Source organism: Podarcis filfolensis, assembly GCF_964270895.1.
Source record: "Podarcis filfolensis genome assembly, chromosome: 8".
NCBI classification, from domain to species: Eukaryota; Metazoa; Chordata; class Lepidosauria; order Squamata; family Lacertidae; genus Podarcis; species Podarcis filfolensis.
The window spans coordinates 40,102,292-40,170,628 of record NC_139611.1 but is presented as its reverse complement, the minus strand read 5'-3'; the positions used below and the strand labels follow the sequence as shown (position 1 = coordinate 40,170,628).

General features: G+C 48.0%; 1 protein-coding gene across 1 annotated transcript; it reads left to right on the top strand.

Annotated features, from left to right (window-relative positions):
• Positions 1 to 20,863: 20,863 nt before the first annotated feature.
• Positions 20,864 to 63,124, top strand: CPNE7 (copine 7). The gene is made up of 16 exons (XM_083626296.1): positions 20,864 to 21,215; positions 24,758 to 25,801; positions 43,469 to 43,651; positions 45,647 to 45,721; positions 45,966 to 46,040; positions 46,514 to 46,597; positions 47,339 to 47,428; positions 48,558 to 48,656; positions 49,195 to 49,281; positions 50,759 to 50,818; positions 54,545 to 54,678; positions 56,498 to 56,552; positions 56,733 to 56,784; positions 57,120 to 57,253; positions 58,876 to 59,112; positions 61,463 to 63,124. Exons 2-16 carry the CDS (start codon positions 25,628 to 25,630, stop codon positions 61,604 to 61,606), a joined length of 1,683 nt encoding a protein of 560 aa, XP_083482422.1. The 5' UTR covers positions 20,864 to 21,215; positions 24,758 to 25,627; the 3' UTR covers positions 61,607 to 63,124.
• Positions 63,125 to 68,337: the final 5,213 nt, after the last annotated feature.

Here is a 68,337-nt window from a genome sequence, read left to right as displayed (position 1 = left end):
AGGTAAAGTTACAAATCCCCCCTCATGCTTCAGCAATCCATTCTGTGAAATTTTGTGGACACAGAGCAGGTAGATGTCACATGTTGCTCTGAAGAAGGGCTGACTTGGGAATGAGGTATAGGTGTATGCACACATTAGTTGGCATCCTCCTGTCTCTAGAGACGATGCAATTGTGCCTTCGGGGGTGAAGTCAAACCACTGTGTTGGCACTGAAGTGACCCCTGGGGCACAAGCCTGGATAGTGTATGGAGGTCCTGGGCTGCCCAGATGACAAGATCCAGCAATACACCTGACACCAGCTTGGCAGCAGGAGGTGCCGGAAGGTGTACAAGATGCCATCCAACTGTCTTGGGTACTCCATTCCAGATTTGTGTAGGGTTTGCTCCTTAGCCTTTCCCCCCTGAAGATAAATCCACAAAGCAGCAGAGGTTTAGGACCAGAGTTTTCCTTCTTGATTAGCTACCTTCACAGGTTGACATGCCCCATCTGCCCCTCGCTTCTCTGTACAGCGTGTGCAGAAACCACCTTTTTGACTGTTGATTCCACTATTAGTTTTGTTCACTCAATCCACCGGAGCCTGTCTTTGCATGCAGAGAAAGTCCCTAACTTTCTGAGGGTTTGAGACCCATCAGCTGCCCTCACCTGGTTTAGCTGGCCAGTTGAAACTTCCTGGGGTATTGTCACTCTTGCATGCTGACAGCTGCTATAGGTGAGAGCTGAGTATATGGTGGGGACCGAAGGTGGACAAACTACCCCAGAAGGAGCACGATGTGTCACCTACCAGAGGTATTGCCCCTCCCTTTATGCTTCATGCACTCCATGTGTGCATTGCTCCAATAGTATATTTGGGAGGACACAATTGCATCTCTTGTTTGGCTCAGGGAGATTTCACAGCTTGGAGTGGTGCTTTTTGTTCTGCAGTGGGAGCTTGCACATGAAGTCTCTGCACTGTTTGAAATCCTGCCAAACTTTACGTGTGGTTTCGTCCAGCCTCTTCATACTAGGCTTGCACGTGATGGATGGAAGCTGAGGAAATCTAAAGTCAACCCATTTTTAAGTACAGCTTCAGTCCACATATGATCATGTACTGGTGCTGGGGGTAAACTGCTTGACAGTCCAGGACAGCCATTGCAAATCTGCTTCATGCAACTGAGAAAATGGCCCATGAATGCTTGTGCCAAAATAACTGATTTCATATGTGGCTATCACATTTCTTGTTTTGACCACCATGAGAGAATTCATTAACTAACAAGTCTAATAAATCTGCCTCTCAAAGCCTGTGCCAATGGCATGGAGGCTTTTCTTTTTTGAAGGGGGGGTGCACATCTGGAGTATCTCCATTCCTTGGCTGAGTTAACTAACCCAAATAAGAAATCCTCTCCATGGCATTTTTTTCAAAGAGAGACATGCAGGTACATGTTGGTTCCACTTGGTGGCAGTAAGCCCTCAATTTAGCAGTAAGTTTCACACTCAAGATGTTGAAAGTAAGAGAGTTTTGTTTCCAGGATTTCCTCTTTACAACCTATAACCCACGTGGAAGTACCCTGGAGACTCCTGTCTTGAGGAGCTGACCTTTGTGATCAGATCTGATCTCTTCTTTGGTACCTTTCCCTCACTCCCTGCCTCTTTAGTTTCTCAGCTCAGCTTCGGAAGGGTAATTAATGATCAGGGCCATCCGACTCTAGATGCCACAAGGTGGCAGTGCAGAAACTAGACTTTGTTTAGGTATCACTTTCCTCAGTACTTCACAAGGTGAGTTGTTGCAGTTGCTGAAATTCTTCTTTCTTTGCAATACCTATTGAGAGAGAGAGAAATGGAATCATAGAGTTGAAAGGGACCATGAGGGTCATCTAGTGCACTGTCTGCAATGCAAGAATCTTTTGCCCAACATGGGGTTCAAACCCATGATCCCAGGATTAAGAATCTCATACTCTTATGTCTCTATGGCGACTTTTTTGGCTCGTTGCTTCTAACATGGAAGAGCTGCTACTGTGGATGGTAGTCTGAGAACTGGTGACTTCCTGATTCAGCCTTAAAACTCTTGGGAAAAACAAAGGGTTTGGGGAAAGCCCATAGCACAGTAGCAGGACATCTGCATGACCTGCAGAAGATCCCAAGTTCAATACCCAGCGAGACTGATCCATGGGTCTGACTCCATATCATGCAGCTTCCTGTGTTCCTGAGGCTAGGCCATGGGCCCCTCTAGCATGTAGGGTAAGAGTTTCAATGAGTGAAAAGGCCATTTTTGAAAGGCAGGGCTGCACTAGATCACTCCATCTGAGCTGTTCTACAATAAAAGAGCAAGAGAAGAGCAGAAAAGATGAGACATTGGCATTTGCCAATCTGACCTTGGCATAAATCCCTCCTCGGCCTGTGAATACCTCTGCATCTCTCTTCTCCCCCACCCTCACCCTGCTCTTTACATTTAATATCGTTTATTTGTTTTCGTTTTCGTTATTTTTAAAAATTATAAACCCCCTTGGGTGCCTTCTCAAAAATGCGGTAAAGAAATACAATTAATGCCCCTGCGTGCTGCCGTGGCTGGATCCCTCCTCCATTCTAGAAGGAACTTAATTTCTGTGGAGACCAGGACATCAGAGCTCCTTGGACAATGAAGTTTAGCATGCCTTCTACTCTATCAAGCAAATTTCAAGGGAAACTCTGTGTTCCAGAGACTTCACCAGGAAGCAGCCAGCATTGCAAATTGTTCTCATTAGAGGCAGGAAATGCTGCCCGCTTTGCGTGTTCAGCCAGCGCAGCTTCTCTTTTGCTGGGCTCTGGTCCTAGGCAGACTCTTGGGCACCTGCCAGGGCTGGGAGCACAGATGGGAAGGGGCTACTCTGAGTAATGTTCCTGCTTTGCAGAAGCCGCTGCCTCCGAGTGCAGGCAGTGACTTCCGTCCTAGCGCATGCGGCAATGAGCGCTGCCCTTTCCATGTGCATTGTGACGCATGGCCTCGCACAAGACAAAATGTTGGCTGTGCCTGGCAGGTGGAAGGGTGATGCATTCTCTGCCAGTGGTCCAAGGTGCTTCTCAGATCATGGGATGCCCTTTTCAGCTTTTCTATGGGTTCTATTTCCTGCTCCCCTGCCCGGTCCCCACCATACAGCTCTGCTTTTATCAATCTACTTGTTTCCCATGTTTGGTGTCCAGCAGCGAAAATGAGAAGGCAGCAGTCAGGTTCAGAGGGTCAGGTAAGGACATAAGAGGAACCCTTCCAGATCAGACCTCAGGCTTATCTAGTCCAGCATCCTGACCTCACACTGGTCAGTCAGAAAGCCCACAAGCTCTTCCCACTTGTGCTCCCAAGTAACTGCTAATGAGAAGCATACTGCCTCCTACACTTGAGATCGAACATAGCCATTGTGTCTAGTAGTCACTGATAGCCCTCTCCTCCATGAATCTGTTTTGTTTTTTTAAAAGAGGAGCTGAGATCGGCCCACTCCTATGGAGCTGTCAGGAGCAAACAGGGAAGGAAATTGACAGATGGAGATCCCCACCCTTTGGCCCTGCTGAGGATGCTCTTTCTTCTGGGCTGCCCTGCTATGAGCAGAATCTTCCCCAGAGCTGTCAATCATCTTGCAGGCACAGGGAAGCTGCTAACATGCGCTGTGAACTAGAAAGAGACCCTGGTAGAGGAACAGGAGGCATAGTGATCTCACCCAGCTTGATCAAACCCCGGGTGCTGGCAAGTTGTGAGGGAGACACGCTTGCCTGCTTGGCAGAGGTTTCATGGAGCCTGATGAGCGTACAGGGGGCAGCTGCTTTTGCCAGGGGGTTCCTAATCCTCGGGGCCTGCAGAAGGAAACATTGTTAAGCAGCCACAGTGTGAGTTTCCCAGCCTTTGGTATCAGTTGCTATCTCCAAAATCACTATCTCTCCATGGAGTGATGGTGACTTGGAGCAGGCGAATGTGCCTCTTGCTTGTCTGGATGGAGGACAGAGCAGGATATGTGAGTGTGCATAGAAACCAGATTGCCATAGAAAGGCAAACTTTGCATTTGCTGCTCCATCCACTTTTGCATCTGGTCCTGCCCTCCACTGACATCTGGCATCTGGTGCCCAGAAAGAAATGTGGCTTTGGGGCTGACAAATTCCCTACCCTGCATTAGATGGTGGATAAGACTTGCTTTAGGGACACGGGTGGCGCTGTGGGTTAAACCACAGAGCCTAGGACTTGCTGATCGGAAGGTCGCTGTTCGAATCCCTGCGACGGGGTGAGCTCCCATTGCTTGGTCCCTGCTCCTGCCAACCTAGCAGTTCGAAAGCACATCAAAGTGCAAGTAGATAAATAGGTACCGTTCTGGTGGGAAGGTAAACGGCGTTTCCGTGTGCTGCTCTGGTTCGCCAAAAGCAGCTTAGTCATGCTGGCCACATGACCTGGAAGTTGTACGCTGCCTCCCTCGGCCAATAAAGCGAGAGGAGCTCCGCAACCCCAGAGTCAGCCATGACTGGACTTAATGGTCAGGGGTCCCTTTACCTTCTTTAAGACTTGCTTTAGTTTCCTTATATACGTCAGCAGTAGTTCTTGCCCACAGACTGAGGAGAGGGTGAGAGTAAGCCCTGTCAGCAAGAGCCAGACTTCATTTTCCCTCTGAAATCAACCCGTTTGTACCTCTGCATATAAATTAGCATATGCAAACATCATGCAGATTTATGCCCTGGGCTTGTACCCTGAGCAACACCCCTGGTGGGTAGATGATCCACTTTGTATGCAGAAGGTCCAGGGTTCAATCCCTGGGATCTCTAGGTAGGGCTGAGAATGTGCCCTGCCTAAAACCCTGGAGAAGCCACCGCTTACTAGTTTAGATAATATTTGGCAATGCTTTGACTTGATAAAAAGGCAGCTTGCTGCATTTGGAGAAACCAAGCTGTCTTTTAAGATCTTGGATCATATCGTATAAAAATGGCCATAGAGAAGGACAGCCTTTCATCTGCGGGTGAGCATTGCTTATTGAGAGGTGGAAGCCCTTGATTTCCCCAGTGTCTCCAGGCCAGGCTGGGCTGCCTAGTGCCCCCCCCCTCTGATATTAATTCAGCATGTGATGGAGCCGAGTCTCTTCCCCTCCCCTTCTCCTTTTGGCTCTCAGGCACTTGTTAACACTCATTTAATTAGCAAATACCGACCTTTTGACTGAGTGGCTTAATTAGCCTGACTCTCTGGCAGCTACTTGGCCCAGGCAGCTGAACCTGGGCTGCTGTGCGAGGTGGAAGGAAGGAGGCCTCTTGGCTCCGTGGACCACAAAAAGTCACTGACTGGGCCAGAGGGGACGGGGCTGAGCATTCTGCCTGATTCACACAGCCAGTTTGGATGTGCTCGAGTCAAACGTCTCTTTGCTTTTTCCAGGGATTCTTTGACACATCTCGCCCCGGCTTGGTGAAGACATCACTAGGAGGCTCTTGGGACTGAAGAGTCAAGCAGTGGTTTAAGATACGGCTTATTTATTTAGGAGACTCCTGTGGTTCCAAGTGCTTCCAGAGTTTGGTTTCCTTCAAATGAATCACAGAATGGCAGAATTTCAGAGTTGCAAGGGACCTGAGGGTCATCTAGTCCAACCCCCTGCAATGCAGGAACCTCAACTAAAGCATCCATGACTGATGATCACCTAACCTTTGCTTAAAAACCTCCAAGGAAGGAGGGCCCACCGCCTTCCAAGGGAGTTCATTCCACCGTCAAACAGCTCTTACAGTCAGAAAGTTCTTCCTGATCTTGAGTCGGAATCTCCTTTCTTGTAACTTGAATCCATGGGTTCGAGTCCTACTCTCTGGAGCAGCATGAAGGAGGCTGTGAATGAGCAGAAACTAACATACTCTGCAAATATAAAACTTAAACAAACTGGTCTGTCCACCCTTGCTTCTGGTTCCCCCACCATCACCGCGGGCATATTGGCCTGAAGAGAATGTGAACCTCAGGCTGAAAAATGTTCCCCAGCTCTGCCTTCCCTGACCTGGTGCCCTCCATCTGTTTTGGACCATAACTTCTATTGGGCTGAGCCAACTGTGGCTCATGGGAGTTGTATTCCAAAACACCTGAAGGCCACTCTAGGTGCTGCCTCAGAGGGCTCTGGATAGCAGCCACTGTGGCTTGTACCTTCACAGCCAGCATTGGGCTCTGCTCTCTTTTCTACTGCACTTATATTGCTGTCTCCTCCTCCTCCTCCTCCTGCCATCGCTTGCACCTTGGAAGGAAGGGTGGATGTGTGCAAAAGGAAAGGGCCCCATGAGGGGAGGTGTACCCACTCTGCGTATGCTCTGTGAGCCTCCCTTTTGTAGTGGGAGAGGAAGCTGCGTTGCCAGGTTGCCGCTGCTGAGTTAGAGAGATAGAGCCAGCTGCCAGCTTTTCCAGGAGGGGTCTCCTCACCACTGTTCCAAGGACGCCGTGTGCCTCCAGCGGCATGTGCCTCCACGTGGTTACGTTCAGGGACAGGCTCACGGTGGAAAGAGGAGGGCATGTTAGAGGTGCCTGTTGCACAAAGTGGGTGGGAGGCGAGAGCGGATGTGTAGACATTTCTGGGAAGAACTTATGAATTAAAAAATGACCTTCAGATGTTGGAGTATTCGGCGGCAAACAATAAAAATGAAATTGCAGGCTGAGAAAAACTTACAAGGGGGGGGGGCAGAGAGTGAATGTACAACAAACATGAAGAGGAGGAGAATTAGTGCTGACGAATGAGTCATCAACGATTTGTTGCTGCTGAACAGATAAATACTTCGGGACGCGGCTGAAATCCGTCAATAGTGGGACTTGCCTGTCAATTCAAAGCCCTCTTCCAAACATTAAGGCAGCATCGCAGAATTAATCCCACGGTGCTTTTATTGAATCCGCTGAGTGTTCAGCCAGGCAGGTTTTCAGCTCTCCGATGTTTTCAGCGCCACAGCAATGAGCACATTTTGTATTCTCGATATATTTTTAACCCGTCCATGCCAAACGGCTGCCAGCCATCTGTATAGTCTAGATCAGAGACAAGAACGCAGGAAGCTGCCTCCTACTGCGTCAGGCCATCGGAGCATCTAGCTTAGTATTGTCTGCCCTGGCTGGCAACACTTCTCTGGGATTGCAAACTGGGCTCATTCCTAGCCCTACCTGGAGATGTCAAGGATTCAACCTGTGACCTGCATGCAAGGCAGATGCCCTAACCACTGAGCTATGGCCCTTTTCCAGCCCATATTTTCTCATTGATAACCAGCCTGGGGCCACATGCCGGGGGTGGGTGGGAGGACAGTCAAAATGGAGACAAAAATGGGTGAAGCAATAAACGAGGCTCTTAGGCAGTCAGAGGTTTCCATTCACACCCCTCTCCTCCCAGGCAGGTGGGAGGCAAAAGTACTCAAGGAAAGTGGGGCTTGGACCAGGTGAGGGGTGTGGCCTAGAATGGGGACGTGGCCAGGAGAGGACCCTGAGACCGGGAGGACCGCGACTGAGGTTCCCTTGGCCCAGATTTCCTTGTTTGAAAGGCCAGGTTAAAAACAGTAGATGTTCTGTTCTTCAACTCACTTCTCTGCTTCTCCGGACATGAATAGAAACATTAAGACTGTCTGCGAATCTGTGCACATTTAAGCAAAAAGGATGCCTGGGTGAAAATGTCTGTGCAGTATTTATGATACACAGTTTACTGAATTTATTTACATTACCTCTTTTCAGACCAGCTAGGTTCCCAAAGCATTTTTTAAATAGATAGATAGATAGATAGATAGATGATAGATATAGTGCATTCACCCTCCGATCAGGAAAATCCCATGTGTCAGCACAATCCTAACAATATCTACTCAAGATATGTCCTGTTGTTTTTGGTTGGTAGGTTGGTAGTTAGGTGATACAGATAGATAGATGATAGATAGAATGTAAGTCCTGTTTAATGCTGTATTTGGTGAAGCTTCCTCCAAGGTAAGAGTGTGTGGTGTTTTTAGTGTGTGTGAGAGAGAGAGAGAGGGAGAGGGAGAGGGAGAGGGAGAGAGAAACTGACTGAAGAAGCCTCCTTCTCCAAAGTGCTGACCTGTGTCCCAGGCAATTATCCATGTTGAAAAACAAGAGGCAGCAGGAGGGTAATTTTTCCTGCATTGATTTTCCTTCTGCTAATTACAGCCATTTGTTATAATTAACCTGCCTGCCTGCTCTCTCGGGACATGGAGCTGTATGGCTGCAGTGGCTACCTTGGCCCAGCAAGAGGAAACAACTCTTTCTTTCTGATGGGGGCAAGAGAAGTGTAGCCCCTTGCAGTCCCAATGGAGCAAGGATGGCAGCCCCTCATTGATAATACAGGGAAGAAGAGGCTCAGATCAAAGCATCTGGGGTGGCAGCTCTGGATAAAAACAACCCCTTTCTCCTCCAATCTCCTGCTAGCTGGAAAGCGGCTGCTGCAGCTCAGTGGCAGAGCATCCCTTCTGCATGCAGGCAGTCCCAGGTTCTACCCCCGGCTTCTGCAGGTGCAGCGGGGGAAAGACCCTCTTGGAAACCATGGAGATCTGCTGCAGTTAGCATAGTACGGGGAACTCCAATCAGCTCCAGCTAATATGGCTCATGGCCAGGGATGATGGGAGCTGCAGTTCAGCATCATCTTGAGGTTGACCTGGAGTTTCCAGGTTTGTCTGGCCCCCTTCAGGGGGCAGATGGGGGGCTTGAATCTTCATGTGGGGGAGAGTGCCTTTAAAAAAATGTTTTTTATTAAGCTGGACCTGGGATCAACCCACTTTAGCTAAGGCTTCTATCAACTTCCAGCCAGTAACATATCTGCTAATTTGTTAGACTGTGTTTTTGTGTTTTTTGTTTGAACAACATGCTCTTGACGACTGCGGCCAATGTTTACTGCATCATGCTTAATGACATCACCCTCCATGACATCACTGGGGATCGCCCCAGTGACATCACTAGGGCCCACCCTTAGGTTTCAAGCTTGAGCCCTGAAATCTCAGGGTCTGGGATGCTCCTGACCTGGCAACCCTACCTGGAGGGAGAAAGGTTCCTCACAACTGGTGTAGACCATATTGAGCCAAATGAACCAAGTCTGACTTGGTAGAAGGTGGTTTGCTGTGATCCTATTGAAGCCAGCCCTTTATTTAGAACCAGGAGGAATGGAATCTTAGTTCTGTGGTGGAGCACATGCTTTGGCTGCAGAAGGCCTCAGATCCCATCTCCAGCATCTCTAAGTAGGGCTGGGTGGGTGGGGGGACCCTGTCTGAAACCCTGGAGACCCACTGCCTGTTAGTGTAGACAAACCTGAGCTAGGGGAACCAGTCGTCTGACTCAGTAGTAAGGCAAGCTTCAGTATATTCAGCCCCTCCAGGAAGGGAAGAGTGGCTTGACTGGCACAGCAAGGTCTCCACATAGCGCACCAGCTCTTGCCTTGGAAAAGCAGGCTTTGCTTGAGACGCAGAGTGGGTGCTGACCAGGTCGTGTTGTAATGCAACTTCCTTGGGAGTATGTAAGAAAGCTGCTTTGGATCAGATGAAATGTTGCTTGCTCAAATGCCAGGGCAGCAGCACAAAAGCCCGTGTGCGTGTGAGCCGAGGCAGCCGCCTGAGTAATCAGCAAGCGGCACGTGGAAGAGCAAGATTTTACAGAGATTTTCAAAAGGGAGAAAAACAAAACACCACCGCACACATGTAGGGATTTTCATGCTGATGAGAGTTCTGCAATAACAAAGTTCCATCTTGAATCAGAGCGATTCAAGGATGATGCAACCAAGGGGGGAGCATTTAGGGTAGAGGCAGTAACTCACTGGTAGAGCACATTCTATGCATGCAGGAAAAAAACAAGCCAGGTTTAATTCCCAGGACTTCAAGTTGCAGGACTGGGACAAACCTCTCTCAGTCATGAAGACCCTGGACTGGGCCTTTTAAACCTTCCTGGTGTCCTTCATGCCATCCTACAGATGTAGATGTCTATTTATTGTTGTTGTTTATCATATACATTTATATACCACCTTCCTCTCCAAGGATCTTGAGGCAATGTGCATAGTTTGCATAGTAATCCTCGCAACAACTCTGTGAGGTAGGTTAGGCAAGGGACTGGCCCAAGGTCACTAAGCGAGCTACATGGCTGAGTGGGGATTCAAACTTTGGTCTGCCCCGTCATAGTCCAACACTCTAACCATTATACTACACTTGCAATGTGGCCTTTAGAAAACCCACTTTTGTTTCCTTGTGGAAAAGAGTGAGATGAAGAAGAAGGATTTTGAGTGGGAATGTGGCCAAACAACAAAATCAGGGTGGATTGGGACTGGGGGGGGGACTCGCTGGGTGCAAACACCCACCCACCCACTCACTGTCAGGGGCTGGACTAAGGAGGAATGATGGGAACTGCCTGCCCCCCTCTTCCTGCACCTTCCCGAGAGGAGGACAGTATAGATTTAGAACAGTGGTTTGCAGAAGGTCATAGTTCTGAGGCTGCAGAGGGGAGGAGCTGGGAAATATTGGGAGAGCAGCAGGAAGAAGCACCAGGGGAGAGACAGCTAACAGACTCAGTGTCTCTTGAAAGCATTCCTGACTCACTCCCCTCTCCCAGAACAAGGCGTGCTTTGAGAGTGATAGAACAGAAAACTCAGAGGCAGAAAGCACAGATCAGCTGGCATAGGGGTGACGTAGAATACGAGGGACTGAGGGGATGGTACTTTACTCGGAGCAATGCCATTAACTAAGAGTGACCACATTCCTTCATCTCTCTCTGTGAATATTGAATAACCTACCTGGTAAGAACTCTTCTTGTTTTTCTGCTTCTTGGCATCCCACCGTGAGAGGGATAGGATTGCCTGAAACCTTGATACCCATGCACACAACTGGTCCCACAGACTCTCAAGTGTGCCTCCCCCAAAATCAGGTGATGTAAGAATACTTGCTCTGACAGATCGGAAGCTATCTTTTGCTGGGTCTGACCATTGATCCTACACTGATTGGCAGTGACTCTCCAGGCCTTCAGACCGGGGTATTTCCTAGCCCTTACTAGAGATGCTGAGGATTGAATCTGGGACCTCCTGCATGCAAGGTTGATGTTATACCACTGAGCTATGATGGCCCTTCCTCTAAAGGGGCAGAGGAAAGATGAGCAGCAGACATCTGGGGCCCAGCCGTAGAAGAGCACAGACTGGGGTAGGGTTAATGAGAAGGTTGGCAGCATCTGTCTGTCTCGGGAGACACTGGAAGACATTGGACTTCACCCTTTGGGGGTGAAATCAAAATGCTGGGGAGCTACAGTGCCTGCTGTGGCTGTAGAGACCAATACGGGAAGGACTGGTCATTGTGTGGGTTGCTTTGTAGTTGAGTGCCTACTGAGCTGAAAGAGAACAGAGTGAAAACGGACTGGTTGTGGGGGAATGCCAGGGTGCTTTCATATAGCGGTGGTGACTTTATTTTACATTGGGAGCAATCATGAGATCTAAGCTTTCAGAAGGAGCGCTTTACACTATGTCTTTGGGGAAGCATGGCCTCAATATTGCAAGAAATCTCAGCCACAGATAAGGCACAGACCATCAGACCTGCAGCACCTCCTAAGCTTGCTTCACCAAGGATGAATGGCAGCAATAAGAAAGGACGACTAATGAAAAGCATCCATCTGCTGCCATCTGCCCCCAGCAACGGGAGCATCAGTGGCCGGGTGCAGCCTTCAGCACCCAATGCCAAGGCATTTATCCTGGCAGGGCAAGGATCTCTGGGCTGCTGCATCTCCTTTCTGCATGAGCAAGAACCCAGCATCCAGTGGGCTGTTGCCCACAAAAGCTTAAGCTACAATAAATTTCTTCTAGGCAAATTGTTCTTCAAACAGCCTGTGTGGTTTCTCGTTCTTGCAGACTTGCTGGCTGCTGGCTTGCTTGGTTTCTTAACCCCTGAATTCAGGAGATGGACGTGACCTAGTGGCCACCTAATCCAGCACCCCCTGGAACACAACTGGGCTGCCTCACACTTCAGCCCACTCAGAATCCTCCCAGATCAGCAAAGGCAATCCAGACTCAGGTCAGCCAACATGCTGCATAATGCATAGATCAGATTGACCACAGAAAAGGGCTGTTGTCAGTAGGGAGTGATAGAGTATCTGCTTTGCATGAAGAAGGTTCCCAGCATCTCCAGAGACCCCAGCCGAAGAGACTCTGGGGGAAGCATTACTAGTCAGTAGGCTATACTGGGCTAGGTGGATCAATGGTTTGTAACTGGTTTAAGACACCTTCATATGACTAAATAAGAACCCAAGAAGAACCCTGAAAGACCAGGTCAATGGCCCATCTAGTCCAGCATCATGTTCTCACACCGGCCAACCAGATCTCTATATGAAGCCCACAAGCAGGACATGAGTACAACAGATCCCCAGCAGCTGGCATTCAGAAGCACACTGCATCCAATAGTGGACGTAGAATATAGCCATTGTGGCTAGTAGCCATTCATAGCCTTACCCTCTCTGCATTTGTATAATCCTCTTTTAAAGCTTTTCAAATTGGTGGCTTGGAGTTAGCTGGACATTCAGAAGAATTACATTCCCTGGGCTTTAAGTGCTGCCTGGGTGATGATACCTGCCTCTCCAAATCTTCTACAGATCCAGAGATGTTGTGCTCATGTTCTGCTTATGAACTTCCCTTAGGCATGCGGTTGGCCTCTGTGTGAACAGGGTGCAGTCTCAGTGCATTAGCAGTGGATTTGTACTGGGCTGCGTTCACACATCATTTCTGCCTCTGAGTTGTTCTGCGATGGTTCCCCATTATTGCCATCTGGAGAGGCACTCTTGCACTCTAGCACTGTTCAGCAAAAGCAGGACAACACCCACCCACCCTGGGATATTTGTATGATGAAAAGTTACAAGATTTCAGCAGGGTGTTCCAAGATATGCACCAACTGGAAAGAAAGTGGCATGTCCACCATTAAACTTTTCCAGGTGTAAACAGTGTTAAAAGTGTGCTTGTGGATAACCACTTTGATACCTTCAAGAGCACAAATCATACAATTGCTCCATCGAAAGAAAGGATGCCTGGAGGGGCCTAAGGGCTCTCTGCCAAGAATTCTCTCCCAGAAACAGAATAACTCATAGCCACTGTTTGTTGGTGACTATTTGGAAGGTGCTTCCAGAGGCCCACGGGGATTATGCATTGCCCAGGCTAGGAGTTCTGAATCACCAGCATTGGTTAGGATTAAAACATAGAATTCAGAAATGAGATGCTGCTGAGCAGATGCTGGGAGGAAGCCAGGCATGCTCTCAGATAGAGAAAGTGTACATCACTGCGTCATGATTATGGATGAGAGCCACAGGCATGGTTGACTCAGTAGGGCTGCCTATTCTTCAGAATGAGGACTTTCTCTCTGTCACCTGAACCTTCCTGCCCATGGCTCACACTGGTCAAATTTCTGTAAAGTCGTAAAAATGTGTCATTTAATCTCTTGAGTTCTGAGTATGTTGATTTATAGAATGGGTGAACTGGGATGGATTGCCCCTTCTATTCCAAAGGGGTTAGGGCAGCCTTTGCCAACCTGGGGCCCTAAGGACCTGGATGCAGTAAGCCATAAACTTTAAGAAATGCTGTACAGCATATACTTATTTTCTCTTGTCTTGGTGAAATCTGGGCTGGGATATTGTATTCCTTGCCACTTTGCAAGGAAGAGTTTCTAGGCATCTCCAGATAGTCATTATTTCACAGAAGGTCTTCAAGCACATAGGGGAACTTTAGAGTCACACAACTGAAGGTGTTTAAAGGACTCTATTGCCGTAGCTCGACATATTGACTAAAAACAACAATTCACATTTCAATTTTTTACTGATTTGATCTGTTTTTTTAATTATAACAATTTTAAGTGCTTTTTAAAATGGTTTTGTTGATTTTTAGCCACATTCTAGCTTTAATTTTATTTGCACTCTGCTTGGAGAGCTCTTTGACTAAGCAGCTTTTGAAATGTCTAAGTAAATAAATATGCTAGTAATTGTGGAAAAGAGCAAAGTTCAAGCTTCTGTTTGCATCTGACACCCCCCCAAACTGCTGCCAATATTCATTGCTTCTTTTTGACCTTATTCCTTTCCTACCCTACACCTTCCTTCATAATCCTTTTGCTTGTTTTACCATAAATTGGATTCCAGCTGCTGTGTAACCAAAAGAATGTCAGAGAGATGAACTGCTGTAATCCTGCATGAATCTACCAATAATGATTAATATTTTTAGCACTTATGTAGTGCTTTAGGTTGTTCAAAGTACTTTGCATAGGTTAGAATAGTAATCCTGCAAGGTGAACCTGTATAATTATCCCTCCATCCACCTGTATTTCAAATTACTGTATCAGAAGCCAGGAGTCCACATAAACAGCTTAAATATTACAGACAGATTCCAAAGGAATTGGGAGCTCAAGAAAACTAAGGCAAAGAACGACCATGGAAAGGTGAGGTAGAATTCCTAGTTAATGCCAATGGGGTTTATCATTTGATTGTTTGAGGGGCTGGCTGGGGTCCAGCAATATGGCAATAACTGGATGAGACTCCTGGGATGAACATATGACCCAGACCTAACCCAGGGTCTCTAGGCTGTTGTCCCTGCCTTTCAAAGTGTGTCAGCTATGGTATACCTAGGGAGGAGAATATATATTTCAGATTCTCTCAGTTGCTCATTTTCCCAATCTCCACTATTTCACATCAGTTTGCATTCTCCTCCTCCTCCTCCTCCTTCTTCTTTGTTTTTTAAAAAAGCTCATGAAAATTCATCAACATTTTAGTGTAAATTTCTCCATGTACACACACACACACACACACACACACACACACACACACACTCTCTTATCTAACACATGCATTTGCAAAGCAATCTCCACCTAATAAAATGCATTTTTGGATGCTGTTTTCGCTAATATATACATTTATATGCATCTGTTTCTCCGCTTGAGATCTGCATTGTAACATTCTGAGAAGTGTGTATTTTGAAGGATGGCTGTGTTTTGGCTTGTGTGTTCCTTCAGGAAGTCTGAATTAGTCAGAATCACTTTTACATGCAAAGTGAACCTGATTTATTTCCCCCTTTACTTCTTGTGCCTCTTCATCAGGCACCATCCTGGCTGATGGTGGCAGAGCCCAGCAGAGGGCAGTGACAGCTTAGTACAAAATGCAGCAGGGAGACCCTTGGGGAGAGAGATAGAGAACAGCCCAGTGCTTACCATGTCCTCTCACACCCACCTGGCTCCATCACTTATTGGTGCCTAGCAGGAAATCATATGACATCCTAATTTAGTTTCATCCCCTGGGATCAAATAAGCAATATTATGGCATTAGCTGGGATTTATCCCGCCACAACCATCACCTCAACCAAGATGGATGAGTTGCTCTGAGCACGTCCAGAGCATCCCTCCCTCACCTTCTGAACAACACTTAGGATTGGAGAAGTTCATGGAGGATAAGCCTATCAATGGCTATGTTCCACCTCCGCAGTCAGAGGGCAATAAATGCTTCTGGATGCAATCAGCTGGAAACCTCGGGAGGGAGGAGTGATCTTGTGCCTGGGTCCCACAGGGGCATCCGATTGGCCATTGTGAGAACGGGATGCTGGCCTGATCCAGCAGACTCTCATACCCTCCAACATTTTTCTGATGAAAACAGGGATTAATAATAATAATAATAATAATAATAATAATAATAATACTCCACCCATCTGACTGGGTTGCCCCAGCTATGCCGGGAGGCTTCCAACACATATAAAAACATTTAAAAACATTAACCATTAAAAAAACTTCCCTATCCTGGGCTGCCGTTAGAGGCCTTCTAAAGGTTATATAGTTACTTATCAGCTTGGCTTGGGGGTCGCGTACAGTGGTACCTCAGGTTAAGTACTTAATTCGTTCCGGAGGTCTGTACTTAACCTGAAACTGTTCTTAACCTGAAGCACCACTTTAGCTAATGGGGCCTCCTGCTGCTGCTGCACCACTGGAGCACAATTTCTGTTCTCATCCTGAAGCAAAGTTCTTAACCTGAAGCACTGTTTCTGGGTTAGCGGAGTCTGTAACCTGAAGTGTATGTAACCTGAAGCGTATGTAACCCGAGGTTCCACTGTAACTCCATTCCCACTAACATTTCTCTGATGAAAGTCTTAAGGAAAAGTGGGACATTCCGAGAACAAATCAGAAACATGGAGGGCTTCTGTAAATCCAGGACTTTCCCTGCAAAATAGGGACACTTGGAGGGTCTGGACTCCTCTTATATTGTCAACCGCAGCCAGTCCCCACATTTCTAGAGTTAGAAAGCCTGGTTCCTTGCCAAGCAGATCTGCCCACCCACACAATTTCACAAGATTAGCACCACTCCAGCAGCACCGGCAGTGCGGCTTCCTAATTGTGGATGTCTTTGGGGGGCCTTCCTGCCCGCCTCCAGCCAACCCCTCCTGCTCTGATTTCTGTCTGTTGTCTGACTTGCTTGGCGGCCTCACGAGAACCTTTGGAGCTCCTGCATCCAACTTGTTGTTCCTGCTGAGGATCAAAGGGCCCAGAGATAAGGTTAATCTTCAGTTCATGCACTGGAACAGGGTCTTGTTGGTTGGACCGGCTCTTGTTTCCTAGACTCTCTGTGAGATTCTAAGTGGAACAAGACCTGCAATCAGTTGCCACTTGGCCCATTACTGAGGTGCAGAGGCAAGGAATCAGGCCCTCCAGGTCTCTCTCTCTCTCTGTGGCCCTCAGAATGTTCCCCAAACCACACACCCTCCCCAGCCACACCCCTTCTGACCAAGCCACACCCCTCACAGCCCCTCTTCACACCCTCCTCCTCCTCCAGTGTTTTTGCTTGGCCTTGAACTCTGACAATGCATCCTGGGCTGGATGGAGTATAGAGGAGCTGTGCAAGTATGGGTAAAAGCTAGCCTCCCACATTCAAGTTACACACATTGCTCCACCTACTGCTGGCATATGGTCCTCCAAGGGTTGCCCAGAAGCAAATGATCTTCTACCCTGTTAAGGAGGGTAGAACATTGACTTTCCATGTTGATGGCCTGGAATTTGTTCCCCAGCATCTGCTGGCAGAGCAAAGAAAGCCCCCTTCCTTGAAACCCTGGGGAGCCTCTGCCACTCAGTGTAGACAATGCTGGTCTAAATGGAGCAGCAGTCTGACTCAGTATATAGCAGCCCCTTATGAGAGCAGAGCATACTGTTTTGCTCTCTTTTAGACGTGAGCCCTTGAGACTCTCTATAATGGAATTTCCTGCCCCTTCACAATTCCTTCCTGCACTCCAAGGAACATAGGATACTGAGTCAGCCCGTTAGTCCACCCAGCTTAGTATACTCTGCACTGACTGGCAGCATTTAAAGTAGAGAATCTTAAGGTAGAGAATCGTTAAAGTAGAGAATCTTTCCCAGCCCTACCTAGAGATGCCAGGAATTGAACTGGGACCTTGTGCGTGCAAAGTAGATGTCCTTGCATCAGAGCATGTCAGCTCCAAGCTTTCTGCATGGAGGCTCACATGGACCCCAGCATGTGGATCCCACAAAGTTGCCTCATGCTGTGTACCTTGCTGAACCAAGAGGCAGGTGTCCTAGTTCTGCCAGCAGTGAGGGGATTAGCTCCTGCTGTGGCCTCCATCAACAGGCTCATCCAGAGCATTTGCACTGCAAAATCTTTGAAATATTGGCTAATTCCATCACTCCCCCCCCATCTTTCTTGCACCCTCCTTTCCTTCCCAGAAACAGAGTGGACAAGTGTATATGCACATAAGGATTGTGTGCACTCCCATGAACATGCAAAAGGGTTGGTGTGCGGACAGGTTTCTTGCAAGGAGACAGACTGAAAATGTGAATAGCCCCATTGCAGAGCTGTTGTTAAGACACTGCTCTTGAGTTCAATGTTAGGGCAGGTCAGCTTATGCCCCAGGGGCAGCAGTTGGATTCACATGCAACTGTTGCTTGCAGGTTGCCAGCCCTGCAGTGCTGGCTGCCATGTTGCAAAGTGATAACTCTGCACATGCACTCACCGGGCTCCCTTTGTCTGGAAGAAGCGCTGGCTTTGCAGCCCCGTGCAAATGAAACAAAGGAACATGGGATGCTCCCCAGTACCAAGTCATACCATTGGTCCATCTAGCTCATTGGTGTATATACTGACTGGAAGTGACTTTCATGGAAGGGTCATCCCCAGCCCCACCCAGAGATGCGAGAGATTGAAACCGGGAGCTTGTGTGTGCAAAGCAGATGCTCTACCACGGAGCTACAGTTCTCCCGCTAACTTGTTGCTGTAGAACTGGCAGGCTTGGCGCACCATTCTGCCTACCTGTGTGGCCTGAAGCTCTAACCAGCTGGAGGGAGGCGGGTATCACTTCCTATGGCAGAGATACTGGTGCCAGCAAATTTTCAGCAAAATTCTTCAATGCAAAAACAAACAACATCTGGTGCTATTTTCTTCAAAGCAGCTAATTGCTACAAGATTTTATGGCTTTAAAGAGGGTCGAGTCTCTCAATGGCTGCTATGCATGGTGACTAGAACCTCCCTGTTCAAAGGCAGTCTACCTCTGCCCTGCTGCTCTGCTTGTGTGCTTCCCAGAGGCATCTGGCTGCTCAGTTTGGGGTAAAGGATGCTGGGCCGGATATGCCTTTGGTCCCACCCAGCAGAGATACTTTTACGTTTCGAACACATAGTGCTGGAAAACAGCCTTGCTTCCTCAGTCTGCAGCTTGGAAGAGGGCTCTGGGCAGGGACGGCCACCCCAGAAAAATTCCCAGGAAGTCTGTTGACAAAGAAAACAACTATATAGGAGCCCCCAGGCAGCAGAGATCAAAGCTGGTGCATTGCCCAGAATGATCACAGGGTGGCAAATTATTTTTTCACAGAGACAGGTGTGAAGCTTTTGAGGCAGGCTCCCGCCAAATTAGCAGCTGAAAATCGAAGGCGGGGAAAATTAGGAGGCCCCAAGTCTGCAAGCAGAGGTGTGATTCTGTCCCTGGCATGAAAGAAGGAGGGAAACTGAGGCAGAGACATCACTGAGACTCCAACATTGAGCAAAATGGAAAGGCGGGAAGTTGGCCAAGGACTGCAAGAGATAGTTCACCCAGCAACTGAGCTGTAGAAAGAGGGCCAGTTAGAGAGGCCGATATGATCTGAAGTTCTCCATAACCATGAGATGGATGGACAAATTCAGAAGGGACCCATTGACCCCAAATGTAGGAGCAGAGTGCTTTCAGTTCTAGGGATGCAAACTCAAAAGTGTCTTATTATTATTTTTTTGTCTTTTATTAATATTCCCTCTTTCCTCTAAGGAGCTAAAAAAGAAGAAGGTGACAGACAGGGGTCTCCTCCCCATTTATCTTCACAAGCGGCTTGTAAGGTAGATGAGGCAGTATTTTCCCCCTCTGAGTTATAACCCCAACAGCCCTGGGAGATAAATTAGGCTGCTGGCTAGCCTGAGGTCAGCCTGTACACTTTTGTGGCCAAGTGAGGATTTGAACCCCAGCTTCTCAGATCCTAGCCTGACACTCTAACCGTTGCACCACACTGGCTCTGACAGATTAGCCAGCATGCCATGCATTGAGCTCTTTGTGCTTGCAGCCAGGCTGATCCACCTGGAAATGAAAGGGTGGATTTGGTGGTGGAGGAAGGTTATTGTTTCAATAGATTTTTGTTTTGTTTTGCGGTGAATGGGGTGTTAGGGAAGGGGTAGTACCTCTGGTGGGGGATAAACCATGCTCCTTCCGGGATAGTTTGTCCACCTTTGGTCCCCACTCTGCACTCAGCTCTCACCTGTGGCTCCTAGAAGCTGTCAGCATGCAACAGCAGCCACACCCTGCGAAATGGCTTTGGCTGGCCAGCTAAACCAGGTGAGGGTAGCCGATGGATCTCAAACATAGGAGCCCACCCCAAAGCTGATGGCCATTGCCATTCAAATGGTGTTCACATGATTGATTGTGTGAGGCGGGGCTTATCTCCCCCCTCCCATATTTTATTCAAGTTGGCACCCCTGGTCTCAAATCCTTGGTGAGTTAGGGATGTTCCCTGTATGTGAAAACAAGCTCCAGTGGATTGAGTGGAGGACACCATTACTGGGTCCAATGGTCAAGAAGAGGGAAGATGTAGAGGGAAGTGAGGGGCAGGTGGGGCTCGTCAATCTGGGAAGGGAGCCCTTCTAAGAGAAGGAAAACTCTGATATTTAACCTCCGCTGTCTGGAGTGGAGTCCTTAAGACAGTTGGATGGCACCTTATACTGGCAACTCCTGCAGCCAAGCTGGTGCCAAATGTATTACTCTGCTTTCTTTTGGACATCAGTGAGGCAGAGAGGGGGTTCTTGTCATCTGGGCAAACCAGGACCTCCACACACATTGCGCATCGCAGGAGGTCACTTTGGTGCTGCAAACAAGACAGGTGGATACCAGCAAGATGATTTTGGAGAGAGGAGGAAGATAATGATTCTAAATGGGGTTTTTGGTTGTGAGTTCTAGGGCCAGCACGTGCCATGAGGCTGCATCAATTCATCTGGAGGGAAAGATTGCATGCTGTTGCGTGCTGTGGGACGCAATGGCCCCACAGTTAAGCACAAGGGCACAGGTGTGCTGCTGGCTCACTGAGTACAAGCAGCGCAAACAGAATTTCCCACCACCACCAGGCCAGATTTTGCAAAACGCTGAGCATTACTGAGATTGGGGGAGAGCGTGCATTTATTTTGCAGTAACCTGTTTGCAGGTCAGGATGGACGTGTGATAAAAATGGGAAAGAGGGGAGGCTCTGGTTTCAGGCAAAGGACTTAACCCTCCTCCGAGACAGAGACCCCTATCCTGAGCGTTCAGAGGTGGCTGGTGCCCATTGGAGCTGGCAAGGCGGAAGGCAAGGAGCCCAAAAAGCAGGAGGCTCCAGAACCAATGACAGGCAACTCACCCTAATTTTGCCCCCATCCTCCTCCTCCTCCTCCTCCTCCTCCTCCTCCTCCCTGCTAAGTTCTACAAGCGCAACTCTTGATATTGAAGAGGGGGAGGAAACTGGCAGGCGGTGCCACCCCCTGGATTGGATAAGTAAGAAGGCAGGCAGGTGGGAGCTGGCTAAGGGCAGGTTGGTGGGACAGCGCCCCAATCTTTCCACTGTGAGGACTGAGCAGCACCCCCCCTTCCACCCGCGACTGAGAAGAGAGCCGGCGCTGAAGCAGTTAATCCCTGCGCTGTTGCTGTCGTCGAGTCTGGCTCTCGGAGCTCCGCAGGAGAGAGCGGGCGCAGGCAGGCAGAGCGCGGATCTTGGCGCTGGCAGAAGAGGCGCAGCAGCGAGCGAGCGCTGCTGGCAGGCGGACAGAGGGACGCGCGCTGTGGCTAAAGCCGGTGAGTGGGGGAGCCAAGGCGCCAGGCGGCGGGTGGGCTGCCCCGGGGTGGGCAGGGGGCCAGCGCCAGGGAGGTCAGCGCCTTTGCCGGCAACTTTGGCAGGACGAGCTCCGGACGCTGCCAGCCAGCCTCCCCACCGCCGAGCTCCAGATCCGCGCAGGGTAAGGGAGGCTCTCTAGCTACTCCGAAAGGAGACACGTGAACGCTAAACGTGTGGATGCGTGAACCGAAATTCCAGAGACTTGGCGTTGAACATGAGCACAGGGGCATTACACCCATACCTGCCTTTTTCTCTTTTTTTTGTACGTGGGAAGAGCCCACAAACTTTGTGCAGGTGTGTTTGTGGCAGCATGGGCGTAATCTCAGTGCCTTAGCAGTTGTGTTAGCCTGACAGAAGTGTGCATGCAGGAAATTGTTTGTGTGTGTGTGTGCATTTGGGGTGCATGCAGCAGTGTGTGTGTGTAAATGCACACCTGGAGGATACTCCCTGCACTACTTTTTTAGACAGCAATGTTTATGTGTCAGCAAAACTGTATTTGCACCATAATGCGTGAATGACAGAGTTTTGGTAAGAAGATACCTACACTGGCTTCCTGATAGGCTTAGAAGGAGCAATAGGAAGCACACCAGTGTTTGCACATCAAGGTGTTCATTCTTGGATGTGTGTGAATAAAACCTCTGAGGAAAATAACATGCAACATCCAGGAAATGGGTGCATATGCAAGGAAATACACACTTCTGCGTGAACATTTATTTACCATTTGGGTGGCAAGGAGGGTAATTCATAGCCTGATTGTTGCTGTATTATACATGTTAAGTAACTTTGATTTTATGCTTATATCTCACAAAACATGCATTTCTCTTTCTGGACAATAACAAAAATAGCTAACAAGCTTATTAACTGCCCATGCATGTGGGAATGTTTACGGAAGTGTGCATCTATAATCGACGGCGTTTACACTGAGGAGTGTGCTTGTGAAGCATGCACACACATGAGTGTGCCCACACATGTGCATGCATATGGGACTGCATGCTTCTGAGCATCTCCATGCACTGGCAAATGTGGGTTGTATGTTTTGCGGGGCGGGGGGGGGAGACAAACATGCATCAAAAAGTCTCCTTGCCAATCCCAGGCACTGACAAGCCGAGCCACCAGCTGTGTGCAATTAAGTAAGTGCTTGGCCACAGGAACGCCCCCAACTTCCTCCCCTTTGGGGGGACCCCCTGCTGTGCTTTCCACTTGCCATGGGGTGTGTGTGTGTGTGTGTGTGTGTGTGTGCAGGGTCAAGAATTTGGAACTTCCCAGAGCCCAGGAATTAGTTGCCAGAGAAAGTGCTGAGCTCTGCTCTGACAGAATGGGCAGAAAGAAAAGCCACAAGGATGCCCATTTTACTCCCATGACACCCAATACTATTTTCTATAGGAAGTCGCTGGTGTGCCAAATACCACAATGACAGTCCACTGCACTGCTGGTTCTGGTTTGGGGCCTCGGCAGCAAGCTTGAAACAGGGCTTCCCGGGTTAGAGAGAATCTCCAGGAGCCGTTCAACCCCAAATACCAGATGGACTCTGAAGAAAACAGGCTTCTCTTCTGTCTTCTCCAGTTTATGGGGAAAGCCTCTAAAGATGTCGCCCTGTTCATCCTGCTGCTCCACCAACCTCCAGTGAAGGGGAGAGAGAGAGAGAGGGAGCTCTCAATTGACATGACCTAGAGTTCCAAAATGTCTGTGAGCAACTGGATGGCGATGGCTCAGGCAGAGACACCTGACACAGCTAACTGCCAGCATGCATAGTGAAGGGTTGGAATCTAGGTGCACCATTGCAGTGATAGGTGCTCACGACTTTCTGTTCTTAATTAAAGTGTGCATACGTGACGAACAGTTTGTGCAAATATGTCTCATGGAGACGCGAGACCTTGGCTACCTGTTGCTGGGGAACAACAGAGAGTCCTGCTACATCAGACCAAAGGATTTGGTTACAGCCAAGGTCTATCAGGTCACATGAGCAAAATACAAGCTGGTGCCCATCCAACCCCATTGGATGGAAGGGATGGTAGGGAAAGCACCTGCAGAGATCAAGTTGGTGGTGGTTGGTGTAACTCCCCTTATAACACACAGAGAGAAACAGATCAAATTTCCAATCACAATTCTTAACAGATATCCAATGTTTTGTTTAGCATCTATATTGAATTCCATCCAAATCAATCTACCACACCTTGCAACTTCCTTTGGCCATTATATCCAGCATATGAACTCTGCTGAATTGGGCCAAAGACTCATTTAGTCCAACATCCTGTTCTCACATCATCCAACCAAATACCTCTGGGAACCCAGCAATTCTCAAGTGCAAGGAGCAATCTGAATCCAATAATCTGTTTAGAAAAATAGTGCATAATATCAATCCAAATGGTTTAGGATCTTGGTGCAGTAAAGGAAAACTATTTCTTGAAAATACTCTTGTTATTATTTACTTATTTCTTCCCCATTTTTCATTTAGGGGAAGTGAACCTGACACATTTAACTAAGGACCATATCCTAATTTGCCATTCAATAATTACCAGTGCTGAGCTACCTAAATTCTTGATGCCAGTAATAAGAAATATTTTAATTTGATATCCCAATCTGATCCTATTCCTTCCAGATAACCTAATAAAAAAGTTATAGCAAAGAGTCTTGTGGTACATTAAAGACTAACAAATCTACTATAATATAAACTTTTGTGCTCTACAATCTACCATCAGATGATTGTATGTTGAAGTGGACTGTAGCCCATGAAAGCTTATGCCACAATAAATTCGTGAGTCTTTAAGGTGTGATAAAACACCTGGTTGCTTTTGCTGCAAAAAACTAACATGACTATCTTTCTGGAGAGGAATTATAGGATCTACTGAGATTCCCAAACCTGTTACTTCTTTGATTTTTTTCTCCTTTGTTTTTGTGTTCATAACTCCCGTATAAATGGACAATTCCACTAGGTAGATGGTGTAGCAGCTTTTTTGACAATTACCATAGCGGCACTCCAAAGACAAATGAGAAGATACATGTTTCAGGCCTCTGTGGAGTCATAGACCATTTGGCAAATATTTCATAATAATTGTCAGTGAAGCTAATGTTTGGTATGACTGGTCTGACATGGATCAGAGCTCCACTGCATCCTCACATTTTGAAAAGGTTGCAAGAGAGACTCTGCTCTTGCTGCTCAGTTGTGATGATTCAGAACGCTCACGTAAATTGACTTCACCATCTCCGACACAATCTCAGCCCTTAGTCATGATGCTTATGCGGAGCATCCAAATTCAAGGGCAGTCTACCTTTGGATACAAGTTGTTGGAGAACAACAGCTAGGGACCACCATGCCTTCATGCCCTGTGTGCTTCCTCAAAGCATTGTGCTGCCAGCCTCAACCCGCATGAAAACATGATTCTGGCGTAGATGGTCTAATCCAGCACAGCTCTTCTTACATTATTAGATATCTCCTGATTTCTGAATGTTTGGGATGTGGCTTGTCAATTTACCTACCCTGTGTTTTTTATATATCCTTTAGGCAGCTGCTTGAGTGACCTTGTCAGCACATTTCCCATGGCAAGGTAACCCGTTCTGCCAGTCTGTGAGCATCACACAAAGACCCCGGTGCTGCTGTGGATTGCGGTTTCCACTCGTGTCTAGAGATCCAGCCTTGAGTCAGATACAAGAAGACGTCAGGGTATCCTCTGGTAGATCTGCCTTGTGAAATACATGCCCTGTCTCCTGTTGTGTCAACCCAAGATCGAGAAATCCAGGGGACTGCCAGGTTATTTCTGCTCTTGGTGACTTGGAAAAAGAGCCTTGTTTCTCTCTCTCCCCCGACACACCTGTCCTCCTCCCCAACCTGCCCTGTTATTCTCTGAAGTCCCGAATACCAGCAAAGGCCAGAAGACAGGGCCACCTCCTCCCCCAATCTCTCCAGGGAGGGCGCCTGGGCACATACGCACCCAGGCTAGATCTGTGCCAGCAACAAGGCAAGCTGAGTGGGATCTGGCATCCGGGTGAGAGGAAGAAGAAGGAGGCAGCAAAACACAACTTGTTAATTTGTAGGGAGAAGACAAACTCCTTTAATTAGCTCTGCTTGGCAGCAGCCAAGCAAACAAGAGGCAGTGCCTCCTTCAGGCTATGTTCCTCAAGCTTCTGGGATTGCATTGACCACATAGACTGCAGACAAAACTCAGCAGTCCCTTGCTAAGTGGCGACGCCTCAGGGCTGAAGGTGAGCCAGGCTCCTTGGCTGTGCCGTAAGCCGTCCTGCGGCCAACCCATCATCACCGGACCCCAGATCTGGCTGTGGATGTTCCTGGGCACCCAAGCCCTTGAGCCATTCTTCTCTGCTGCCTCTGCTACCTGCAGCTGTTGCTGAGCGAGGGCCCTCCTCCCTGAGCAGGATGAACGAGTTACTGGACCCAACCTCCCAGGCCAACCTGGGCGTTGTCTCTGCCACCTGCGTCTCCAAGGTGGAGCTGCGGGTCAGCTGCAAGCACCTGCTTGACCGCGACACGCTCAACAAGTCGGATCCCTGCGTGGTGCTCCTCATGCAGTCCCAAGGGCAGTGGATGGAGGTAGGCAATAGGCTCACGGGGAACGGAAGATCAGAATGGGGAGGAAGGCAAGGCGGGCTGGTGAGAGATGGGAGGATGGTGTTGCTAAGCAACCAGGTTGGTTTCACCTGATGCCTTGCAACCATCTTCAGCAGGCGCAGAGCAGAGTGAACCAACTGCTGGTGCTGGAAGCACAAGGTGCCACTGCTGCAGGGGCCCTCCCCTTTCTCTCACCTCTTCTTCTAGGCATTATTTGAGGTATATCGGGCCCTATGCTATAGCTCATCATCTTTTAGCTCATCCTGGTCATGAAACTGACTCAGGGCACCCTCCTCCAATTTCCACCCATATAAAAGTGCAAGGGTGTATTTCTGAGAAGCATTTTTGATGGTGGTTCTGCTTTTTTGGACCTGTAAAAGTCTGAGTATAAGCCTTTTCTAGATGGACTGGCTTTTGTGGACCAGGGTTGAGCTAGTGGAAGGGCAGGGCTTTCAAAATAATGATTTCAACTGTTGAACTGGATCTCACTGAGCTTCTAGGGAGGAGAGGCCTGAATGGGTTTTTGAACGAACGAGTGAATGAATGGATGCAAACCTTTGCAATCCCCATTGCCTGGATGGCTTCACTTGGACAAGGCTCATGAGGAGAACATGGAAACTGGAAACTGGCCTGTCCCGTTGAACTATAGAGCAGAAAGATGGGTTCACTGTTTGCTTCCAAAATGGCAGCTCCCAGGGTGTGGTGCTTGCCATGCAGTCGTGTTTCAGCCACCACATAGGCTTGTAATGGTTGAATTCCTGTCCATAGATGGGATGGGAACAATTGTAGGCTACTTCATAGGTGTGTGGTTTTGTGTGTGGGAGGATCAGAGGGCCACAAAGGGCTGGCTTTGGGGAAGAGGGGAGGTGGGACATAGCCCCTCTTCCAATAGCCTTGCGTTAATTTCCCAGGTGTCTTGGTTTTACAATGCTCAGCACAATTGATTTGGCGGAGATTCATCAGACAAATTTTACCATGTTTGAACTCAGATTGCCTGATTTGCGCTCAGGAAATTCTATCCCCCCCCCACACACTATAAAGTTCAACTGATTAGTAACTTAGGGCTGTCACTTGATTAAATAAATTTTACTCAGTTAATCCTATGAGATTTAGTTAATTAATCTAGCAATTAAAACTGCATATATTTTCATGTGGGTAAAACCATATTCCTGAAGCAAAATGCAGTCGTTTTTAGAGGAAGGATGTGTCTGTTATCTTTGCAGTGTTTTCCCCCTTTTCCATGAGAGAGTAAGAGCAGGGCCCCTTTTAAGAGGGTACCTGTCATCTGCAGTTTTTACAATTTTGTGTGTGTGTGTCCGTGTAATTTTAAAGCAGGAGCCTGGTTAACTGGGGGACACTTTTTAATAATTTAAATAATAATAATAATAATAATAATAAGTTAACTGATTGGTTAAAGATTGTAATAATAATAATAATAATAATAATAATAATAATAATAATAATAATAAATTTATTTATATCCCGCTCTCCCCAGCCAAAGCCGGGCTCAGAGCAGCTAACAACAGTAAAAATAGCACAGTTTACGTAAAATCACAATCAATTAATTGAAATACATTCTAAAATCAATTCATTCTACAATCAATTCAGAATCAATTAATGGCAACCATTGGGCTAGAGTTCGTTGAGGATTACAGAAGGAGGGGGTCAGACTGTGCCTTAGCCAAAGGCCTGGTGGAACAGCTCTGTCTTGCAGGCCCTGCAGAAAGATGTCAAGTCCCGCAGGGCCCTAGTCTCTTGTGACAGAGCATTCCACCAGATCGGGGCCACAGCTGAAAAAGCCCTGGCTCTGGTTGAGGCCAGCCTAACCTCCTTGTGGCCCGGGATCTCCAAGATGTTTTTATTTGAAGACCGTAAGGTCCTCCGTGGGACATACCAGGAGAGGCGGTCCCGTAGGTACGAGGGTCCTAGGCCATATAGGGCTTTAAAGGTTAAAACCAGCACCTTAAACCTGATCCTGTACTCTGCCGGGAGCCAGTGCAGCTGGTATAGCACCGGGTGAATGTGATCCCGTGGCGAGGGATGTAGCTGTATAAGGGAATTTTGTCTTCCTTCATAAATGCAGCTTGGCTCACTCTGGAGCTCTGAGCTTGGCTGGCTCCAGCCTGTTTTGCGTTGGCTCTTAGCTTGCTATGGCGGACTGGACTGCATACACCTAATGTGAAAAACCTCAGGCCCAGGTCTCTCTCTCTGGCCCTGGGCACACCCCATTTCAGGCCACACCCCCTTTCTCCAGGCCACACCCATCACTGACCCTATTTTGGCCATTGAGATTTTTTTCTCTCTGGTTGTTGAGTGTTCCCATAAATGCTGATAACAACTCTTGTTTACCAGGATGGAGGACCGAGAAGGATGTGTGAAGGTGTAGAAACGAGCCTCCTGTACAAAAGTAAAATCTGCATTTATTGCTCTGCCTACTTTTGCCTGTGGCCCCACCCACCACTGGCATGTGGCCCTTGCTAGGTCACCCAGAAGGGAATGTGGCCCTTGGGTTGAAAAGGGTTCCTCACCCATTGCATAGACCTATGCCACAGGTTGTGCGCTAAGGGAGTCAATTTGAGGATGGTTCTGCCTTGCTGTGGTGGTGCGTGAATGTCGAACAGCTCCAGTATGTCTTTTTACCCCTTCCTATTCTCTGGCAAGGGATGCAGGTGGCGCTGTGGGTTAAACCACAGAGCCTAGGACTTGCCGATCAGAAGGTCGGCGGTTCGAATCCCCGTGATGGGGTGAGCTCCCGTTGCTCGGTCCCTGCTCCTGCCAACCTAGCAGTTCGAAAGCAAGTCAAAGTGCAAGTAGATAAATAGGTACCACTCTGGTGGGAAGGTAAATGGCATTTCCGTGCGCTGCTCTGGTTTTCCAGAAGCGGCTTAGTCATGCTGGCCACATGACCTGGAAGCTGTACGCCGGCTCCCTCGGCCAATAAAGCGAGATGAGCGCCGCAACCCCAGAGTCGGTCACGACTGGACCTAATGGTCAGGGGTCCCTTTACCTTTTTTATTCTCTGGCAACTCCCAGCCTAGAAGGGAATCCATTGGGAGATGCAGCGATGCAATGGAAGGGTCTTTCTGGAGATTTTGCTCTCAAGCATATCTTTGGTGAGCATTAATGCATCTCTGTCAATCTACTGAGTGCTTTGTAAGAGTTAAATACAAATGTATCCCTACTGAAAGCACTTAACTGATGCTGAAGGCAGGAGCACTTCTGGAGTAGCGTGTGCCAGGCATTCTTGCCCTTAGCTTCAACTGATGCTGGTTCCTGCTGGCTGTGAACTGTCAAACTGGGAAGAGGATACCAGGTCCCCTGCCAGCCTCAGTGGCTAATTTCTAAGATCAAGGCACTGGGGAGGCCCAAGTTTGCCCTGGACAGCATCCCTGGCCTTTGCTTCCCAATAGGAGACGACGGGCTGTGGCCACTCAGTAAGCAAAATGCATTTGCATCACAAACTCACCTTCTCATCTGCTTAATTATTTACAGGTTAAATGTGTCTGGTAATAAACCAGAGATAAAAAAGCAAACAGTTAAAAAGAGAGAGGAGATACCAATAAATGCTATTAAAATCTGGAACGTTTTCTATGCAAAGCTTGAAGAATGCACATTCATAGTGCTTTGATAAATGGGAATAGAAGAATCTGCATTTCTAATTAGTGGTTAGTGATGATAGTGACCTTAATTATTTCTGCAGCTTTTCACAGTAATTTAAAATAATAATGATAAATAATATTATAAATGAATACCTCTGTCCCCACAGAGGGGTGCATGGCCTCTATGCTATGGATTTTTAAAGTGATTTAGAAACCATGCCTTTTTCTGCTTCCTTTTCATAAAGGCTTTCTTTGCAGCGCTGTTACAAAATTATAGCTCTGCTTAGCTGTTTTTGTTAGTCTTTGTAACTGTTTTAAGCTGGCCTTTTATAATAATTGTCAGTGCTGTTGCCGTTGATTATTATTTTTTAAAAGATAGTATTTATTTATTTATTTATTCTTTCTGATAATGTGAGCCACCTTGGGACAGCAATGCCCCAAAATGCAGCATGTAAGTAATTTAATTAATAAACAGTGTTATGGTTGGCATCTGTCTGGCTTGGGAGACAATAAAGAGGTGTGCCTTTGGTGGTGAAGTCAAACTGCTGGAGAGTTACAGCACCTGCTGTGGCTGTAGAGACTGATACGGGAAAGACATGTGTTATTGCAGCTGGGACCGATGAAGGCGTCTGCTTGTGCTGCTGCAGATGCACCAAGGTGTTTCTTCTGCCTGTGTTCATCTCAGTAGTCATTCCTTTTCTGGTCACTGCTATGGCTGCACAACGTAGTGGGTAAGGTTCATTACAACTCCTAGAAGAGATGCAGCCCCTCCTTGCCCAGAGGACTGCAACTGCATGAGACCTGGTGTGGGGAGCCTTGGGAAAGCTAGATGTTGCTGAACTATAAATCCCATCAGCCCCAGCAAACATGGCCAATGGCCAGGGACAATGGGAGCCGTTGATCAGCAAAATCTGCAGGGCAAAAAGTTTCCCAGACCTGCATTAGATGGACAAGCTGCCTAGAATTTTGAATCTCTGCTCCCTGATCCCAGAAACGTGGAAAGTTGGTGGAGATTATTCAGTGAGGTGAAGGCAATGCCCTCTTGATGTGCTCTGAGGCATCCTTCTCCGTTATCAAGTCACATACCTCAGGAGTAAACCCTGACATTGAACAAGGAGATGTTCTGGGGCTAAATCATGATTACTTGTGGCTTCGATTCCAGGTCAGCTCTGAGGCATTTTCCTGCCTGAGCTAAGGGCAAAGTGGTCTGTACCCCCCACCATTCCCAAGCTGCATGCCAAGTAGATAAACCAATTGAATTGGCAGTTAAATATTATTCCAATACTACACCTGAGGGCAGCAGGCAGACTTAAGACACCTGCAGACGATCTGCTTCCTCAGCATTTGTGCCAGCACAAAGCTTATGTGGAGGTTAGACTGTGTTCAGTCTTTACTGAAATGGCTTGCGGAGAGGTTATACAACAATAAGCATTCACCCTGGTTTGCCCTGCATGGTGTTTACACGTCTTCCTGCGGATCATTCATTCACCATCCCACACTTCTCAGTGCATTTCCCTGCCCTTTTCTTAACCACAAAAAAGCCAGTGTCTTTTCAAAAGGTGGATTTGTTTCACCGGGGCAACAGAGCACTTTAATCTGCTTTAAATGCACAAGCCTACAGTTCTGGCATGTGCTTGAATTCCTCCTGTAAAATGCCGACAGCCTGGAAGCGGACTTAGGGTGCAGAGGGCAGGCTGCATGGCACCCACAGCTTTATCCTCCGACACCTTCCCTGAGCTGCCTGCCCTGCTCCATCAGCCGCCTGATGGATAATCCTGATTAATCTGCGTAAAGGGATACATTTGCAGGTGACTTTTTGCAGGATAAAAGGGTTTGATCCTGTGATTATTCTCTCTTGGAATGTCCTGGAGAATGAGGTTGGTTTGGTTTGCCCTGCTGCCGACCCCCAGGAGGGGGGCTTCTGAGGAGTCACAGCAGTCAACTGCTGGGTCACGACATCTGCAAACCACTCTCTGCTCACTTCTTCACCTGGGCCTGTTGCCAACCACTTCCTGTCTGCAATCTTCCTTTCCTTCCTTTGTGCACTTGCAAAGGAGAGGGAGAACGCCTGGCTTTCTTGTTGCTCCCGGCTCTCAGGCTGATTCCCTCTCTCCTCACTTCCCAGCACATGGCTCTTTTGTAACAGTTTCAGGGTTAATTGCCTGTAGCTTCAGATGCTCGTTAGATGTTGGCACTGAAGGTTTTCATCCTCTGCATGAATCGCTGAGCAGGCAGTGGCAATAGAGGGCAGGCAGGTGGGCTAGAAGAGATGGACAGCCAGTCCCTTGAAACGTCCAAGGCCCTTTTCTCCATCAGGGACTTCTGGGGTTGGAGAAGACGCTTTGGCTACCCATTCCAGACGATGTGGGCTGATGTGCTCGGGCTGATGGACCTTCTGGCTCAGCTTGCAGAGGGAATGACAAGAGCCACCAGGCACCCCAGGGCATGAGAGCAGGTTGCTGGCAGAGGGCATAAGACAAGCCTGGCTCCTGGGTAAAGCCAAAGGGGGCCCATCTAGTCCAGCATCCTGTTCTCACTGCAGGGCCAGATCTACAGTGAAACGAATGAAGTTTAAGCTTCAGGGCCCTTAATCCTGGAGGGGCCCCAGACGCTGAAAAATGTGGTGTCTAGTTAAGTCACACAACTCAAAACAACATCTTGAGGACACAAAGCTGGGAGAGGCTAAAGGGTCATTTCCAGAAGGGTAGCAGCTGTGGTAAGTCAGTTGCAATGAAGTGTCTTGTGGCACCTTGAAGAGGATTGTGTTTTTATGACTGCATAGACATTAATGGACTGCATCATCAGATGCAGGAAGTGTAGCCCTTCAGTGCCGCCCTATTCATTTGGGTCTGAATGGAGACCATGCCTTCCTTTCCCACTAGAGATGTTAATTCACTCAGCATTGCCAAGTGGATTGTTTTATCGCCTGTCTCTGCTGTTGTAAAGCATCACTCTGCTCATCTCACATTCTTTCTGGCTCTAATTGAATTGTCACTATGTGCACCTTTTGAATTTCATTTTCATCTGGCACCGTGACTTAGAGCCTTTGCCCCCTTTACAAACTAAGTGCTCTCTCTCTCTCTCTCTCTCTCTCTCTCTCTCTCTCTCTCTCTCTCCCCCTCCCTCCTCTCTGCAACTGAGGATTATGCTTCATGCTTCTAATGAAGTGGACCCTGTAAAATCCATGATAAAATTTGCTGTTCATCTTCAAGGTGCCTTAAAACCTTTTGGGAGTTCCCCCCTCCCGAAGGGCATGCTTACTATATTTGCAGTGGTTAGTAAGGATCCAGGTGAGGTCTGGGACTTGAGCGCTACTGGAATTCTTTAAACTTTCATGTCCTTCTTGCCTCTCCAAAAGGGGTTTCTTGTTTGCTACTAATTTGTGTAGTACCCTGCTCACATCCTGCAACTTCCATGGCATCATGAACATGGAAAGGGGGAAATGTTTGGGGGATTCAACCCTATTAAAATCTATTCAGTTGCTCACAGCTGCTACGTCAGTCCCAAAGGATCCATTTGCATCCGGTGTATGGTAAAGAGTTCTGTGATACCCCAAAGCTTGCACAAGAGAAATCTTTCCAATCCTGTGCATGCTTTTGTGCATGTGCACATGTGTCCATGCATGCCAGTACTGTATAGAGCTTCCTTCCTTAGGGTGTCTCATTATCATAAAAGGTTGGGGTGTCAGGTCCAGTAATAACTAGGCTAGCTCTGGGTGCTCTACTGTGCCTTGATTTGCAGCGGGAGGTTACCCTGCAAGGTTGGCCCAGCCCTGCAAGCCCAATTGACTCAAGATGGGATGGTGGGGAAGAGCCAAAGATGCTGGTGTCAATCAGTTCTGCAGGAATGTGATTCCCCCCCCCATTGGGAAGTGGGCAGTGGGCTACTCAAGAGAGGAAGGGAGCTTGCTGGATGACAAAGGAGGCCTCCTGCCAACCTTGGGAGCAAGCAGGCCAAGCCCTCATGTGTTGCACAGCGATAGCATTCTTCCCACTAATTCCCTCTTCCCTTGCAATTTGCATGATGAATGAGGGCTGTTAAAGCTTTCTGGATTGCTCAACTGCAGGGATGCACACACACAGTCCTCAGCTGTCCCTTTTCCTGTGGGATCAGACTTTACTGCAGTGATAAGCACAGTTGCTCACAGTGCACTCTTCAGTCCTCCTAGCTAGGTCCCAAACAGATGTCATGCTATCAACAAAGAGAATTTGATCAAGGTTGCCAACTGACCAGGAAAAGAATTGCCCCAGCTGCTCCTGTGCCACTAACGTTGGCTGGATCAGGTGAAGCTTTTATGGCATGGAGGTCAGCGCTGTCTCCTGTTACAATCTGCACAAGAGCACATGAAGCTACCTTTTACCAAGGAAGACGACTGGTCCATCTAACCCAGTATTGTCTACACTGATGTGCAGTGGCTTTCCAGGGTTTCAGGTAGAAATCTCTCCCAGCCCTACCTAGAGATACTGGGAATTGAACCTGGGACCTCCTGCATGCAAGGCGTATGTTCTGCCATTGAGCTACAGTTCCTGCTCTCCAGATTAAGCTGTTATTAAAGGCACAGGTGCCTTGGTAAAAAAAGTTGGCAACTGCTAAGCTGTGGGTCCCCAGTGCAAGGTCAGGAGAGACATCAGTGGCTGATAGAAAGGAGCAGCAGGAGAAGTGTTTTGGTCAAGGGCAGAAGAATAGAAGGTTGCCAACAAACTGGGTTTGTTCGACAGTTCTTAAAAATTAGCAAAAATCAGCTGTTCTGTCACCACTCAATCCCTGCTTGTAGCAGCCGTCAACCAACATACTTGCCAACTTTTGAGAATTCAAAAGAAGGCAAATTAGCATGCAATCCTAGACATGCCTACTCAGATGTGTAAGCACCACTGAGTTCAATGAGACTTACTCCCAGGAAATTGTGTATATAGGATTACAGCCTACACACATTTTCCTGGGAGAAATCTGTCAATTTTCTCGTTTCTCCTTTTTTTCAGTCCTAAATTCAGTTATCTACACTTACACATCAGTTTGCAATTCATTAATTTTTCTAAGTCACCCTGAAAATTCTGCAGCCATTGTTTTTGACTCTCAGGTATCCCTTGAAGACCTTTTTATGCAGACAGGCTCTTGTAGCAGTTTAACTATTACTTTTTATTCAGTCTCTTTGATAATTATCTGGTGTTTTTTTTTTAATGTTGATCGCTGTTGTTAGCTTTATATCCCACCTTCCATTCAAAGAGCTCAAGGCGGAACAGTTGCTTCTCCTGCTCTCCATGTTATCCTCACAACAACCCTGTGAGGTAGGTTAGACTGAGAGACTGACTGGTCCAAGCTCACCCAAGAAGCCTAATGGCGGGGATTTGAACCCTGGTCTCCCACGACCTAGTCCAATGTTCTAACCACTCGCCACACTAGCTCTCTTTATGCTTTAGTGTTGTACAGTGCCCAGATATTTTATGATATGATATAGCAGTATAGAAATACGCCATAAATGCTGGAATGGTAACTCCAGGATTGCATGGTCTGAGAGCGCCTTGAAAATGCCACTATTTCGCAGGAAGGGGGGCGGTTGTGATGTGCATACTGGAACTTAATGTTTGTGCCATTGAAGCGGATGAAAAGGCTCTGTTGCCCTGGTGCCACAAATCTGCTTTTAAAAAGAACTGACATCTGTGGTTTGGAAGAGCAACTGGGAAATGCATTGAAACACGGGGGATGTACAAAGAGCTAACGGCAAGACATAGAAGCACCAAACTAGGATGGATGCAGCCCAAGCTAGGATGAAGGCAGGACGAAGGCTCATTGTCATAGAACTTCCCTGCAAACAAATAAGAATGAAAGCTCAGTAAAAACCAGCTATGTTCTAAGCTCCACTCAGGCTTTGTGCAAGCAAATCAGGACGAATGCTCAATAAAGGAGGAGGTCATCAGGAAGAACCCTAAGGACTGCAGACCCACAGCAGCACTGCAAGACATCCTGAGGTCAGGGCACCAGACAGCTGCCGTGAAGAATAAAATAATCCAGCCCTCCTTGAATAATATAGATCTTAAGATTTGCATTAATACAGATCACACTCCTCACGAAGCCTAATTGTGGGGTTGGGGTGTGTGTGTCTCTAAACAGCTCAATTTTACAGCAGCACGGCCTACGTTATTATCTCTTTTTTAGTGTGTGTCATTATCCGTCATTTGTAAGTTCTGGGTCATGCGTCACCTTCTTACCAGACTGACAAAGTTGCTGCATGAAAGCTCTGCTATGTTTTATTTTTAATGTCTGAGCTACCTAGCAGCTAAGGTTTAGCAGAATCACATTAATTTGTTCTGGTCTTGCATGGATCTCTGCTTCAGCCTCTCTTCGTTCTACAAGGCTTACTTTAGATAAGCTTAGTTTCAGAATAGTTTCCAGAGGGATGCCTAGCCCAAAACTGTGCCAAAAGTGGCAGGGGGGACATAATTCAGTGGTAGAGCATTTGCTTTGCATGCAGATGATCCCCGGTTCAATTCCTGGCATCTCCAGGTAGGGCTGCAAAGGAAACCTGAAATCCTGGAGAGCTGCTTCCAGTTAGTGCAGGCTAGGGGTGAGGAACCTTTTTTAACCCAAGGGCTCCACTCAGTCCTGGGCAATCTTCCAAGGGCCACATGCCAGCAGAAGGTGGAGCCAGAGGCAAGCAAGATTAATGACCAGAGTTCAAGAGCACATTCCATCCAGGCAAAAAGCAAAAAAGGGCTGGTGGAGGTATAATTAGGGAGGGTGTATGACATGAGCCAAGTCCCAAGGGCCAGAGAGAGAGGTTGGAGAGCTGCATTTGGCACCCTGACTCACAGGTAGGCAATACTGAGCTAGCTGGACTGCTGACCTGACTCAGAGTAAGGCAGCTTCCTATGTTCCTCTGTCCCAGCATGGCAGAAGGCAATAAGCAGCCTGGGTAGCCCCGGCCTCAGCAGAGAAGCGGTGCATTGCAGAACGAGAGAAGCCAAAGTGAGCCAAGCCACCAAGAACTGCAGGGGAGCCAAACCTAGAAAAGCCTCCTAAAAGCTAGATTTTTATTTTTATTTTTTATTTCAGTTAACCCTTCTCAATCCCAAATATATGACAGGCCATGAGCTAAATGTGGCCCACCCACCTGGTCATTCCAGAAGAAATTTAATTGGCAGCAAGCAACACCTCTCATGCTTCTTTCATTTGGTCTAGCAAGCTGAGCTCTGGAAAGCAGGCTCTAATTGCCTACCACATTGTGAAAAATCCACAGTGAAGCGGAAACGGAGCCGAACAAAGGCTGAATTAAGGGAGCCGCTTTCAGAGGGAGGGAAACCAGCCTGAAAGTTGTTTAGGAGGAGGAGGAGAGTTGTCCAGTCCTAACTTTCGTCATCCCCTTCTCTGGCAGAGGCCCAGTAAGCCAGACTCGGCCTCAATTCTGGGGAAGAGCTACTTTGAAATGTGACGATGAAGAGACAATTATAGCAGAGCCAGAGAGCATGTGATGCTTTTCATCTGAGATCGCAGCTTTGTGTTCTTTCGTATCAATAGATCCAAGGCAGCATATTCTGAAGCCTAATCTAGTAGATAATGAGCCAGCTATGCACACCCACTTCTTTGGGCAGTTGGATCCATATTGTTCAAAATGCACCGTCCATACCCTAATAAACGTGTCTGTCTTTGAGGTGCTACAGGAATCTTGGCTGGTTTCGCTGCAACAGGGCAGCACAGCTGCTGCCTCTCTGCAAAAGGTCTTGTGTCTTGTTCCCAAGGGCATCAGGCTGGCCTCTGCCAGAGAACAAAGCTCTGGGCTAAGTGGATCTTTGGCCCAGCACAGCATGGAAAACGTCCTGAAGATCACCCTGCGAAAGGGACAGGTCTGAGCGGTGCTGAGCATAGTGAAAGTCTCCCTTCCTGGAACAAGCCCGCTTGGCTGTTGCTGAGGCTAATTTATTGTCTGAAGCAGGCAGTGCAAACCCACTGTTTGCACTTAGATGGCATGGCAAAAATCAATATTGAAATGGGCTCTTGTATTTTCGAGGGAGCCCAGCCGTCTTGGCCCATATTAGTGGCCATGGAAAATCACTTTGGCCAGCATCCCGACGGCGCGCTTTGCCCTGACGTTGATAAAGTTACCATTTTGTGCTTTGTCGTTATTTAAAAATCATTACAGAAGTACAGCAATGTAGCAGCGATTTCTGCCTTCCTCTGGGAGCGTCCGATAGCTGCTCAGGCTTCCGTGGACAAAGGGTTATTGGCAGCTGACACCGAGGCCAACTCCACAGCTTGGCACCTGTTGCTTGCTGTGCAGCCAGGGCAGCCCTGAGGGCGGGAGAGGAAACAACCATTTACCTTTCCTGGTTGTTGGTTAGCGAAAGGTGGCCTTTACAGTGTAGAGCAGGGACTCTCAGTTACTCAAGCCCCAGGGGTCTGAGTAACTCACCCAGGGAGTCCGTGGCACATATCCCTCAACTTTCTTGAGACATCCTGTTTTGTGGGGCTGGGCTCTTGCATGAGAGCATGGCACCCAAAAGTGTGCAAGATCATGGCCAGATACACATCTCGCATGAGATTGCAATGCCCAAAAATGTGCAGTTTGGGGCAACATGCTCTTGTGTGGATCATGTGACTTGCACAGTAGTGTAGCCTGGAAGATACACATCCCAGTTTTCTGCTGGGGCATGTTGGAGGGTAGGGTGGCACCATTCACATATCAAAAACTACCACAGAGACATCAACATTTTCAAAAGTAAGGCATCCATGGTTTAGCTTTTGAAAGACAAGGGGTCTGCAGTACTTCACTCATTGGAAACCACTGGGATAGATCACCTATCTTTGTGCAACTGAAAATGGACGGCTCACCACAGCATCTTTGCAAACATCTCTTTGTTTCCAGGCTATATGCCAGGGCAATACCTGCCCCACTGCAGATAAACACATGCTCCAGAATCCACTAAAGGCAGAACCCAATGGGGATAATTTTCCAAAGTCTCATTTCCAGCAACTAGCACAGCCTCCTTCAAGCTGGGGCCCTCCTGATGTTTTGGCCAGTTGGGGCTGGTGGGTATTGTAGTCCAAAATATCTGGGAGGACCCAAGGTTGAGGGAGGCTCAACCCGTTCAAGGAAACTCAACCTCAGCCTCATTTTTTTGTTTCTCTCAAAGCCCCCTGCTGTTCAGTGCAACTGGACAAGCAGCTTTGAAGCGGCTGTCGCTTAGTGGGAAGAACTGTGCCAATCCATTAAACAGAAAATCCCAGCCAGCAGCTCCAGCTGGAGCATACATGATGGACAGGACTTGGAAGCTGCCCTGTCCACTCTGACATGTCCAGTTTGGCCACTGACTCTTGGCATTAAACCCTCAGAGGACGTCTTGAGGGATGGCGAGCGCTGCTCCAGGATGATCTTAGCCGTACGTTTGGAGGAGATTAGAGCTGACAGTTATTGCATCAAATTAATAAATCCCTGCTCATTAGGGGGGAGGTTTTTGGCGAAGTTTCCTGAGATGAAGGAGCTTTGGGGGAATCGATTGCCACGGAGCGTGCATCCCTCCGGCTGGCTCATTGAAACTCAAATGAAATCAGGATTTGGGGAAGCAAATGGAAGGGCCCTCCCTGCTGCTGTGTAATCAATATGGAAAGCATAGAGGCATTGTGCCAGGCTAATCTTGTTCCCTTCCCTGCCAGGATGAGAAAGAAAGTTCCCACTTTCAGGTGGGAAAGCAAGCAAGAGCACTTTCTTCCCTCCCCCAAAGGAAAAGGCTGCTGGTCTGAAAGGCTTTAATTCAGCTTGAGGAATTGGGAACAAAAAGAAAAAAGAAAAAAAAGAAATCGCTTTTGGACAAACAGCAGCAGGAGCGTCTCCTGCACAAGCTCATTGAGAGGAGTGGGAGCTGTTCCATAGGGTCCCAGCACACTTGTACTCCTCCCGTTCACCTGCCTCCTTCTCCAAGGCATGGCCCAGTGGCGTAGCGTGGGTTGTCAGCACCCGGGGCAAGGCAAGTAATTTGCGCCCCCTAACCCGTGGATATGCGCCCCCTAACCCGTGGATTTGCCCTAACCCCAGATGTTGCGCCCCGTGCGGCCGGCCCCCCCTGCACCCCCCACGCTACGCCACTGGCATGGCCAACTCTGTCATCGGTTCCTGCCGCAACCAACTGACACCATCTCCACTGCCACACTGTGCCAGAACTGGAGAGCAGAGGCACTGAAAGTGGTGCCTGCAGAAGGAAAGCTGCAGATGGCTCGTGCAAGCCAGCCAAGCCACATTCCTGAGGAATGTCAATGCCAATCTGAACTGCTATGAAGCAGTGTCACCCTGGCATCCTCACTGGCACCCCAAGGGATGCTGTCATGTAGTTGCTGGCGCCAGCCCTGATGGAATAATGGATTCTGATGCCATCATTGTGCTTGTGTGTGTTGGGGCAGGGGCAAGGAAGGGATAGCAAGTGAAAGAAAGCTCAGGCTGCCTGGGATAGATTCATAGGAAGACACCTGATACTGAGTCAGGCCTTTGGTTTATCTAGCTCAGTATTATCTGCTACACTGACTAGCAGCAGCTCTCTACAATTTCATGAAGGAGTCTCTCCCACCCCTATGTGGAGATGCTGGTGACTGAACCTGTGACAGCCCCTGATCCACCACTGCCTAGGGGGAGTTGTTGTTTACAGAGCACTACTCGCATACTAGGAACAGAGGACCTGTGATCTACTTTAGACAAGAGAGAAAGGGGACAGCCCCTGACCAAGTAAGCAGAAGGGCTAGGGAAGGGCCCCCTTTTTATTTTGCATTCCTGATTATTTGTGCTTATAATGGTATTGGGGTGGTCTCACGAGGTTCTGCTTTCCATACTGTTTGCACCTGCAAAAGTTTTTGGACTGCTTCATTTCCAGTCAGTGCATGTCCCATAACTTTCTGCTGAAATCTGGCAACTTTCCATACCCCAAATGTTCTGGCTTATTTTTTTTGCCTCGCTTTTTGCAGCACTTTCACTCCAGATGGCCATGATGTGGTGACATTGGGGAATTATTACAGGATAACTCATCATTCAGACAGATGTGTGGATGGGTCCAGTTTGTACCCAATGCCAGTGAACTATGGTTGCATCAGTGTTGCAGTATACGCTGCAAAAAAATCCAAGCACCAGTCTGGAGTGGCCCTCTTGACGCTGGTGGAGAGGCAGGGCAGGTACCTTCAGCTTGAGGCTGCCAGCCACCCTGACAATTCTCCCCCCCAAAAAAATAACCTGGCACCCTCACAAAGCCTCCCCACAAAAACTGGGATCAGTGCCTGAGGAATGGCTCATTAGCATCTCATCTGCATTCACCACAGTAACGATTCCATTCCCCGAATGTTTAGGCAAAATTCTATTCCATTTCCATAAGAGCGTCAGTTTCTATCCCTTAAGAAGGTAGGTAGGAGGAGGAGAGGAAGGGAGGGAGCTGTGATGCTATCCGGGTGCCGCAAATAACCAGCCTCAAATAACCAGCCCTCTGGAGCTGGAGATAAAGGGCAGGAGAAGGCACTCACTCTTCCCATCGCAAGCGCAGATCCTTTCCTTCATCAGAATAATTCCACTGCTAATCCAGGAGAGAGAGAGAGACTGATATTGCTAATGTAGAGAATACAGGGAACAGGGCCTGCAGATTTGCGGCATTTTCTCCGACATTTCATATTAATTATAAAAAAAAAAAATGGCTCCAGAATTCGTTTTCTTCTTACTGGAAAAAAGACCTTTTAATTTAGGCTATAAAAGTCCACTGTCCATGTGTGTCTGTGTTTACAAAACTATTACCTCTGAAGAACTCTTGGTTTGGCGTTTTGGTTTTTTTAATTACTCATTTCTATTTTTTATATATTCAACATACTCATATGAGCCATCATGTGAGCGTTATTTTGTTTAAACCAAATGGATGCATATAATTTAAAATGATAAAATAAAAAATACAAGGAAACTCAGTGTTAATATCTGCAGAAAGCAGCAAAGCAATAATATCCAGCAGAAATAACCAATTGGGGAAAAACAAAACATGCTGGAAGTCCTGGACAAGCATAAAAACTCTCTGCCTACCACTGGAAAAACCTCAAATTTGTATGTGATGCAAGGCGGTACACCCCCCCCGGAAGACTTTCCATACATGGGGTGCCACAACCACAACTGCCCCCCAATCCCCTGCCTAACTTCAGAAGACAGGGGACATAGAGGTACGTCTCTGGAGAAAAACGTGAAGCTCATCACTTAGCTGGTGAAGCCCTGAGTTTACTTTCAGTCACAGGAAGCTGCATTCTATTGAGTCAGGCTGATGGTCCATCTAGCTCAGTATTTCCTTGTCTTTAAGATGCCGCAGGATCTTAAGGGACGCGGGTGGCGCTGTGGGTTAAACCACAGAGTCTAGCACTTGCCGATCAGAAGGTCGGCGGTTCGAATCCCTGTGATGGGGTGAGCTCCCGTTGCTTGGTCCCTGCTCCTGCCAACCTAGCAGTTCAAAAGCACCCCAAAAAGTGCAAGTAGATAAATAGGTACCGCTCCGGCGGGAAGGTAAACAGCATGTCCGTGCACTGTTCTGGTTTGCCAGAAGCGGCTTAGTCATGCTGGCCACATGACCCGGAAGCTGTACGCCGGCTCCCTCGGCCAATAAAGCGAGATGAGCGCCACAACCCCAGAGTCGGTCACGACTGGACCTAATGGTCAGGGGTCCCTTTACCTTTACCTTTACCTTTAAGGTGCCACAAGACTCTTAGCTGTTCTGAGTGGCAGCAGATTTCCAGAGTTTCAGACAGAGTTTTCCTAGCCTCACCTCAGTCCTCATGATTTTGAAAAAGAGCTGATTTCAATAGAAACATTGGAAGCTGCCTTCCAATCATAACAAGAGGCAATCCACAGAAAGAACTGATTGGCGTTTGCTCCAGTTCAGCAGTAAAGTGCAGGTTTTCCCAGGCAAGCTGCCAGGACAAATAATAATAATAAACACCATTTGGACACAGAGTTCTAAAGTCTGCACCTGTGCCTAGAAATGCGGCACAGAAGGAAGTCAGAATGAGTCCTGAGTCAGACCATTGGTCCATCTAACTCAGTATCGTCTTCATTGGCTAGCAGTGGCTCTCCAGAGTTTCAGACAGGGCAGTTTTTCTCTGCCCAAACTACAGATGCCAGGGGTTTAAACTGGGTGTATGTGCTGTACCACTGTGTGACAGGCCTTTTCTGAACTCAAAAATAATGCATACATACCCCTGTCCCTTTTGCATTCTGTTTTAACTAGAAGAACAAATGCTTTGGTGAGCTGGACTCAATGATATTTCATCCACAAGACATTGGAGAAGGAGGAAGTGATCAGAGTTGGGTCTGTCTTCACTACAAACTCTGTGTTCTGGCTCAGGGACACCAAATGGTGACTCCAGCATGCAGTGTTTCAACCTCCCGCTACAGGCAGTTAATGGCACCAGTCTGCCTGTTTTGCCTGCTCAAGAAACTGGCATTACTCTGGGTATAGTGACCCTGTGCTTGTCTCCTCTCCCCTTCTTTATAATGACTACACTATGTTTAGGCTACAGTTCTGTGCACACTTAACTTGTCATTCAGCTCTGCAAAGCACACCAGTGGGACTCACTTCTGAGTAAGCAACATGCCTAGGATTGCACTGTGAATTTGCAAAACAGCCTACAATCTTTGTTCTGTATTAACTCTCACAGCAACGCTGTGAGGTTTGCTGCTCTTGTTCTCAGAGGCCACAAGTAGGTCAGGTGGTTGAACTTGGATCTGATGTCCAGGGCTGGCTGGCCCAGGGCATTTTGCTGTCTCAGGCAAAATGGCACCTCCCCACTCCATGAAAAAATCTAACTGGCCTGGCAACTGAATCTTATTTTGACACTGGTGATAGGATAGGGTCCTCTACTTGCACTGAGCACAGCAGACAGACTGCACGGTACATCCATCTGTGTTCAATCCCTGCCCCTCAAGAGTTAGTTGCCTCACTCTGCCTAAGAATATGGCCAGCCCTGTGAGTGGCTCATTTCGAAGCTTTCTTTCCACTAACCCTGAACTTGATATTCCACTCATCTTGAATGTCTGCTTTTCCTCCCATGCATTCCACAGGTGGACCGATCAGAGGTCATCAGAAGCAACCTGAACCCCATCTTTGCCAAGGTCTTCATGGTTGACTATTACTTTGAGGAGGTGCAGAAACTGCGGTTTGAGGTGTATGACATTCATGGCCACAGCAGCATTGGGACCCACGATGACGACTTCTTGGGCGGCATGGAATGCACAGTGGGCCAGGTATGGAGTGGCAGGTGCCGCCACATGAGGTTGGCACAAAGAGTGGTAGCAGAACAGAACCGCTCTCCTTTGCTCCAAGTGAGAGAAAGGGAAAGAGCTGCATGGCCAATCTGGGAGCCAACAAAAAGGCCCAGTCCTAGTTCAGTATTGCATTGCATTGCATCTATATCCCACCTTTTCTCTAAGAAGCTCAAGATGGTATATGTGGTTCTCCCTGTCCTTGTTTAATCCTCATAACAACCCTGTGAGGTAGGTTAAGCTGAGAGGGAGTGACCAGCCCAAGGATATATTTTATACTTCAGCACAGCAGTTTGTAACCAAATGAATGCGTACCAAAAAATAGATAAGGATTGCTTGGATGAACTTGGATTGAGCTGTGCATTGAATGTGAACTAATTCATTTTGCAAAGGGACAAATGTGAACTGGATTCAGTTCCCTTTTAGATATGCTGAAGCTGAGCTCAAACGAGTCCCTTTTAGAAATGGACTTTCCGAATTCTGCAAAGACCTGCCATCCACTTTCCTGCTGTGGCTCGTCCACAGCGATTGCCCCTTAAAAGCAAGAAGCAGCATGCGGACTGGAGCTCTCCACTCTCTCTCTCCATGGGATAATTGCCAGCCATTGCCAGCCTCCTGTGGCTTTGCTGTGTGGCTCATGTGCAAAAGCAGTGATGAGCAAGTATCTTGAGGCTCTGAGCAGCTTCCATGGGTCTGCCTGCTGAGTCTCCCCCACGCCCAGCATGCTGCAGGATTCCCCCTCATTGTGCTTTTTTGTCAGGCAGAACCATTGTGTGACTCATCCGTTTTGGTCCCTGAGCCAGTGCTGAGATCATTTCCCATTAAAAAAAACCATAAGAAGAGCCTGTTGCATCGGACCTATGGCCCATCTAGTCCAGCATCCTGTTCTCACAGTGGCCAACCAGGTGTTTGTGGGAAGACCACAAGCAGAAAGTAAGCACAATAGCACTCTCCCCATTTGTGATTCCCAACAGCTGTTATTCAGAAGCATTACTGCCTCTGACAGGGGAGGTATGGCATAACCACCAGGTTAGTAGCCACTGATAACCCTCTCCTCCATGGATTTGTCCAATCCTCTTTTAAAACCATCCAAGTTGGTGACCAGCACAGCCTCCTGTGGGAGCGAGGTCCATAACTATGCACTCCATGTCTATGTCTATACTCTGGTAACCTCTAGGTTAGGTTCCTGAAATGTGTTATATGTGGGACTGCCTCAAGCTCCTTCCTGCACCCCAATATGCCAATAGACTCCAACACTCCTTCCAAGTGAAGCAGTGCATCACATGGAGAGTGTAATAACGCATGAGGAATGGTATACTGGGGCCCCTGAGAGCAGAGATAAAAGAGGTGACGCTTGCTAGTGAGCCAAGGCAAGCGTCACTGGGAAGGTGTCTTGTGGGATATACTTGCGGGATTGTCTGACCCCCATAGTGCCCACTTTTTCACTTCAATCTGTTATCGATGCTGTATAATAGTCATTCCTCACTTGTGCAAAAATTGAAATTCGTAGACTCACAGAGTTGGAAGGCCTCCCGAGTGTCATCTAGTCCAACCCTATTTAACTAAGTCCTGCTCAGAAAATCCACCTATTGAAATTAATGAACCGGTGAGTCATGTCCATTAACTTCAATGGGTCTACTCCTGAGTAGGAGTGGTGTTGAATTTCAGTGTGGCAGCACCTGCACTCCCTGTCTATTGACATCTGGCAGGCACCTTCTCTATACTACTTTCAACACCAGCTTAAAACATTATTCTTGAGGCAAGCCTATCAACACAGATGTTGACGTGTTTTGATTTCTTTTTAACTTACTGTTCATTTCCATTATCTTTTAAAGGTTTTTGATTGATTGCTTTTAACAGATTTTTTTTGTGTTCATTTTAACATTTGTTGTGAAGCACCTTGAGTTTTATTACAACCAAGCAACACAGAAAACATGGTCAAACAAACAAATCTTTTCTTTCTGCCTTCCTTTGCAGATTGTGGCCCAGAAGCGGGTGACCAAGCCTCTGTTCCTGAAGTACGGGAAGTATGCGGGCAAGTCCACCATTACGGTGAGCAGCTCGGTCACAGAAGCAGACATTTTATGACAGCCTTCTGGACTCCATGACCTGAGGCCCTGTGGGGATTATGGGTTTGTTTTGGTTTTGTTCTTGTTTTTATAACGTATTTTATGTTTTTATTTTGAATTTTTATGCGGTGAACTGCCCGAGATCTTCAGGTGAAGGGTGATATAAAAAGTTAATAAATAAAATGGCTTCTGACTGGCCTCCCTCTTGAACCTCCGCCCCACAACAGGTGACGTCTGAAGAGATTTCTGGGGACAATGGTTTTGTGGAACTGTTCTTTCGAGCGAAGAAGCTGGATGACAAGGTAACAGGGGCCACAAAGGACCCATCTCTCTCTCTCTCTCTCTCTCTCTTTCTCTCTTTCTCTCTCTCTCTCACACACACACACAGAGCAAGCAGTATAGTGGTTGAGCCTTCCCATTTTTAGCCACATTCTGTTGGGAGGGCTGGCACTGGGCTCTTTATTGAAGCACCCATGGGTGGAGGGGAGCCAACAACATAATACATCTAATTAATTATTAGTAAGCACATAAGAAAAACCCTGCTGGATCAGGCCAACTGGATGCCTGTGGGAAACCTGCAAGCATGGATGCCTGTGATTTCCAGCAGCTGATATTCAGAAGCATTACTGCCTCTGACTGTGGAGGCAGAGCATAGCCATCACGTCTTGTAGCCTTCGACAGCCCTCTCCTCCATGAAATAACAGCAGCAACAACAACAACAATTATAAATGACCTGGCATCAAGATCATGGGACTCAAACCCTCTCTCCCCACAGGATCTCTTCAGCAAATCAGATCCCTTTTTGGAGATCTACCGGATCAATGATGATGGGAGTGAGCAGCTGGTTCACCGCACAGAGGTAAGAGTGTACAGCAGAGGCCAAAAGGTGTAATTCCCCAATACGTTCACTCCTGGCCAGCTGACTGAGAACCCAGAGTGGAATAGAGAATGAGGGTTCAGATCCAGGTGTGTTGCTCCTTTATTCATCTTTGAGCTGGTCCTTCTAAAATCCTGGGGAAATGTTGGGGGCAAGCAGTGAGATAACCTCTTTTACACCTTCCTGAGGAACTGAGAGGCAACTGGAATGTCCTGAATCATGTGCTTATTTACTGGAATTCCACAAGGGCCTTAGAGAGAAATACGGGGGGGGGGGGGATGTCCACAGAAGCAGACTATAAAAGCCCTACTAGCCTTAAGAAAACCACAATAATATTACCATAAGGAGAGAGGAAACCAGAACTGTGCATTCTAAAGGGGGGAAAGCCACAACAGGGAAATAAACCTGAAACGTAAATGTAGAAAGAGACTACAGTAGTTTACCCTTCATAGAGCTACAGTTCCCAGCAGCCTTAACAAACTACTGTTCCTAGAGTTCTTTGGGAGGAAGCCATGCATTTCAAATGTATGGTATGGATGTGACCTCTGACGCAATCCAAGCCAGGAGGTCTTCAGGCAGTTTGGGGAAATGCTCAGGCTCTAGCTGAGGTGAGCCTCCGGGTGAAGGGAGTCAAGAATGGAGGCACCCCCCTGAGAAGAGAAGTCCATTCTGTCAGACTTTGCTGTCAGGAATCACCAGCCCTCTCCTGCTTGTGCTTTGCAGTTTGTCAAGAACAACCTGAGTCCCGTGTGGGAGCCATTTAAAGTCTCACTGAACTCCCTGTGCAGCTGTGAAGAGAAGCGGAAGCTGAGGGTAAGTCCAAAATGGGAAAGGGGGGGAGTCTGTGACTGGACAGCACACAGCACAGAGGCTGACCATGCCAGTAGTGCAGAGGTGAATTCAGAAGAGCAGGGTCTTACTGCCCCCTTACTGCCATGCCCCCTTCTAAGATTATACAAGCAATAATTTTTAAATTATTCAATAACAATCATTAGGAATGCATTGCAATGATCAGTGCAGATTTCCATGTGCTGCCTTCCAGCCAGATCTATTATTTAAGTACACGGAATATGCGCAACTTGCGGATCTAACATATAGAATAAGAGAGCAAGAAGAACATACATTAAAAGAAGGTTGGAAAACGCTTCTTGAGTATATAGAAAATATCAGTGTACAGTTGAAAGCACTGGCAGCATTAAGATAAATTCAACAGAGTAAATAATTTTAGATGGATGTAATAGCTGAAAAGCAATTGGAATAGTTATTGTAAAATATGCAGGGATGTAAAATATGCAAAGTGAACTGTGGAAAGAGAAGAAGGGAAATCACTAAATATGTTAAAGTATATAAAGTGTTTATTTAAAATCTAAAATAGAAATGATATATATGTGTGTGTATATATATATGAATGAGAGATCTACTATTTTCTGTCCACATAAATGGGCAAATGATCTAGAGTGCTCTAATATCTAGTTGTGGTTTCCATGAAGTTTCATTGTACATAGCAGAACATGCACATATTCTCTTGAAAGGGAAGCACTTGTGTTTCAGTCTTCCAAAAGGCTTAGCTTTGGAGCATCCAGAACCATCACCACTCCCGCCTCCTCTGTGTTTTTCCTGTGTGCCTTCTCCAGAGTGACCCTAGGAGTCAATCCTTAGTGGCTGACTCACCTCCTTTCACTCCGATTGGCTCCAATCAGCACAAAGGGTGAGAAGGCTTCTTCTCAGTGGCTAAATTGCTCCCCTTTCATGCTGATGGGGGATTGCTCTAGGATGCTGGAGACTGGACCCTGCTGCAGAAAGAGTAATGGATCTTCGACCCTTGCCCCCAACCCTGGACCATTACACCACTGGGCCTTGCACCAGAAGGGGGCTTGCTCACCCTTTCCACACACTAAGCAGCTCTCTCCTTTTCTCTTTCTTTTTCTCTCTCTGCATTCAGTGCGTCGTATTTGACTATGACTCCCGGGGCAAACACGACTTCATCGGAGAATTTTACACCACCTTTGAGGAGATGCAGAAAGCGATGGGGGGCAACAAGGTTGGTGTGTGGAGAGGAGTGTGAGAGAGGCCCATGGGGCAGCCCACCATCTGCTTGTAATGGACAAGGGTTCCCCCTCTCATTTTGGGGGCCCCTTGGGGAAGACATGCTCCACGGGGCCCCCTCTGCCAGTGAGCCAACCTCCTCCCTGCAGAAGGGCTCTTTTCCGTGGGGCCCTGCTGGGGTGGGGATCCTTGGCAGATACCTAACCATGCCACCCCTTGGCACCAGCCCTTCCCACCCACTTTCCCTTTCTTTGTTCTAGATGGCTTAGCGTGAGCATGCCCTGGGAAGGATGCCCCAAGGCTTGGCATACACACAGTCAGGTTCCCCTTTCATTCAGACCTTGCCTGGTCCCAGCTGAACACAACATGTGACCAGCACAAGGTGTTGTGATCTCGCTTGCTCAGACCCCCACTTGATTCAGCTTGCAAGGGAGACACCTGGTATGGGAAGGGAACGCTTGCATTTCCCAGCAGTGCTTACCTCTCATAAGGGTGGCACACCTGCTCACCTTAGCTTCTGCTCCCCAAATCAGATCCAGTGGGATTGTATGAATCCGAAGTACAAGCTGAAGAAGCGAAACTACAAGAACTCGGGTGTAGTCATTCTCTTAGACTTGAAGGTGAGTTGTGCGGTGGGGGAAATGTACACAGGATGGGACAGTTTTCCTCTGAGAGAAGTGTGGGAATGTTCTGGGGCGCAGGAGAGGATATATTGACTAATTATATCCTTATCCAACTTGTGCTAACAAGTTCCCAAAATATCAACAGAGTTTATAGACATTCCCCTTTAAGTTCGCAACGGTAACGTGTGCACAGGTTCGCTAGAACCTCTATAATAATTACTCTGGTAATTTCCCCTTTTGTTCCCACTTAAAATACAAGACACGACACAGTCTTTATAAAAGTATAAAAGAGTTTACTCACGTTCTGTTCACAATATGATCCCAGAAAGCAGACAGCTTAAAAAAAGGTAAAATACACTCAGAATCTATCTTATAGGAAGATAGTACTGTCCTCTCTTGGCTGAGAGCCAAGAGGGCATCCTTAGATGTTTCCTCATCGAAGGAAGATGGCAGAGAGAGGGATATGGCTGCCTGCCCTGTGCTTTTATCATTTACCTGCACAGGTGAGGCCACACCCACCTCTGGTCACATGCGGAGGAAGTCCGTCCCCAGGAAGTTTACCTGCTTGCTAGACAGACATCCCTCCCCATGTTCTAACATGTACACCCTAGGAATGTTGTCATTGACTGCTCCTGTGTTTACATCCCACAAGAAGAGGCTGCACAGTGCCTGGGGGAGGGGGAAATCTACATGATAGATAGAAGGGTAGCAAGACATCTTTGCAACCCAGCAGAAACACTGAGCCTTTTGCTGCTGGCTACCCCTTCACTCCCCCAGTCTGGCTGTGTCAGTTTGGTATCAGAGAGTAGGGATGAGGAAGAAACTTGAAACTTGACTCAGTTTGCATTAAAAGGGGAACTGATCCCATTTACACTTTCCCAAACAGTAAGCAAACTAATTCACGGCCATCTTCAAAATTCGCAGTTCTGAGAATTTTGTAATGTACTTCTCCAAACAAGTAAGGTGTTGAGAAATACTGTACATCTAAAAGAGTAAAGCATGCATATAAATGTATATGATAGTGAAAGTAACATACAAATATGCATTACATATGGGGAAATTGCTTTGGAAAAATGTGTACGTTTGGCAAAACTGCATACAGGGTTGTATATATTGGGAGAAATTAACACTGAAATGCTGATGAAAACATTAAAAAACAACAACTAACCGATGTGAAATTGCAGAGAACTGAATTTAAGATTGGAAAAATATGAGAAATGGAGAGAAAGCAAGATGGAGCATATTTACCCATCTCTGACTGGGAATTTCTCCAAATCTTTCCCCTCTGGAATCTGGTGGGTTGCTGAACTGTAAGCAGAGCCAGGTCCTCATTGAATTTCCCCTCCCCCCCTCCCCCCCCACATTTGACCTGGATGTGCAGCCTTAATGGCTGCCTCCTCATGCCTGGAAGACTGCAGGAGGAAGGTGGATATGCCCACCCATGGCATTGGCTAACACGCTCTTTGTCTGAAAGATTCACAGGGTCTACTCCTTCCTGGATTACATCATGGGTGGTTGCCAGATCCACTTCACGGTGAGTAGCAACGCTTGCCTTCCCCCGCTGCACAGTGAACGCATTCTAGCCTCAACTGAACATCATAGGATGGCCTGGGTTTTTAAGGCAAGTCTTCTGATGAGTGTGTGTCTTTCACTGGAGGCCAGTCCAGTAGGGCAAATGGGGCACTGCCCAAACAACCTCAGTCTATGCTCAGCCATCCCCACCTGCCTGCCTTCGTACTTCCAACCAGTCCTATCAGCTTCCTCCTCCTCAATTACAAGGGTTGTCCTTGTAGAATTCAGCAGGGAGGAGGATGGGGACAAAACTAGAGCTAGTTGGCTTTGCCTGCCAATGGCTCTGGCGCCACCTACTGTTGGGCTCCCTCCCTTCTACCCTACCAGTCCCAATGGGCACCAGCATCAATGCTCAGCCTGGAGGAGAAAGATGGAAACAAAAGCAGAATGTGTTTGCTCTGCCTGTCGTTGGCTCTGAATCTGCCTGTTGTTGGCTCTGGCTCCACCTACTGTTGGCCTCCCTGCCTTCCACCCTACCAGTCTAAATGGGCACCAGTGAGCCCTTTATATTTCCATATGTGAAGCAGCAACATCCTGCCTTTTCACGTGCAGCAAATCCATGGGATCCTGTCACTGTCCTGGATCGCCATGGTTGTTCGAGGTTCAAAAGCATGTTCCACACATTGCAGTAGAACAGAAATACAGAAAACCCTCCAAACACTGCATATGCTCAAAGGCAGTGTCGATCTCAGCAAAGATGCTAGGCTTGTCAACTCTCCTCCATATGGGGATGTCACTTCCCTTGTTGCTGTCGCTAACACTGTTGTAGGATACAGTCTTGGGGTATGCTATCTGCACACGTGTGCGCACAAACAGCCCTTGCCTTGGCAGGCCAGCTTGTCACGTGCAAATCAACCACAGGCTTGGCCAGGCAGTTTTGCAAATGGAGGCTTCTTCAGTGATCCTCCCCCAGGCCTTGGTGAGCTGCCAGGTGGGCATGTGTGGGGAGCAGCTCCTTTTCCTCCTCGGGCTTTCACAGTCCCTGCTGCCAGGCCTTTGCTGCAGCTTCGCACAGATTTTTCTCCCTTGAAAACAACCAGCGCCCAGATTGCGTTTTGAAAGAGCAACTCTCCTTCTTGGAGTGAGTCAGATCCTAGAACATTCAAGGAACAGATTGCTGGCTCTCAGCCTCTCCGCTTGCTGGGATACGAGCTGGGAATGATCCCAGGAATTAGAGGCTCACCATGTCTGGAGGTGCCAAGGCCTGTTGCTTGTTGGTGCCGCGGTGTAGAGGTAAACAGCAGAGCAAGAACGGAATGGTAGCAGCAGGTGGCACAAAGCTGTGCTGTGCTTGGTGCTGCCCCGGTGGGCAAAGCGGGAAAGCGCACCAAGATGGCACTCCTCCCTTTGAGTCCAAGTCTAGTGGCAAATGCCAGTTTTCAGGAGGTACCAGGCTGGGATGGATCCATTCAGCTACTTAGCAAGGGGATGAGAAGGAATCATAGAACTGTAGAGTTGGAAGGGATCCCAAAGGACATCTAGTCCAACCCCCTGCAATGCAGGAATCACAACTAAAGAATCCCTGGCAGATGGCCAAACCTCCCATGATGGAGAGTCCACCACTTTTGAGGCAGTCCGTTCTACTGCCTAATAGCTGTTGCCATCCGTAAGTTCTTCCTAAAGTTTAGTTGGAATCTCCTTTCTTGTAATTTGAATCCATTGGTTCAAGTGCTACCCTCTGGAGCAGCAGAAAACAAGCTTGCTTCATCTTCCAAGGAAGAGAAGAGGCTCATTGCTCTGGGCCCCTTTTGCATCTATAGTCAGCAAATTGCTTGGCTAAACAGCAACCTTCTCCAACCTGGTGCCCTCAAGATGTTTCAGACAAGAACTACCATCAGGTCCAGCCAGCACAGCTGTGTTGTCTGGGGCTGCTGGGAGTTACAGGGTGCTTCACTGCTGTGTGGGAGGAATATAAGTGCCTACGAGGAAGCTTAAGTTTGGGCAGTGGATTAAAGCACCCTAACACAACAAATCCACTTTAGAAAAAGAAACCCTCTTTTCTCAATTAGGAAAGTCACAGGAAAATGCATTGAAAAGTGTGGAATGAACGAATGATCAATGGGAGATGCCTAACTGCTATGCGGGCAAATCAGGATGAATGTAAGATGAATGCTTTATGCCTCATTGGAAGGGAGCTCATTGGTTAGTGTTGGACCTGGGAGCATGGGCGTAGCCAAGATTTATGTGGGAGGGGGGCAGGAGTCGGACTGAGCTATCTGCAATGCAATCGGTAGTTAAGTATTTTTATTTATTTACTTGATGGGAGGCAGCTGTCTCGTCCCCGTCCCCCCGCCCGCTGGCTACGCCCATGCCTGGGAGAGACCAAGGTTCAAATCCTCACTCAGCCATGAAGTTCATTGGGTGACCTTTCAGCCTAACCTACCTTGCGGGGTTGTTGTGGGGATTAAATGAGGAAAGGGAAGAACCATATCCACCACCCTGAGCTCCTTGGAGAAAAAGATGGGATATAAATGTGATAGAAAAATACATTAGAAGTTCCCCGTAAAGAAATCTCAAGGAATCCTCAGTAAGGACTGGATCTATTCTAAGCTCCGTGTCAGCTTTGCGCGAACAAGTCAAGATGAAAGCTCAATAAATGGGAGTCATCTGCGGAGCTGATAGTCAGAAACATCGGCAGGCCGGGTGTGCATGCTGCGTTGGGGAGGCTTTGCCAGATATTTCAGGGCTGCTCCAAACTCTTCTTGTAAAACTGCTAAGCACTGCAGCTGGAGATGGAGCGAGGATCTTAGCAGAGCTTCCTGATTCTGCCTTGTTGAGTGGGAGGCGGCCATCGTCAAGGCTACCACCTTCAAGCCTACCACTTTGGGATCTATCTGCCGCCTGCTAACTCGCTTCTGGTTTTGACGGGTCTATTCTCATAAACCTGCAAACCGCACGTCCGCATCACTGCATGAACGGTTTATTTCAACCCAGTAAACACACTTGGAGCGCGTGTTCTTTTCTCGGCTGAGAGAGGTGTGAAAGCGGAGAGCAAGTGGGAGAATGAGGCGGCTGCTTTGTTAAGGCAAATACAAATTGTTGTGACTTTCCTATCAGGCATCTGTGAGAAGGGCGATCTGTGCGGGTTGCCCTGAGGCAGTTCCTGGCTAGACAAAAGTCTTGTCACAAGCGTGTCAGTTGTTGCAGGCATTTTGTTTCCATGGGAACTAATTGTTAGAACATTTTCTGGGTGTGCGCGCAAAAGACAGAACTCCCCACCCGCAGCAAAGGGATGTTTTAATCTAGGTGTCTGTGTTGTAAAAGAAGAACAGACTGTAGTTTGAGTGAAACTGAGAGACAGAAGCAGGGAGATGCTCTTGTAAGCATCTTAGTGTGTTGCCTGTCTGCAATGAGATCTGATGTGGGGACCGTGGACTTTGGCATGCTTAAACCAAAACTAGAGGATCTGTAACATTTCAGGGTAGTTTGGAATCCCACCATCCCCAATCACCCTGGCAGACCATCACAAATGAAAACATGAGTTGCTGTTTGTTCCGATTCAGCGTTAAATAGCGTGTTTTCCTGGGGAAAGTGGGGGGGACGACAACACTCGGACATGGAACTTTAAAGGAAGGAAACGTGTGGCAAAAGGTAAGTGCGGATGTGAGGTTATCCAAGAGGATAATTTGGCTAACCAGTGGAGGATCCTCCTGTGTTATATTTCCTCTCTGCTCTTCTGCCTTCCCAGGTGGCCATTGACTTCACAGCTTCCAACGGAGACCCCCGAAACAGCTGCTCCCTCCACTACATCAACCCCTACCAGCCCAATGAATACCTGAAGGCGTTGGTAGCCGTGGGGGAGATTTGCCAAGACTATGACAGGTGACCGGATGTGTCTTGGCTCCTACTCTTGCTTCCTGAGCAGACCTGAGCTCCCTTACCTCTTACTCACCAGCGCTGCCTAAGAACATCTGGGCTGGGGCAGGACAGAGAGAGTAGGGCATGAACAGTCACAATAACCATGTGTTGGGGGGGGGGGAGACTGGGGGCTTGGAGCTCACAAGTCTGCCTCCTCTTTCAGCCAAGCTTGTAGAAGGAGGAGGATTTTGGACTCCAGCTCCCATCAGCCCCAGAAAGCATGGCCAGGGTTCAGGGATGATGGGAGTTGTAGTCTGGCAGCACCTGGAGAGCCACCAGTTCTCTACTCCTGCTGTAGCATATTCATCAACGTACTTGGTATACCAGAGTCATCCCCTGGAATGAACACAATTGTGTCTTGAAGAACATGGTCAGGACCAAATGAGATGTGGTCTTAGATGCATCTTCAGTTAATTATTTTATTGCTTTGTATCCTGCCTTGCATCCATCATGGAACCTAAGGTAGTGTACAGATAGTTCCCAGGTGTTCACCCATCCAGACACTGACCAGACACAGACCTTCTTAGCTTCAGGAACATGGGGGTGGCCTCCAGTGCCTTTGGACTATACCCTTTGCATTTAAGGTGCACACTTTTTAAAAATAATGCAGAGAGCTGATGGGTGGGTGGGGCTGATCATTTTTCAGATCTGAACAGGTGAGAAGAGGAGTTTAGTCCTTTCCTTATCTGCTGACATGTGTGGCACTGTTGTCTAAATCATTGAGCCTCTTGGGCTTGCTGATCGGAAGGTCGGCTGCTTGAATCCATGCAATGGTGCTCTGTCCCAGCTTCTGCCAACTTAGCAGTTTGAAAGTACACTAGTGCAAGTAGATAAATAGGAACTTGTGCGGCAGGAAAGTAAATGGCGTTTCCATGAGCTCTGACTTCCGTCATGGTGTTCCATTGTGACAGAAGCGGTTTAGTCATGCTGGCCACATGACCCAGAAAGCTGTCTGTGGACAAATGCCGGCTCCCTCGGCCTGAAAAGCGAGATGAACACCGCACCCCATAGTCACCTTTCACTGGACTTAACCATCCAGGGGGTCCTTTACCTTTTTTTACCTTTACATCTGCTGTACTTCTAACAAAAGATCCAGGTTCCATCCCAATGCAACTAGCTGCTCTGGGGAAAGCCATTTTCATCAAGCTAAACTCTCCTTCCAAACCTGCTGCACTTCTGATAATTATCGCCCCCCCCCTGAAGCTATTATGTGCATTTACAAAAATGCACATTAAATGAAGATGCATTTAATGGTTGCATCCAGTTTCACCCTCAGTGCTAGAACAGTTGTACAAACAACCATTGTCTCTGCTTGGGCTGATAATGTTTCATCCCCAGCAACAAGGGAGAATGGCGCACAAACATCATCTCTGCGCCACAATAATGAAGGATGATGGGGAAAACCTCTCACATGGTGAGGCTGGATGTCCTGGGCTGTCCCTGAGCTTCTTCCAGAAGTGGGTGGGTGGAGAAACAGGAAAGAGGTCACTGGTCACATCTGAACCATACATTTAAAGCCACCACACATGGCTTCCTCCAATGAATCATGGGTGCTGTAGTCCACTACTCACAGAGCTATAGTTCCCAGCACCCTTAACAAAGTACAGTTCCCAGGATAGCTTAGGGAAAGCCATCTGCTTAAAATATATGGTGTGGGTGTTACAATGTGAATGTGACCTTGGTTTCCTGGGGCGCCTCTTCATGCGTTTATGGTGCCAAACCAAGAATGCAGGGAAACCATTCCAGTGCACACCCTAAGACCTCGCATCCTGCTTCTCCACAGTGATAAGAAATTCTCCGCCTTAGGCTTTGGAGCCAGAATCCCACCCAACTACGAAGTAAGTGAAGGACCATCTGGGAAATGATGGGGCTGGGAGGGGGAAGAGGCCCCTGGACAGGGTTGGAAATAAGGGAGGATGGGGAGGGATCAGTGCCAGAGGAGGGTGCAAGAAGGAGGGGCTGGTGTTGTGGGTCCCTTTCATATACATGCTGATGTTTGTCTTTCCTGTCCTGGGCAGATCTCCCATGATTTTGCCATTAACTTCAACCCAAACGATGATGAGTGTGAAGGTAAGAAGCTGACCAGGGTTGCTTTGGAGTCTTCATTCCATCACCCCCCAAGCCAATGCCTGAGTCCATCACCCCCCCAACCCCTAAGTCTATCAGGACTGTACTTGTACCTGGATTGGCACTTCCAGGTCTGTTTTCAGGAAAGGGCTATAGCTCAGCAGGAAGAGCCTTGGCTTTGCATGCAAAAAATCTCAGGTTCAATCCCTGGAAGCATCTCCAGCTGGGACTGGAAAATGTTCCTGCTTGAAAGCCTGGAGATTGCCTTATCACAGTGCTCCATTGAAGGCAATGGCTTCTGGCCACCCCTAACCTCAGCCTTTCCCTCTTCGTGCTAGGAATCCAAGGTGTGGTGGAGTCCTATCAGAACTGCTTGCCCAAGATACAGCTCTACGGGCCAACCAATGTGGCGCCAATCATTTCCAAGGTAGCCAGAGTCGCAGCGGACGAGGAGAAGACAAAGGAAGCCTCCGTAAGTGGGCCACCAAGCCTGGGGCTGCAGCTCAGTTGTGGAGTGCCTGCTTTGCATGCAGAAGGCTCCAGGTTCAATCCATGGCATCTCCAGGCAGGCCTGGGAGAGTCTCCTGCCCAAGACCTTGAAGAGCTGCTGCTAGTTAAAGTGTCAGCAGTACTAAGCTAGGTGGACCAGTGGCTTCCTAGGTTCCCTGCATTTTCTCACCATAGCTCGGTAGCAGAGCATCTGCTACGTATCCAGAAAGTACCATGTTCAATCCTGGCATCTCCAGGCAGGGCTAGGAAAGTATCCTTCCTGAAACCCTGGAGAGTTGCTGTCAGTCAGCACAGACAACACTGAGCTCCCTGGTCCTTCCTCTGCCTTGGTATAAGGCACCGTCCTATGTTCTGGGACGGTTAGGATGGCAAGGCTGCTGTCACCCCAGAATTTCAAGGATTTGTGTGTGAGCTGGAATTTGGATGCTTCATAGCCCTGCCCTCTCACCCCGCCCTGCTTGATGGAAATCTACCGAGTGCTGGGGCTGGGGGATTCACATTCTGGAGGGTTTGCTTGGGCCATTTGCATGCATGCACGAAAGCCCTGGACAGGCTAAAGGGACTTTAACTAAATTCTCCTTCATTATTTACACACGCCAAGTACTCTGGGACCCAGGGACATGCCAGTTTGGATTCTTCAGGGATCATGTCAGCTCTTTGCTTGCTAAATGTCTGAAAGCTTTGCTGCTGAGCCCATCAATTAGTGACAGTAGTTAATGTGGCGTTACGGGCCTGAGCTTCAGGTGGGTGGGTGGAGGCTGGAAATTGCATTTCCCTAACTTGGTTTGAGCTGTGCATGAAGGATGCCAACCTGAGGGGGCTTTCTTTGGGGTGGGGATAAGCAGAGACTGTTGTGGGCTCAGTGTATGTGATGACAGGGAATAGCAAGCAGGGGGATGTGAACCCCTGCAGTTGTTGTTGGACTCCAGCTCCCAGCAGCTCCCAGAGCCAATGTCTAAGGATGAGAGGAATTGTAGGCCAGCAATTTCCGTAGGACATAGGGACCCTCTGTGCTGGTGACCTCAAGGCTTTTATTGGTACCCTGAAAGCTGCATCTCCTCTTTGGTCTTTGTGCTGCACTCTCTGTTGTGGGCAGCCTGCTGGATGCTTATGGGAAGAGGCCAGAAACCACCTTAGTTATGAGTCCTGGGGGACCTTCTCCCTGCCTTGCAGGCCTTTTCCACCCGGCCTGGGAGGTTGGGGCCAAGACTGACTCCAGCTACAAAAGTTGAGGCTGCGGAACAGACTCTTGAGCTGGGGTAATATTTAGGGTTTTTTTGTTATGGACATTGTTCAACATGTACTTTTTATTCATTGTTCATGACTACTATTGTTATTTTTGTGATTATATATTTTTATTTTATTTATTTATTTATTTTAGAATTTGCAAGCCACCTTGAGCATGGTTTTAACTTTGGAAAAGTGGCATTCAAATAAAATGCATCTTGTATGAGGAACTGTGGTCCAAATTCCCGCAATGAACCTTGGAGATCCTTTTGGGGCTGGACCTTCTAGCCGCCCTCCTAAACCCCTCCCTTTTCCCAGACCCCTCATCTTTTCATCTCTCTCTTTCTCTCTCTGCAGCAATATTTCATCCTGCTGATCCTGACGGACGGGGTCGTGAGTGACATGGGAGACACGCGGGAGGCCATCGTCCGGGCCTCCTACCTGCCCATGTCCATCATCATCGTAGGTGTGGGCAATGCCGATTTCACTGACATGCAGGTCTTGGATGGGGATGATGGCATCCTGCGCTCCCCCAAAGGCGAGCCCGTCCTGCGTGACATCGTGCAGTTTGTCCCCTTCCGAGAGTTCAAGAATGTAAGTTGCCTTGCAATGCAGATACATTTGCATCTTCCCCCTAGTTTCTCCTGCTCTGTTAGGACAGACTTGTTTTCTCTCTGGTGTTGCATGCATCTCTTACAGATTATAAGCCCAGGGCTGGAAGAGACCCTCTTCTTAACACATCTGATACTAACTCCTCTTAGTACCAGCCTGGCTGGAATGTGTCCTTGAACCCTGATCATGCCTCTCGGTTGCCTGGGTGGAGGACAGAGCAGGTGTTTGTGAGCGTCTGTAGAAACTAGTCTACTGATTTTAATTTCAGGAAGCTTACCCAGGCATATGATTTAGTTCTGCCTACTTGTCTTTAACATTTTGCTGAGTTTATGTGTGCATTATCAATAATTGTTTTATGCACACCACTTAGAGTGTTTTTTAAAAAGAGAAATATCTCACTTTTTAAAGAAATTATAAACAACACCGGTTCTAAATCCATTTACAATACACACATTATACTTATAGTATCATAACACAAGTTGCAGTATAAAATCTCCATTTCGGGGGGGAAATCTACTGTATCCAGTAAATATACTTAATTATAAGATACAACGAATGGAGACACCCCCTTTTTAGATAAATTAATGAATAACATTTGGCAAACTATTTAATTCCACTTCCATTATATTTCACAGACTTAAATGTCTCCCTACAATGGGCATGGGTTTACTGAGTTCACAATTTTTTATTAAGTGGTTTATCCATTCCACCCCCCCCGATCAAAAATAAATAAATATGATTGGGTTGTAAAAAAGAAGAAAGAAATTAGCCTTCTCTACAAAGGTAAAAAAAATAACATTTATTGCTCTGCCTGCTTTTGCCCTCAAACTGCAAAGGGGTCCCCCACCCCCTGATTTTGCAACTGAAGAGCACAATGGTGCAGGAAGAGTGATCTTGGCCACTAGCATAGACTGTGACTTGCAGTGTCTCCCCTGAAACCCTCCCAGCCCTGAAACATGAGGGGGTGGAGAGGGCTGAGTGGTGCAGGGGCAGGGCAGGACAGGCCTGCTGGGGGTTTTCTCTTTCACTTTGCCTGTTTTCTCACTCCACAGCATGTCGGTAAGGAAAATCCATAGTTGGGTATTTCTGGCAGCCGGAGGCACAAGACGCTTGGCCATTGCAAAGGCCTAATTGGGCTTGATTGTCAGTAATTTGGGCCTCGGGAGACAAGCTGTCTGTTGCTGAGCCCAAGTGAGCTGTGAGGCGAGATTAACCCTCTGGGCCCTGGCGCCAAGAGCGCCGAGAAGTGACAGGCACTATTAGTCGAGAGAGAGGCAGACGCGGACCTTCTCTGCGGGAAGGAGGAGGGAGACAACTTGCCCTTCCTCAGAATGCCCTCATCCTGGCAACATTCCCAGTTCTGCTCAGGAGGAGGAAGGGAAGCAGCAAAGCAGGGGCTTTTCTTCTGTGGAACAGGGGACCTTGCAAGGCTATGAGGTCTCTGCATTAGGGATTTTTGGGGAGGGCTGTGACTCAGTGACAAAGCACCTGCTTTGCATGCATAAACTTCCAAGTTAAAGCCCCATCATCTCCAAAAAGAGTTGGGAGGGACCCATGTCTGAAGCCCTGGAGAACCACTGCCAGTCAGTGCAGACTAACTGGGCCCAGGATAGGTCCCTGTTTACTTCGTTCAGTCATTCACTACAAGCTGCATCTACCTGCCCCCACCTGAAGCGGCACCAGGGCAGCTACAAATGAACAATGGGGAGCTTAATGTGACCTCCCAATTGTTCCTTTGCTAGCTGGGCTCCCAGCTGATCAGCACTGGCAGGGAGCTATGTTGGGATGGCCTGTGCTAGGGAGCTCCCCACTGGGAAATCCTTAGTGCAGCCAAGAGGACTGGAGGAAGCAGTTTCGAGCAGAGGAAGCAGTATGGATTCAAAAAGGACTTCAGAGGAGCTCTCTGTAAAGCACACCTTTGAAGGCAAGCTCCAGACCCAGTCAGCTGATTGGCACGGGAAGTGCATCTTAAAAGGAAGCTGCTGTATCTGCCAAGCCGCTGGTGGCGGCCACCTCTTTTGAACTGTGGCAGGTGTCAATCACCTGTTGTCATTGTGGCACCAGGTGATTGACAGGTAGGCAGTCCTGCTCACCTGTTAAAGTTCACCCAGAGGGGCAGAATGGGTGAAAATCAGGAATCTTGCCTGCTGGTTGAATACAGTTTTCCACTCTGGTTGTGTAGACAACACTGAGCTATGGCCTGGCTGTTTCCTAGGTTCCTAATCCTAAAGTGACATGTCCTTCCAAATGGCCATTGAAATGCATTTTGATGTCAGCATCAATTCTAGATACGGAAAGAGACCACTAACCTTTTCCTTCCTCTTCCTTCCAGGCCTCCCCGACTGCCCTGGCCAAATGTGTGTTGGCAGAGGTGCCAAAGCAGGTTGTGGAATATTACAGCTACAAGGCCTTACCTCCCCGATGCCCCAAAGGCAGCACCCCTGACCCGACTCTGAACTCACCCTCACCCCAGTGACAAGGGCCCCCACCCCTTTGGGTCTCAGCCACATTGTCTGTCTTCCCTCCACCTGCCAGTTCCTTCCCCCAGTGAAGTAGAAAAGAGAGAAAGAGAGAGAAAAGGGAGCCCAAACCAGTGTCAGGGAGGATAGAAGGTTCCCGGGTCCTGCAACAAACTTCAGCCACCAAAAAAGGAGAGGAGAAGGCCAGCCTGTCACCACCACCACCACATCCCTCGCATGCCCTTCTCCCAGTGGCACAATAAGAGATCAGAACTGGCCCCTTGGAAGCGAGTGAGTTCTAGGAGGACCCATCTCTCCCAAGGGGAAGAAAAGGGCCTCCACTACCCCAGGCAGAACACACAGTGTGACAAATTCCCTTGTGAATGCGGTTTGGCCCAGGAGATACCTAAAGCACAACCAGAGAAAACCCACTTCTGTCTCACCTACGGAAAAGGGGAGAGAGGGCATTGGGTGGGCAACTGGCATTCCCCGTGTTGGCCATTTGGAGATGGGAGACTGAGGGCAGGGAAGGATGCAGAAAGCTTAGTGGGTGGGGGCGGAATGAGTAGCTTTGTCCCTGTATCTCTCTCTCTCTCTCTCTCTCACACACACACACACACACACACACACCATTGCTCAAAGAAGGTAGTTCTGACCTTGTTTACTTCTGTTTCCCATCCACCCCTCGCCCCCAGCCTCCCTCTTCTTGGATGAAACAGTGGCAAGGGAGTCTGCAGCTCCCATTTGCTTCCATGGAGAGGCCTGGTGGAAGTGGATGAGCTGGTGAAGCAGAGAGGATAGTGGAAGGGGAGAGAAGGAACAGAGAAGAGGAAATGCCTCCCCTCTTGTGCTGCTGGAGTTGGTGCTCCCTTTCCCCCTTGGCTGCTGGTGTGTGTTGCTGTAATAATGCCAGCTGCCCCCCCCCCCGCCGGTTTAAGAAAGATGAGAGGAGCCAAGGCAGAGTCCCTGCAAGAACTGTTTCAACACCTTGTCAGTTGCCATGTCAACTGCAGAAAACCAACCCCAAACCATCCTTGATTCTCTTGAGTGACCAGCTGGAGTCCCTCAACTTTCCCTTGATGCCCAGCACCATGGGGGGGGCGTTGGTTGACATTGGGGGTATGGCTCTCCCTCTGCATGGCATGCAGGGTGTGGCCTCAGTGGACAGCTTGAGCCAGCCTTCCACAACCTCCAGATGTTTTGGATTGCACCTCCCAACATTGTTGACCATTAGCCATGCTGGCTGGGACTAATTGGAATTGTAGTCCAAAATGTCTCGAGAAATACATGGCTAAGGAAGACTGGCTTAAGAGGGTCCCCAGATACATTGCTATCGCACTTATGTCCATTTCACCATCCCATCCTGTGCATGAAGTTCATTGGGTTCCTGTGGAGGCACCATGCCCAGCTCTGCCTACTCCTCCACATGGTACGTGGTTGTCTTTCACTATGATGTTGTTGTTTGCCTAAGGTTTGCATGACAAATCTACTTGATGTACCAAAAGAGGCAGCCAAATAAAAGGATATGTTCTGTTCCCCCTTGTTCTCTGCACTTTTTCTGATGTGGAAAGTTAAAATGTGCCCCAAAGTAAGGCTACTGAACAGTAGTGGTGTTGGGGCCAATTCACAGGAGCTGAGAGGAGCAGCAGCTCAATAAGAGCTGCTGGATCAGGCTATTGCCCCATCAAGTCCAGCATCCTGTTCTCAAAGTGGCCATGCATGTGCCTGTGGGTATCTGCAAGCAGAACCCAAGTGCAGGAGCATCCCCTTCCACCCATATGGTTTCCAACAACTGCCTCCAGCCAGGGAGGCAGAGCATAGCCTTCATGGCTACTAGATGGAGTTGTTCCTGGAGGCAGTGATCTTTGGGAGGGTGCCCACATAGTAGCCAGGGGTCATCCCAGAGGCGTCTTCCCAGCATGCCTTGCAATGATGCAAATAATTGGTGGGGCAAACACCTTGGCTTATTCAGTACAGCATTTTCGCGACAGCAAAATACCATGGCATGTCTGGGCAGCTTAGTAATTGAATTTGCAACAGGAGGTGGCCAGTATGGACATATCTACACAGTGGGCATTTTAGCCTTGGCAAGCCTAAGAGATTGTGTTAAATGTCACAACTGGCTCCACTTTAAAGAAGCAACAGAAAAGATGCAGTAACTGGAAATTCCCACAAATTCCACTGAAATAAATGTGCTTTCCATATGCATACATGTGTGTGTGTGTGTGTGTGTGTGCAGAATTACACCCCTGCTGTGTTATTATGCCAGTTGTTCCATGTCCAACTGGGGTGTTGCTTTTTCTGGGTCTAATCAGGCTCTGAATCTCACTATGACATTAAAAATATATATATCAAAAAAATCCTGGTCCTATGTTTCCCGACAGTTACGCATACAAGACATGTCTGGTTGGAGACCAGTGATGCCAATTAGAGATGAAAAGCAGCGACCTCTTAATAGGATCTGAGGCCACAGTCTATTTTACAAATAAAGTGGTGGGAAGCCTAAAAGGCAACCCAGCTTGAAACCACTGATGCTTCTCTCCGATCAGCCTTTCCTTTTTTTGAAGTTCAGCCACATAGGAACAGACAGAGGTCTGTTTGCACAGTGTTGGCGGCTATAGAGAGCCCGATATCAAAGCCAGAGATTTGATTTCCTTTCTTTGAATGTTTGAGATGGCAGGATTTATTCATTTAATATATTTTTTTGTAAAAGTTTGAATCACCTTCTATAGAGTTAAAGCCAGGCTTCTTCTGCCTTAGTTTGACTCAGGGCTCCCAGGGTATGCTGGTTGGAAGCTGTGGCATATAATAAAAGGACAGGGTCATGTCCAGAACTGGAAAGTTATGCAGGATCGCAACAGGCAAGGCCAGGCCTTTCAGGACCTTGGACAGATCACTGTGGCCATACCTAAGGAGAGCTGTTGCCGCAGAAGCATGCTGAGGCCGTCTGAAGGCAGGCTGGTCAAGCTGTTTACCCCGACCTCGCCGAAGAGCTCCCTGTGTTTCTGCAGTTACGGGGTTTTTACGGTGTGGAGGCAGTGAGAACTGCATCTGAGCTATGTTCCAAGTCTGAGGAGTCCAGCAAAGTCACATTCTAGGCTAGAGTGTGGGAGGAGGAATCTTCCCCTAAGCCAGGGGGATAGAGGCCAGATAACATAACAAGGCTGCAACATGGTACTCGGTCCCTAGGGCCACCTATTTTACCTAATTGCCAGAAGATGTGCAAGGATGAGTAATGCTCTCCAGAGCCAAACTGTACCCACATTTCACCTACAGCATCATCTGTGCTCCCTCCTTTAGGATAATTGTAATGCAGGGAAGTGGGAAGTGGGTGGCACTGTGGGTTAAACCACAGAACCTAGGACTTGCCGATCAGAGGGTCGGTGGTTCGATTCCCCTGACAGGGTGAGCTCCCGTTGCTCGGTCCCTGCTCCTGCCAACCTAGCAGTTCAAAAGCACGTCAAAGTGCAAGTAGATAAATAGGTACCACTCCGGCGGGAAGGTAAACGGCGTTTCCGTGTGCTGCTATGGTTTGCCAGAAGCGACTTAGTCATGCTGGCCACATGACCCGGAAGCTGTACGCTGGCTCCCTTGGCCAATAAAGTGAGATGAGCGCCGCAACCCCAGAGTCGGCCACGACTGGACCTAATGGTCAGGGGTCCCTTTACCTTTACCTTTTAATGCAGGAAAAGGAAGAAGTCTGGTTGTGGGGATGCTAGAGCCGAAAAGTAGTGGAGCCCATTGTGGTGAAGTTTGGTGAATCAGAGCCTCTCTCAGACTAACCTTATCTTACCAGATTATGCAATGGGAGACCTGAAAACCTCATATGATGCCTTAAGATGCTTCAAGGAAAAGTGGACTTTAATGTAATAAATTAATTAAAGCAGAGAATGACGCACCCCCCCAATGTCTTCAGCCAGTAATAGAAATGTGAAAGGGGAAGGACACCAAGCATCTGGAGAATGGCGAGGCAGAGACCCCTCACAAAGAAGCCTTGCAATGTATCTTGGTGACAAAGTGCTGAGCTCACTTGCTGCCTTCTCTTCTGCCCTCTTTCTTGAGGACATGTACAGCCCAGCATCAACCAGTAGAAGCTGGTCCACTAGGGAGAATGAGACACTATCCCACCAGTCTCAATCTTCCTGCATCCAGACCCCACCTGCATGCCTTCTTACTTACAACTGGTCTGGGAGTTGGCACTGCCTGCCAGCTTCCTCCTCCCTAGTCTCAGTCTTGTAGAACTCATTAGGGAGGAGGAGGAGGAGGACAAACTAGAAGTAGCTGGCTCTACCTGTCCTTGGGTTGGCTACACCTGCTGTTGATCTCCCTCCCTTCCACCCTAACTGTCCCAGTGGGCACCTGCCACAATCGGCAACAAGGTTGGTCTACTAGTCATGGAGATATTCTTGGAGTTGGATCTCAGTGGGAAGAAGACTGTTGAAAATTAAGAAGCAAGTTGCAACAACATTATTTCTCTTACTTCCCATGGATTTTCCCATGGAGTCCATCATCCAAGCTCAGAAGCAGGTTGCTTTGGTTAGCATAGCCAAAGCTTCAGAGATCTATTGTTATGTAAAATAATGCATGGGTTCTCTGTTCCCACAGGGATAACAAGAGGAAAAATAGAAAGACTAAGAACTAGAAGAATCAAAGCTGGCTTGTAGAAAGCCTTAAAAAAGTTCTTTCTGGACCCGTTTTGATTGACTAAATCACACCTGATAGCAACATGATAGATCAGGCTTCCTCAACTTCGGCCCTCCAGATGTTTTGAGACTACAATTCCCATCATCTCTGACCACTGGTCCTGCTAGCTAGGGATCATGGGAGTTGTAGGCCAAAAACATCTGGAGGGCCGAGGTTGAGGAAGCCTATGATAGATGGTCTCTCCCCTTTCTATTTGACTAGGGACAACCACAGTAGTACTCTGCAATTCCCATCAGCTTCAGCTAACATGGCCAATGGTCAGGCATGATGGGAGTTGCAACTCAGCAACATATGTGGGCACTACATTGACTACCCCATCTTAGACAAATTAGGCCAGTTAGGTGGGAAAACGTCTTAGTAGCTCTTGATTAGTCACTGGTAAGGACAATAATCAGGATGCTCTGCCTTCCAGTAGGAATTTGGTTGGTTGGCAGAAAATAGCGAACAGATGCATGATCAATAAAGCCAAGTCATTGCAAGTTTTTGTTTGTGTTTATCAGTCACACTGTGGGGTAAGCTCAATTCAGGGTAAGTCTCCACTCCGAAAGAATGCCTGTTCAGCTCACAGAGAATTACTGAGCAGAAATCTGGACAGGAAAACACACAGATGTCCCAAAGCAATATTGGTCATGGAAGTATCATAAATCTATGTATTTATAACTATCCAAACCACAATCTATTTCTGCCACTGAGTCACCCAACACTCTCCTCAGCTTGGACTCTAGATAGAAACCTGAGCTCCAATCTTCAGGGAAAGAGGTGAGGGGGAAGACCTTGTGCCAAGGTTTGTGAAACTCTGCCATTTCCTTTTTAGGGACCAGAATATTCTACCTGCCCTTCCCCCAAGTCTCAACTGGATTATGAGGAGACCAAACGAATGCTTTGAGCATCAAATGCATAATGCTCAAGGGTGGGCAAACTTCAGACTTATGGAATCTTCCTTTATTTCTTTAATAAGACCAACTAATCATAGCCTAGGACAAATGATACAGGCTTAGACTTAAAGAGCATTGAGCCCAGGAATTTATTTTGAGTACCAGAACAGAGCTCACCATCCTTCCACAAAAATGCCTGCTCCTGCTTACTCCAAGCTTAATTTTATCAGTATAATTTAGAGCTGCTTTTGGTAAACAATTGCGAGTCAGAAATCACTGCTGATCTACTGGAAATCACTCAGAGATTTGTCGGTTGTCCCCAATCTAACTTATTCTCATCCTTGTGATAGATGGTGTGTGTTCTTTCCCACATGGGGAAGAGTCTCTTTGCAAAGTTGGCTAGTCCTTTCTGAAACCTTCCCTTCCTGCTCCCTCAAGAAGAGATGCAATCTGGGAAGGACTTCCCCACATTCCTATGCTATTTAAGTAGCCATGTGCATTTGCCAGGCAGGAAGGGAGATTCAAGAGAGGGAGAAAAAATAACTGCAAAGGGAGCGGTGTGGGGAGATGCCATAAGAACATAAGAAGAGCCCTGCTGGACCAGGCCACTTGCCTATCTAGCCCAACATCCTGTTCTCACAGTGGCCATTCAGATGCTTGTGGGCAGCCCTCAGGCAGGACTCAAGCTCAAGAGCATTCTCCCCTCCTGTGGTTTCTAGCAGCTGGCATTGAGAAGCATTACTGCCTCTGGCTGTGAAACAGACCACCAAATTGTGTATCACCAAGAGTGCAGCTTGGTTGCCTATTATTTCTCTTGCCTTCTTCGATAAACCTTTCCTGGTGGATGTCCCTAGATGACCATCTTCATTTCCAGTTTCAGTGCACACCATGCCAGTCTGTGAACAGAATATCCTGTACATTCCTCCTTTTGATTGCAGCCACCCTGATGGGGCTGCACACGGGCACAGAGGGAATGGAGCTCTAATCCAATCACCATTTCAGTGTCATTAAAAGGCCGTTTCACAGCATTTGCAATAAATACTCCAGCAAATAATAGACGCTTTAACACTCAAGGGGAAAATTTAACATAATCTGAAGAGAGGCAGCTTCAAAGCCTATGTGTCCCATTATAAGAAAAACAGAGAGAAGAGAGAAGGCGGGAAGATTTG

Bases quoted from the DNA above. Each gene is read 5' to 3' on its own strand.
- CPNE7 (XM_083626296.1), top strand. From the start codon at position 25,628: ATGAACGAGTTACTGGACCCAACCTCCCAGGCCAACCTGGGCGTTGTC. The intron at 45,722-45,965 runs GTGAGCAGCTCG...GCCCCACAACAG, and splicing joins CGGGCAAGTCCACCATTACG to GTGACGTCTGAAGAGATTTC. The intron at 56,785-57,119 runs GTAAGAAGCTGA...TCTTCGTGCTAG, and splicing joins AAACGATGATGAGTGTGAAG to GAATCCAAGGTGTGGTGGAG.